At 62.4% G+C, this 68391-nt stretch overlaps 2 protein-coding genes across 2 annotated transcripts; one reads left to right on the top strand and one right to left on the bottom strand.

Annotated features, from left to right (window-relative positions):
- Positions 1-28240: 28240 nt before the first annotated feature.
- On the top strand, positions 28241-43466 carry FRMD1 (FERM domain containing 1). Its single transcript, XM_057739494.1, has 12 exons — positions 28241-28309; positions 32454-32544; positions 37200-37279; positions 37580-37656; positions 38579-38765; positions 38877-39053; positions 39309-39374; positions 39536-39604; positions 40134-40308; positions 40922-41305; positions 42614-42693; positions 43263-43466. Exons 1-12 carry the CDS (start codon positions 28241-28243, stop codon positions 43464-43466), a joined length of 1659 nt encoding a protein of 552 aa, XP_057595477.1.
- Positions 43467-44775: 1309 nt separating this feature from the next.
- LOC130855573 (collagen alpha-1(I) chain-like) lies at positions 44776-48712 on the bottom strand. Its single transcript, XM_057739362.1, has 5 exons — positions 48614-48712; positions 46664-46760; positions 46216-46285; positions 45997-46111; positions 44776-45726 (listed from the first exon to the last, which is right to left on the bottom strand). The coding sequence occupies exons 1-5, from the start codon at positions 48710-48712 to the stop codon at positions 44776-44778; spliced, it is 1332 nt and encodes a 443-aa protein (XP_057595345.1).
- Between the last annotated feature and the right edge of the window lie 19679 nt (positions 48713-68391).

The raw sequence follows: 68391 nt of genomic DNA on the forward strand, positions 1-68391 counted from the left end.
AGACTTGCAATTTATTGCCAAGTGGGAAAATAAGTTGTGTAACGCTGTGATCTGTTTTTGAAACAACGTCACACACGTCCGCGCGTACACCAGCAGGAAAGAGCTGGCAGGGTCTGTGTGACCTTAGTGGTGGGCATTGTGGGTGGTTATGAAGATGTTCTTTTCCTGTATTGTCTGCGGATGATTGTGTTAAAAATAATTTTTAAGGTCTGAGGATCTATTCAAAACATGGTGACTATAGTTGAAACCACACTATGTATCATTGAAAGCTGGTAAGAGAGCAGAACTTCATTGTTTCCACCAAAAGAAGAGAAATACAGGAATTCCCTGGTTGTCCAGTGGTTAGGCATCTGCGCGTCCACGGCAGGGGGCCTGGGTTTGATCCCTGGGCAGGGAACTGAGATCCCGCAAGCCGCGTGGCAGAGCCAGAAAAAGAGAGAGAGAGAGAGAGAGATGTGAGGGGACGCACGTGCCAGTTAACTAGATGGAGGGAAGCTCTCCACAGTGTTTACGTTTGTCGAATCACGTTGTACACTCTAACATCTGACAATTCTACTTGTCAATAACACCTTGAGAAAGCGAGGTATTTTACGTCCCTAGGACGTAAAAAATAATAATAATGATTTTCAAAGCTTTGAAGGGAAGTTCTACTAAGCTCTCTTGATTTTAGAGTTCTGTGTCTGTTTTGAGCAAGTTGGTCTGAACCTAAGAATTTGAAAAGAAAGACACTTCTGTGGAAATCCGTGCTGACAAACGCCGGATGGCAAGAGCTGAACTTTCACGAAGAACAAATTTCTAGTCTCTGATTACGTGCCAACCTCCGAGGCCCAGACCATCGAACACTGTTTTCTCCCCCCGCGTGAGGCCATGTCTGTGAGCTTTTCCTGGACCCGTGCCCGGGGTTAAGAGCATCAGACAACCTTCCAGGCAGGGCCCAGGGGCTCCCACATGGTCAGAGTCCGCATGAGCCTTGGGGAGACTTGGGCCGTCTGTCTGTCCGTCCATCCAGCCGGCCAGCGCCCCTGTCTCCTCACAGGCACCCGCAAGTCTCTTCCGGGGACGACAGCCTGACCGGCCCCCTCCTCCCCCCAGTTCCAGTGCATCCACCACCAGCCCCCGGGGGACAGGATCCAAGGTGGGGGCCTCGGGAGAAGACAGGTTTCAGAGCCTGGACTCCTGCTGAGCCTGTGAGGAGCCCCGCCCTCTCTCATTGCTCTGCAGACCTGAGGAATCGTCTGGAAAGACTGCTGACGGGGAAAGGCCAGGGCTTCAGTGTCCACGTGCCGGCCACCCACAGGGCGAGCCGGTTAAGGGCGTGGAAAAGGAACTCAAAGTGAAACCCAGGCAGCAGCGGCCGCCGCAGGCTGTCCCGCCAGAGCCCTGCCAGCAGCGCACGCTCTGTCCCTGGCCTCACCCTGCTCGGCCACCAAGCAGGCCCTGCATCTCCCCGTGAACCACCACTTGCACTGAAAAGAGGGCTGGGAACTCCGTGTCACTGCCGCGCAGCTGCCGGGCCCGCCTCACCTGCTCACTGGCTTCTGCAACTGGGAGCTGCCTCCGGGAGGGCAGGAGCGTGGCCGCGGGAGCCCACGTCCACCCCAGCGCCCAGCGCCCCCGTCGGCCGCCGTCTGCTCCAGCCCGCCTCGGCCCAACTCCAGCCGGTCTCTGGGGGTCACCGGGCAGCACTCAGGTCCAGGGAGGACACACGCCTAGAGGTGGGCGGGCTCGGACCTGTGCCTGCGGAGCTGGAGGTGGCCTTGACGTGCCCCCGGGCTCCAGCCCTGGCCGAGGCCCCGGGACGGCGCTCAGGGACCCCAGGACCCCAGGATCTGCGAGAGCGGCCTGCTGTCCCCAGCCTGTCCCCTGCTTCTCCTGTGCTGGCCACAGGTTCCAGGCAGTACTCTTGGCCTACGGGGGTGACATCTGTGCAAGGCCCGGGCACCTCTGGATGGGGAGGCCGTGTGCTCAGGGGACCCCTGGGGACCTTGTGTGTCCTGGATCCTCACCCCCTTCTGCTTTCCTTTCAGCAGGTCTCTGGAACTTCCTCCAGCTCTGCCAGCCCCTTAGGAACCACCCCCACCCCCACCCCCAGTCTGTCCGAGCATCTGGGAGAGCACCCCGTCTCCTTGGAGCTGGGAGCATCTCTGCTCCAGTTTTACCCTGTGGCTTCAAACCAGAGGCCCTCAGCTTCCCGCCACCCCAAACAGTTCACTTATTTTTCTAAAGCTCTTTTTTGCGATTCCTCTAAGCGGGCATTGATAGATTGCTATAATTGGCACTTCTCATTCTACCCTTGGTATCTCTTTACTTTTCTCGTGCAGCTTTTATTTGCTTTTTCTTTCCTGCAGACTCCTGAGCGCCGTCTCCATCTGGTCTCTACTTTGTTCATCCATCCTGTCTGTATCCTCCTGTGATATTGTGATTTATGATAAAATACATATATATATATATATATATATATATACACATACACACACTTGGTCTTCTGTTCCCAGGACAAGAGCTCCTAAAACTCTGGAGTTTCCTAAGTGACAGACTGTAAAGCTGTCTTTTGTTGTGCTAATGAGCGACTTTAGGAAAGCATCTCAGGATGTGGGCTGGTTGCCAGGAGACCAACCACGTGAGGAGAGGGTTGGCACTTTCAGTCCCACCCCGACCCCCAGGGAGGGAAGAGGGGCTGCAGGTGGAGTTCAGTTGGTCACCAATCGTCCTGTCTGTGGAACGAAGCCCCCACCAGCCCAGAAGGACGGGGTTTGAGGCGTCCGGGCAGGTGCCCACCTGGAGGCACGGCGAGGGGCTGCACCCGGGCAGCAGGGACGCCCGAGCCCCGAGCCCTGCCCTGTGGTCTCTTGGTCCGGCTGCTCCTGAGTTATACCCTTTCTTAATAAGCCCGCAATCTAGGGAGCTTCCTGAGTGAACTGGTCAAGCCCGTTTAGCTGGTCTCCAGAGACCTGTGCTCAACTCCAGCAGATTCACAGAAACCGAGACAGGGGTCCTCGCACCATCAGGTGTGTATCCCGTGGGTCAGGAGCACAGGGGACGACCTGGACTTGGACCTGGTGTCTGAAGCAGGTGGGGGGGTCCCGAGGGACTGAGCCCTTACCCTGTGGGGTCCGATGCCGTGTCCAGGTAGATGTCCCCCAGCTGCTGTTGGGGCATCGCTTGGTGGGGACCCCCCCCCCCAGGAACTGGGTGCAGCTCTTGCCACCATACAGCGATGCGATCTGCGTGTTCTCATTACAGAGACTGCATTTTTCATGCTGAGTGCTTCAACGTGGGCTTTTTCACGGGTCTCAGCTTTGCTGGGATGTCCTGGCCATATTTAAACCCTCGGCCGATCCACCGTCATACTTCTGATTCAGATCATAATCCTGTCCACTTCAGGGCCGTGACCAGCCCTCCCTTCTGTGTGAATTATAACAAGCAAAACCCTTTTTTACTAAACCGTGTCATATTAGCATATTCTTTATGTCTCAGCAACTGCTACAACCCATAAAGTCCGTCTGTATAACTTGTACACTTATTAAACATGAAATAATAAAAAAAATTAATTTTTAATCACAATAATTAGAAACGCTATGTCACTAGGATATCATATGTATAAAAATATGCCTTGCTTTTGGCTGAGAAAATTTTCAAAATGCATTTCATGACTTACTGGCTTCAATATTGCATTTTAAAACAGGTCCCTTGATTTGAAAGCTTTTTGTGACACTGGCTGACAAGCATTTTTTTTTTATAAATTATTTATTTATTTATTTATTTTATTTATTGGCTGTGCTGGGTCTTCATTGCTGCACACGGGCTTTCTCTCGTTGCTGAGAGCGGGGGCTACTCTTCACTGTGGTGCGCAGGTTCCTCATTGTAGTGGCTTCTCTTGTTGTGGAGCACGGGCCCTAGGTGCGTGGGCTTCAATAGTTGCGGCACATGGGCTCAGTCGTTGTGGCTCACGGGCTCTAGAGCACAGGCTCAATAGTTGTGGCGCACGGGCTTCGTTGCTCCGTGGCATGTGCAATTTCCCCAGGGCAAGGCTCGAACCCGTGTCCCCTGCACTGGCAGGCGGATTCTTTACCACTGTGCCACCCAGGAAGTCCTGACAAGCCGTTTTAAGTAAATTTTGAGAAGCTACACTTTGCACTAGCAAATGATAGCTATATACGTCCTAAGAGATTCAAAATCATTTAGGCATGTATCCAATAAATGACTGCTGCAAATATATCAGAGCACTTTAATGGCAGTCATCTAATTTTAGAAAATAACCTAGAAATCCAGAAATTTCTAGATGCTCTCACACTGGTACCCCTGTCCCCCCACCCACCTCCAGTCAACATCACCTTCTCACCATGTTCAGCAGTAGATTCAGTGTGGACACATTGTATGTGCTGGTAGAATGTCAATTCACCTAATTTTCAGATTTCATAAGGCATCTGGAAAATTGTACAGGCCATAAAATTATTTCAATATCTCAAAACGTTATTTCAAAATTACTATTGTCTCTAACACAGAAAAAAAAGATTTTTAAATTTTCTTATGTTTCAAAGATGGGCTGAACCTAGGTTGCACAGGTAGAATGCGTGTTCTTTTTTCTTTTCCTGTTATTTTCTTTGTTGGCAACCTTGGCATCAAATGTCAAGAGACCGTCATCTCTATTTTAACATTAATATGTCATTTTGTAAACATGACTGATTTCTTTTTATTGAAATAATTTCTAACCTTTCAGTAATTTTCAGGGCACTGTGTGCGTTAAAATTTGGTTCCTGCATAGTTTTGCTATAATGCTAATTTCATTTAAAATATTTTGCCAGATCAGTACAGAACAAATACAATTAAAAGTGAGCAAAAAGGTATAATTGTGATTTGTGCTGGGAAATGTCTATTTTCACTAATATCAATAATTTCCAAAGGAATGTTGAACCCTGCCTCCGATAGATTTCTTGGATATCTCACAAGTATCTCAAACACACACCCTGACAGTAACTCCCACTCAGCGCCGTCACCTGCCGGCCCTCCCACCTCGCGTGGCGGCCCACGTTCACGTGGTCCTGAGGCTGGGAAACAGCCTCCTCCGTTCCTCCTGTTTTCACTCTCTGAATCCTAGGTGGGTCTGCTGACTCTGGCCTTTCCTAGCTTGGCTTCCTGTCCACTGGAGGCTCTGAGGTTCTCTAACCCGAGAGCCCACCAGATCTGTGTGTTGATAAACTAAGGCAGTGAATTCACTTACAGACTGGGGTGGGGGGCGGGGAGTAGGGGGCGGAATTCCATTTTCTACAACACATGCGAGCAGGTTCCGCACTGACTTTCCATCACAGACTCTGCCGTTTGCCTCCTCGCTCTGTAAGGATGTGTAACACACGCAGCAGCAGGTTTCCTGCCGTCTCCCCATGGAAAGGCGAGCGCTCCAGCAGGTAGAGAGACACGCCAGGTGGTTTGCAAGGAGGTCCACCTGGGTGCCATTGTTAAATGGACAACGTTCCTGAAGTTCTGAATTGTAGCCACTAAGTATCTATATCTAGGCATTTGCTCCCTTTTGCAACCCCAGTTTCCCAGGGCTGCATTCTGCTGGATGGGAGGTTCGAGCTGGGTTCCATCTGATTTGCTGTCTGAGGTCAGTGAAACCCCGGACGCTGGTCCCAAGGTGATGCTAGGCTTTGTTCAATGAGGAGACAGTGAAACGGTCTCCATCTTTGGTCAGCCCCACACTGGGGACTCTGAGAGCTTGGCTTCATCTCCCGAATGCTGTACTTAAATTTCACTTTGAAGACTTTCCCCTTGAAGGCCGCACTCACTGGTGTCTGATGGCACTGATAAGGTTGCTATTTCTAAGCTGGATACTCACCCAGGCTCCCGGTTGGCGCCAAGGCACAGGGCAGCCACACCACAGATCCCTGAAGCACAGAGCAGCCAGCGAGACCTCTGGCCACAGGGCTTCGGATGCAGGAAACCTCCCGGCTCGACTCCCGGCTCAGGTGAGTGGAAAGCCACATCTGTTCCTAGAAAATATTGCCAACTTGGTCTAAGAGAAACCAGGGCGCCCAATGCCTGGTATTAGTGTTGCCACCTCCTACTTTAAGCCCAAATCTGGAGATGAAATCAAATCACCTGGGAAGCAGCTTTTACTTTGCGCCTGTCTTTTCTGCCCTGCCCCACCTTTGACCCTTGTCTTGGTGAGAACACCCACTGATCAAGAGAAACACAGAATTAAAGAAGGAGGGATGGGGGGTTGCTTTAGGTGTATGTTATAGATTGAATTGTGCCCCCCCAAGATACGTTGACAGCCTCACCCCTGGGACCTCGGAACGTGCCCTATTTGGAAACAGGGTGATTGCAGACGTCTTTGGTTAAGATGAGGTCAGACTGGAGGAGGGGGCCCTAATCCACGGGGACTGATGTCCCTGTAAGAAACGGAGGGGCAGACAGGGACAGACACACAGCCAGTCTCTGCCTCTGTCATCACATGACCTCTCCTCCCCGTCTGTCTGTCTCTGTGTCTCTCCTCTTCTCACAAGGATACTGGTCACGTGGGACCATGGCCCCTTCCCCAGCAAGACCCCATCATAACTGGATACACCTGCAAAGACGCCACTTCACATAAGGCCACCTTCCCTGGCACCGAAGCTTAGGACACCAACGTGTTTCTGAACACAATTCAACCCCTTCGAGATCCCCACGTGGGGCTCCAGGTGTCCCCCCAGGTGGGGGGACCATTGCAGCCCCATCCCCCCCGCCACCAGCAGGAATCCTGGCCGGGCTGCTGCCTCACCACCTCTTGCGGTTTTCAGAGCCAAGTCCTCTTGGAGCATCTGCACCCCAAGAAATGCTCCAGCACCTGCCCTGAAGTTCTTCTGAACCTCACACGACCTTCTGAAAGGTCACTGCTCTCAAAGACATGTCGAGGGCCCTCACCTTAGCAGAGAAAGGCCCAGACTCCGTGCGGAGCCAGCTGGAGAGGGCCCCACGGGGCCGAATCCTCGAGCAAAAGGAACACTCGGAGCTTGGGGACCTAGGTGCTCGGCCCAGAAAGGAGCTCAACAGAAACGCGTATGCTACTGTTTCAGTATGTAACCAGGATTTTAAAAACTAGTAAGATAGTTTGCATTTTTTTGGGGTTAAGCCTTCAAAATCTGATGTGTTTTATACTTACATCTCATTTTGGACCAGCCCCATTTCAGGCGGTCAACAGCCGCTTGTGGCTAGTAGCTGTCATGTTGTCCAAAGCCCCAGAGATGTTGGGATGTTGTAACATGTCCATGAAATCTCTGCTACTCCCGCCTTTCACTTGAGTGCGGGCGAGACTTCCTGACCTGCTTCCGGCAAGTAGAATAAAGGCGGACATGAAGGGTGTGCCTTCGGAGGCTGGGTCCTAAAAGGGACTGGGACACCGTCCTCATCGCTCTCGCTGGGGGAGGTCAGCTGTCCTGTTGGGAGGACACTGAAGCCCCCATGAAGAGGCCCCCGTGGGCCGCAGTGACCTTGGCTGTGAGCCAGGTGCATGCGCGTCCTTGAAGCACATCTCCTGCCCAAGCAGGCCTTCAGTGACCCTTCCCTGCGCGGCCCCCCTCACCTCCCCATCCCCCGCTTCCCAACCACCTTGTTCTTTACACTGTGCCTCTCTACCACCTGTGCAAACATCCTACAAATGAGAGAAGGGAAAGAATTTTGTCAAAGGGATGTGAGATGATGATTTTGACATTTTTTTAACTCAAGTCTTCAAAAATTCTTTTCTATATAACTCCCCCCCCCCCCCCCCCCCCCCCCGCTTCAGGACACATCCTCATCAACCCGAAGCACAACCACCTTTTCAAAAATCATTCTGAGCAATTTAGGTTTCCAGGAAAAGATCAAGCAGAAAGTACAGAGAATTTCCACATCCGGCTCACCCTTCCTCCCATCTCCCCTCTTGCTATGGTTTCCTCCTGATTCAGCACATTGGTTACAATGGATGAGCCAGTGTTGATACATTGTTACTAATGGAGTCCACGCATAGGCTACTTTGGTCACTCTTGGGTGGCACTTCCCATGGGTTTGGACAAACATATAATGACACCATTATGGTATCACACAGTAGTTTCACTGACCTAAAAATCCCCTGTGCACCATCTGTTCCTGCCTCCCCCACCTCATCCTGGCAACCCCTGATCTTTTTCCTGTCTCCATAGCTTTGCCTTTTCCAGATTGTCATATAGTTGAAATCACACAGTACACAGCCTTCTCAGATGGGCTTCTTTCACTTACTCATATACATTTAAGCTTCCTCCAGATCTTGTCATGGCTTGATAGCTCATTTCTCTCCATGGCTGAATAATGTTGCATTGTCTGGGTGGACATAAACAAAACCAAGGTTTATTCCAGTCACCTACTAAAGGACATTAAAGTTTTGGCGATTGTGATTAAAGCGCCTACACATATCCGTGTGCAGGTTTCCTGTGTAGACATAAGTTTTCAGTTCATCTGAATGAATACCAAGGAATGGATCATATGGTGAGAATATGTCCAGTTTTGTAATAAACCACCAGACTGTCTTCCAAACTGGCTGTACCATTTTGCATTTCCACCAGCAACGTGTGAGAGTTCTCGGCGCTCCTCTTTAAAAGCAAAAACAAATAAACAAAAAACATTTGGTTGACAACTGTTCTTTTTAAGAGGGAAAATCACTTGGCAAGGCAGTGCGGCCAACAAGGTCCAAAGGGAAAAGTCTATATCCAGAAGAAGATAATGTTCTTGAAACCACAAAATAAAACAACCCTGGTGCCAACCTTCTGGAAGAAGCCGACCCTGAAGCAGAACCAGCAGGTGGAGTGTGGACCAGCGATTCCAGGAACCTCCAGAAACCAGCTGATCCGCAGTGAGCCGGGCCCAGGAGCTCGGTGCCTGGACACAAGGACAGGTGTCCTCCTCACTCTCACCCTTAGGCAAGGCTGCAGGGAGAGAGCCTAAATTCTGCTCTATTTTTGCAGCTAAAAAACTGAGGATGGAGAAATCGACCAGCAATTTATCTTGTTTCCTGGAACTAAAAGCATTCCCTCTTCAACAGGTTATTGGGTTTTTTCTTTGTTAATTCTTATTAATTACTTATTACTAGCAATAACTATTCATTAACAAAAAACAAGCCAAAAAACCCTAAAATCTTACTACTTTTGATGTATTTTAATGTATTTCCATCCAGACATTTTTCTCTGTAAATATATAATTGTAAAACATGATTTTCCTGTCCTCCTCCTCTCCAGGCTTGGAAATTTGATGTCGTTTTCTAGGCAGAATCATTAAACACTCAACTAAAAAGGTTAAGTCATGTAATGTCGCATAAGAAACTGCCTCCTTCCAGGGAGCTGAAGCAAGTGCACTGAGGCAGCATCTTCTCGGGAAACGGAACAGTGCATCTTTTAACTTAGACTAAGTCAGTTCACTGTTGCCCAGTTACTGGGACACCGAAAAGGTCACAAATTAAATTTTAATTTCTTTCTTTAATTATTGTAAGATAATTGTCACCATGTGTAACAACTATTCATGTTAACATTGATATCTGGAATTATGTGATAACTTTCACAGTACAGCCTCAGATGTAGAATTGCATACAGGGCATCTTGCGACAATTTGGAGACTCTGAAGATGCAGAAGGAAGAGAAAAAACGTTGAGCTAATTCACTCGGAGAGGGGACCACAGCCAACCCCGCCACCTGATGGAGCACTGAAGGACGGATGCCCTCCAGCGCACCTCTGCTGACGACGGGACAACGGAAATAATCGAGGCCTCCTGCAGATCTGGACGGCTAGCTGAGGATTCCAGACAATGAGGCTGGGCAAATACGGGAGTCCTCAAGGCTCCTCTACAAGCTGATAAACCAACAGAGGCAAAACCAAAACGCATTGGGACTGCGCAACGCACACACGCAGGCCGCACGACGCCTGGGCTCCAAGCCTTTCTTGAGGTTCCTGGGGCCCGCTGGTCTGCGGTACCCTGTCCCCAGCACCAAGGCCTTCATGGTCCACGCTGTCCTTCCCGGCACAGTGGCGGGGCCGTCCTCATTGAGATGGTCTTTGCTCTGTCACTGCTGCAGCTAAAAAGGAAGTGCAAGGGGGGGTGGGGGGAGTAAGTGCTCCGCACATGGTTTACATTGTTGATCTGTTTTATTTGCGTATTGTTTTGTTGGGTAGAGAAAAGGAGAAAGGCTAACTCTTACTTAGCCCTTACATGCCAGGTACCTTCCGAATGTTTTACAAATATTAACTCAATTTGTCCTCAGGCCCTTCTGTAAGGAAATACTATTATTACCTCCATTTTAGGCAAAGAGGGATTAAGTAGCCTAAGATCACATAGCAAGAAAGTGACAAAACCAGGTTTCAGACCCCCGACGTCTGGCTCTAGAATCTACACACTGAGCCACTGCGTCCCTGCCAATTTTCACTTTGGGCTGATTGACGAGATAACGGATGGGACTGTTCTGAAGGGTATAAAAGTTACATGAATGTAAGGGCATCATTTATAAAGGTTCGCTAATACATTCATTTATGCAGCAAGTTTCTGTCCGCGGACTCCTGAGACTCTCTCACTGAATGCTGACCACGTAGCAAAGCGTGAATGCAGACCGCAGGACACGGTGGACATTCTCCAGGCTGTGGAACGCAGAGAAGCCTGGTGCCTTTCCTCGGGTTCTGGTCTGCTCCGGCCCTCATCGTCCTCCTCTGTAAAATGGGAAGATTGGTCCCTGCCTTGCAGAATTCAGCATACAATTGAATACCCAGCAGATGGTTGGCATTAGGAAAAACAGCTTGTACCTGACTACGAGGTTCTCACGGTTCAGTGGGGGAGACACCTAAAAATCACACCGCAAATGAGCCTGTGAAATAACTGAGGTTTGGACTGAGCAGTGGGAGAGTCCCAAGGAAGCCACGATAAATGCAGTTGGGAACAGCTGTAGCCCAGTTGTGGGTTTGAGTGTGGCCCTGAGGCATGAACTAATTCACTGAACAAATAACCTTGAGGTGGGAGCCACTCTTCCAGGTGTTTGGGTTTCAGCAGTAAACAAAACAAACAGAAATACCTGCGCGGTGGGGCTTGCACTCTACTTGAGGGACTTGATCAAAATGAAAGGGTGAATAGGTGATTTACGACAAGCTGACACGAGCTGCGAAGAAAAACAAAGCTGGGAATTGACGGAATTGGTGAGGTTAAGGGCTCGGGCTGCTCACTCGTAGCCCCTCCCAAGGCCCCGGACCTTACCTCTCTGTAGAGACTCCACATCCCAGCCCTTCCTCGGGACCCCGAGGCCGCATCAGCTTCCGGCCCGACGGCCCTGGAACCCGCGTGCATCCCTCCCCGCGCACGCCGGGCTCGCCCCACTCCCGCCGCGGGCGCGTCCCGCTGACGGGGTCTGGGTCCTCCCGCAGGGCACCGGGTCCCGGGCGCACCTCCCCTCGCCGGGCACCGCGCTCTGCGCTGCGCCTCCAGTGCCAGCGGGTGCGCGCGGGCTGGCGGAGGGCCGGCGGGACGTTTCCCCTGGACGCCACCGGTGCGCCCGGGCCCGTGCGACCCCCGGAGAGTGGGACCCGAGGACCCTGCGACCCCGTGATGCTGCACCGCGGGGAAGGTGCGGCTCGTTAGGCTCCAGCCCGGCCGCCGGGCCCTCGAGCTAAGCCAGGGGGGGTAGGGCGGGCCGCGGGGGGAGGGGGGGCGGGGCTGGAGGGGACGGGAGGGGACGGGGGGACGGGGGGGGGGGGACGGGGGTAGGGCGGGGGTAGGGCGGGAGAGAAGGGGCGGGGGCGGGAGGAAGCGGGGAGTGGCGGGGGCGCCGGCCAATCCCGAGCCCGGGCACCTCCCCTGGGGCTCACCCCCAACCGCCGCCCTCGCGGCTTCCACCCTGAGGGCAGCCGAGCAGAGGCCACGTTCGCGCCGCCTCCCCGGGAACCCGACCTGGAGCCTCGCCCCGACCCTCGCCCCGACCCGGAGCCGGACCCGGACCCCGACCCGGATCCGGACCCGGAGCCGGAGCCGGAGCCGGAGCCGGACCCAGACCCAGACCCCTACCCCGATCCGGACCCGGACCCGAACCCGAACCCGAACCCCGACCCCGACCCGGACCCCGACCCCCACCCGGACCCCGACCCGGACCCGGATCCGGACCCAGACCCCGACCCCGACCCGGACCCCGACCCCCACCCGGACCCGGACCCGGAACCGTGAGCCCTGCTGGACCCCGACTTCGGTCCCCGCAGGTGAGCGTGTCCGTCTCCCCGGCGGGGGGGCCCCCTTCCTGCGACCCTAGCCCGGCCGGGGGTCCCGGGGGTCCCGGGCACCGCGCCCGACGGCGGTCACCTCCCCGCCGTCGCCTTTCGTGGCTCGAGCCGCCAGGTCCCACCCGGCGCCGAAGGCTGGGGACCCTCCCCCGGGCCCGCCGGCGCCCCCAGGCCGGGGTCCGGGCTGCGCGCGGGGGGTGCGGCGCCCCCGCCGGCCCCTGTAGGAGCCCCCGGCCCCTGCGCGCCTGCCCCAAGCCCGCCCCGGGGGCTCCGGCTCGGTCCAGGCCGGGCGCGGCGACGCCCCGGCCGCGCGGCCTCCTTTACCCCCGCCCCGCGCCCCGGTGTGGCCTGAAGCCTGGGTTGTCCGAGCCGGCGGGGGGGGGGGGCTAGACTGGACCTGCAGGGGCCTGGCGGAGGGGCGTCCAGTTCCAGGAAGAGCTGCCCGCTGCAGCACCTGAGGCCGCAGTTGCCACCGAAGCGCTGAGGGGAAGCCCCCCGGGTGAGGGCAGCCTGCCTGCCTGCAGGGCGTGCCTTTCCCAGGTCGCAAGGTCAAGGTCAGGGTGTTGGGTGACCTGTGCCGCCTGTTGGGGGCGGCGTTGCCCCAAGGGGAGAGCAGGGCGTGAGCTGTGAGTCACCCAGCTGAGGACGCTCTTTGGTTCCCTCTTCTCTTCCTCCCCCAGAAGGAGGGCTGGAGCACAACCTTGGCGGTGGGCGGTGGAGGGTGGGGGGCTGCGGGGAGGGCAGGGTCCGCAGGGGGAGGGGCTGAGGCCAGCGCGGGCAGCAGGGGCGACTGGGGGTCAGCGGGTGAGGGGGTCTGCTTCCACCTTTCACATGTCCTCGAAAAGTGAGTGGGCTTTTCCAGGACACCTGTCGGCAGGTAGCCCGGCCTTTCCCGTGGGAAGGGAGCCGCTGGCCGCTTGGCCCCGGAACACCCTTGTCCCCCTTTTCTGCGGGAGCTCAGCCGCCTGTCTCCATTAAGTGTGGACAGAATACCTGGAGACAAGGTGTGTCCCACACCCACCCACCCAGTTCCAGCGGGAGAGGGGCAGGAGGGGGAAGGGCAGATCCAGCCTGTCCTCCCCGCACGGGTAGACAGACAGAAGGACAGAAGGGAGCCAGGAGGAAGGCCCAGCCCAGGCCCTGTGGTTGTTCTCACCTGGGGGGCAGGTGCGTGTGGGGCCAGCTGCTCTGTACGTCACCCCTACTGAACATACCGTGTCCCGTTCATTCCTCTCGCACTTTCAAGGATTTTCTGGTGATCCGGATCCTGGTGACGTGAGGGCACAGAGGCCCCAGCCACCTGCCGACCTGGGTTAGTTGATGAAAGGGGTGGCCTTGTTTGCCCGGGTGGGCATTTTGTGGTGCCCTCTTCCTGGCCTCCGGGCACGGGCTGCGTGGCCGGTGTGCGTGTTGAGGTGCACACCGTGGACGGGGGCTGTGGGCGGGAGGTGCTGTGTTGCATGTGTGGCGGGGCCTTGTGGGGCGCCCAAGTGAACAGTGGCTTTTCCAAGAGCCGCTGACGTCAGTGCTGATTCTCCTGGACTCTGGTCTGGCACCGACCAAATCCCTTCGGTGGACAAGAGATGTGAACTTGAACCTCAGGAAGTCCTGGGCCCCCCAAGGCCTGGAAGGCAGGCCCCCTAAAACCTCGGCGTGCTGAATTTTCAGCAGGATCTGACAGGGGCGGGTGCCTGCCGGCTACTCAGAGGGCAGGGCCTGGTCCCCTGTGACCTCAGCCTACTCTGTTTAGCCAGGACTGGGCTGCCCCACGTGGACCGTTTGGGGCACCCTGCCCTCCTCCTGACAGGGGCCTGTGGAGCGCCTGCGTGTCCCTTCTTCTGGAAGCAGGAACTTCCCAGGATCTATAACCAGTCAGCCTGGGCTGTGCCGTTTTGCTTTCAAGAAGGGCGGGCTGAAGTGCCCGTGGACGGGGTGCAGGCCTGCAGATTTCCTGTCTCGGCCGCCGCCTCCCACCAGGAGGGCCGCCTGTGGGTCTTCACAGGCGTGGCTGGGCCACACCCCGCAGAGGCGGCCGACCCTGCCCAGAGGCCCGTGCTCAGGGCCAGCAGACCTGCTTCTTCACTCCTGGCCCCTTTGTTTCCAGGCCTCAGTCTTCTTAGGAAGGTGGTTGGTTTGGAAAAGTACAAGAACTTGCGTACCCAGAATCGCTGGCTTCCTTAAAGTTTCAAGTGTCCTTGACACGCAGACCATGTACTTTGTACTTGACAGGAATTGTGCCTTGTTTTCAAAATGACTGGATTTTGAGCAGCTGGTCAGGTCTCTGCTCTCACAGGCAGGACCCCGGGCCTGCAATGTTCTCAGATGACCCCGGTTGTCCCAGGGCAGCTGTCACTCGGGAAAGCATCGTGGTCACCTGATCCCCCTCCTCCCACCTTCAGCACACACAGCGCAACGCAGGCACCGGGCAGGGCGGAGGGTTGGTGGCAGCAAGGCGGCAAGAGCTCTGACTCCGGGAGCCTCGCGTCTCCCCGCACCCCTGGGCCCAGCCCCCTCCCCGGTCCCGCACGCCTGGCCTGGGCACCCCCTCCCTATCCCCTGCCCTGCAGTCCACACCCACCTGCGCCCCTGCTGGGAAGCCCTGGGCGGGAGGCGGGTGTAGCTGCCAGGCTGAGCGGTGAGGACCAAGTGCGAGAGGTCCCGTGGCCATCATGACACAGATGTGTGGATGGCGGCGAGGAGAGCGGACCGTGCACCAGACACCGGTGTCAGTGCTCCAGGGACCTCAGCCCTTTGACCCCCACACGACCCCAGAAGCAGCCTGCATGACCCTGGCTCACTGTCCTGTCTGCAGAGCACGACAGGGCCCGGCTCCTGCGGCCCCCTCCTCTAGGAGCCCTTGGAGGGACCCCGGGGGATGACGGCCAGGAGGCCCTCTGGACCCGCATGGAAGGATGCTGGTTCCCGGGCACCACCTGCACGCATGGGCGTGACATTAAGCCTCTGTCGTCACTCTGATTACTTCACTCGATAACATAATGGAGGAGGAAGGAGAGAGGTTTACAGGGTGCCCGTGGCCCCAGGGCCACAGATCCTGCTGCAGGGACATGGAGAGCGTGATCCTGACCGCGGGGCACACGCAGGAGGGAGGCTGGGCGCCTGCAGGATGAGCCCTGAGGCCACGGCCCATCCCAGGGGCCCTGCCCTTGGCTATTTCCTCCTCGAACCCTGGGGCCACGGCCAAGACCCCCTGTCAGCACCTCCCTCACAGCCCCACCCGACAGGGAGAAGAGTCTGGGGCCAGGGACAAGGAGGGGAAGAGGCACCATGGACCTTGAAAGTCAGTCCTTTCTCAGGGGATCCTCATGGTGCGCGCTGTGCCACGGGGGCGTGGACACTGCCTCTGCCCTTGTGAAGGGGGGCGTGACATTTGCAGCTTGTTCTCCGCTCCCAAGAGAGGAAACCCCGGGGGTTTCATGCGTGTCCCTCCGGCAGCTGGGCCCCAGGACCGTGAACCAGCCGGATGCAGACCGGCCCCGGGAAGCGTGCGTGGGGCACGGCGCCCGGAGACTGGCCTGAGGACACGGGGGCACAGGGAGGGCGGCGCGGCTGCAGACCCAGGAGGAGCCGACGCTGCAGCTCGAGTCGGAGGCTGGACGAGAATGTCCTCCTCCTGCAGGGACCTCAGCCTTTCCCTTCAGGCCTCCGACTGCTTGGGTGCGGCCCACCCATGCCAGGGAGGGTCGTCTGCTTTACTTAATGTCAGCGGATTGAAACACAAACCTCATCTGAACACCCCCTCACAGCAGCACCCAACGCCGGGCGCGTGGCCAGCCAAGTGCACACACGAGGCCATGCATGGTCCTCCAGGCTGGCACAGCCCTGTGGACCCCTCTCGGGTGCTGGGCCCTGGGGGTCCCGGGGGCGGCCAGCTCACGTTTATGTCTGGGGCCCGATTAGTAAGGGTGTCCCCGCGCCCCAGCACACACTGTCCCCAAAGCGGGAGCGCGGTTGCCGGGAGCAGCGCCCACCATGACCGACCACGCTTCGCCCTCTTGGTTGTTCGCAGCCTCGGGCATCTCCCGGGTGACAGTTGAAACTGGCTCCGTACGCGGGGGGCACAGAGAGACCAGGAAGGAGGCAGACACGCCGGACCGGCAGGTGCAGGTTTCATACGCAGGGGACTCGGGTGCGACGCTCGCTCTAAGCAGGAAGGTGAGACCTGCGCCCGCCTGCCAGCGTCTCACGTTCACACAGAGGCCTTGACGCGTTCGGTCGCGTTCACTTCCAGATGTCCCAGCCGCACGGTGCTTCCTCAAGGCCACCTCCCTGACACGGCCCCTCGTGCAGAAATGGGGGGCCGGTCCTGCATTCCGAGGACCAGCGTGGACTGCCCGGGCCCAGCCGGTGGTCAGCCGGCAGGCACGTCCTCTCGATGGCCTCCCCGTGGGAGGTCTGCTGGAGGCCTCGCACGTCCTGCGGGCCCCCACGCGTGTGTGACCCAGGTCGCGGTATGAAATGTGTTCCTCCAAGGACCGTGATGGACAAGCCGGTGCAGCCCAGAGGCCAGCAGGGCCAGGCCGGGACGCGGGGTGGGGGCCCCGGGCTGCCTGCCGAAGCCCCGTCCCGGTCACCTTGCAGGTGCTCGTGGAAGATGCAGAATAAATGGTAATGGAGATCCTTTGCGGTCCCCCCAGCGTAGGAAGTGTCTGCTTCTGGGCAGGTGCCCCTGCTGTGGGCCTGAGGTCACTGCTCCATGAGGCTGGGCCCTGAACCCTCCCCTGCCTGGGGACCTCTGTGTCCTGGGCGGACCCTCGACGTCGCTTTTGAACGAGCAAGTCGGGACCAGGAGTCCTGGTGTCCACCCTCCAGGTGGAGGGCCCGGTGGGCAGTGCACACCGTCAGGCACGTCAGAGTCTCCCCCATTGCTTCCTGCCACCTGAGGGAGGTCTGGCAGGCGTTACCCAACAGAGTCTGGGAGCCTCAAAGGAACAGCCACTGCCCTCCCTTTCCTGGGGACCCTGTGCCCACCTGGGTCATGCCACCCCCCCACCTCGGGCTCCAGACAGTGTCAGGCCTGCCCCGTGCGGCCCGGGCACATCCTCGGGGCACACAAGGCCCCGTCAGAGGAGTGGACACCCACTCATCTCAGTGCTGGAATCCCCTCCCCCGCCACTCGAGTGTGTTTGTCTGTCTTCCTGGCCTCCAAGCCTTTACCAGAGGTCTTGCCAGGTGACTGGCTAGTTAACCTGGTAAACCGGTCCCTGGTAGAGGTGCTCCCCACCTCCCCCGGCTCTCACCTCCCGCCCTCGGGCCCCCCTCCCCTCCCCTCGGGGTGCCTCCTCCCAGAGCAAGCGCCCCCACCCAGATGCTCCTTGGTTCTGAGTCGCTCTCTCAGCTTTGAGGGAGTTTGCTGCCGGGATTCTTGCTTTGGGTTCTGGAGAGAGTGGACATTTATTGGTGTTGAACCCTGAGACCGGGCTCGGGGGGTGGGTGTCTGTGTCCCACCAGGACGTGGAGGGTCCTTGGAAAATATCCAGCGTTTGGAGGAGCCGTTCCCGCACCCTGGGAAACAGGACCCGGCTCTTGGCTTCGGGTGACTGGCCACCACACCTGTCCTTTCCCGTCCACCGCCGGCTTTGCCCTTAAACCAGCACGTCTCCTGAATGGTGTGTGTGTTTCACACGTAACCTGACAGTGCGGGCTTGCCATGTGTGTGTGTGTGTGGTGTGTGTGTGTGTGTGTTTGCACTTGGTCTCCGTGCTTGGCGTTAACAGCGACTTGGATCCGCAGTGCCACGGCTCTTCCCCGGTTTCCTGAAATCAGACACCATGTGCGGCTTCTCCACTGGGCCTGAGCTTCTGCGGGCGGGCGCTGGGTGTTCTGAGGGTCGGACGGCGTGTCAGGACCCGCACACCCTCAGCGGGGGGAGGATGAGCCCCACGGGCTGGGCGCCTCGTCTGTGGCCAGCCTGCCCGTGCCCGGTGTGCTGGCTCCCGGGGAAGGGGGCAGATGTCAGCCCGCACGTGTGCCAGCCTGGCCTGACGCTCGGCCGTCCCTCAGATCTGCTTTCCACGATGTGGGCTCCCAGCGTCCAGGGAGCCCAGCTCAGGTTTTCAGGTCTTCGTTCCACGGACCCAGCCATGGACAGATCTGCTCTGCAGGCCCAGCGCCCAGGGGAGCTGTCCCTCGGCTCTAAGCAGGGGCACGGCTGCCCCGCGGGAGGGTCCTCCTGGGCATCATGCGGCAGGGAGGGGCTGGCGTCCTGCGGGCGCGAGAGCTCGGTCTGCGTTTTTGTGGGTGCTTAGTAATCCGTCTGCAAGTTTCCACCGCTGGTCTGTAAATGCGTAACATTAAGTCAAGGAAAGCCAGACACTCTCCCCTTCCACTAGGCTTCTGTTCATTTTCTCTGGACTTGCAGGACACCTGCTTTCCTGCTGCAGGGGCTGCAGAGGCTCTGCCCCTTCGTGTGCCTCGGGGAGGCCCCCCCAGGATATCTCTGGTTCAGACTGAGCCAAGGCCCCTCAGAACGCACGGAGGACCTGCCCCGGGCGTCTGGGCTGGGAGGCCCCGGCCTTGCAGGCGCTGTGGGGGCGGGCGGAGGCAGCACTGGACAGCTGTCTTGGCTCTGGTCTCCGTGACTTGTTCTCTTCCTGCGCACTTCTCTTGTTCCTTTTGGACCTCAGTAAAATGGAAGTATGATGAGCCTTTTTGTTTTATGGGATTGTGTATAGAAAAACATTTGGAAAAGTTTAAAGTGTAAGTGTAAGATACAGAAATCGAATGTAAAATGCATTATGTTTAAATAACATATGAAAGTGCAAATGTAAGGTCTCAGCCAGGCTCCCTGGAGGCGGAGCCTTGCTGAGAAGGGGCAGGAGGAAGTGACAGGGGAAGGGCAGGCTTTGCTGAGCAGGGAAGGGATTCAGGGACTCCCGGCTGGGAGGCGTTAGCTCGCTCGCCGAGGTCGCCTGCTGGCACGTGGCTGGGGGGCACACGGGTCTGTAGAGCACAGGCACCGCTTCCGAGTGTCCCGCACAGAAGGGGGCTGAGGTCACAGCACACGACACAGGAGACAGCAGCCTCGTTTCGCTCCCCCCACCAGCGGAAGGAGCTTGCCTGTTGGACCCGCCAGCCCCAGAACTCAGCTTCCTCAGCGAAGCAGGACGTTCTGTAAGAGCAGCATCCCATCATGAGGGGGGGTCCAGATGACGTGAGTTCCACTCCCAGCGCATGCAGTTCACAGCATCTCCGAAGACCTTTCGGCCTCTAGGTGCCCTGGTGCGCTTGCTCCAGACCCGAGAACCCACTGGCGGTTCTGGGGAGAGGCCCTGAGGCCATCTTGGTTTGCATTTCTGGGCACTGCTGCGGCCTTGGGCAGGTGGAGACCTTGGGGTTGGTCCAGGAGATCTGAGCCGTCTTGCTAAAGGGAAGCGAACCCGTAGCCTCAGAAGGATCCTCGTCAGGGTCTGCAGTGACATTTCCACGTGCGGTGGGTCGTGGCCAAATGTGACACCAAGTGCCTTGGTCCACCGCCACTGACAGGGCATCTCTCCAGACCAGAAGGGGGACACCTGGGATGCCCGGATGGCCATGGCCTTGAGTTCTGAGGGGGCACGAGCAAAAGTCCAAGGGCAGGAAGGCCGGGAGACCAGAGAGCCAACAGGGCTGGCCCTCGGAGGGGCTCAAAGGCCAAGGTAACCTCCAGGACTCCAGCCTCTCCTCGGTGGGAGGTGCAAGGCATTCTTGGACTTGGAGCCTGTGTGCGTGACCTGCCCCGTGTTTTAGCGGGAATTTGGGGTCAAGAAGTTGAGAGCCCGGGGTGGGGGTGGGGGTGCTGAGAGAGGAGACCTTGGGAACCAGGCTGGAGATGAGAGGGGTGTGGACGCGGGGGGGTGGGGGGGAGGGGGAGGGGTGTGGCCGGAAGGTGCTGGGGGTGGTTTGAAGGTAAAACTGAGGGTGTGCTCCCCTCTGGGCTTGCGGTGGGAGGAGAAACCAGGCCACTCCCGAGCCTGCCGCCCAGGACAGAGGGCGGGAGGGATGGTGCGTGTCCCAGTGACGCGCGGCACCTGGCGGCGGGTCCGTGGGCTCAGCAGAGGAGTCCCGCGTAAGTGCGGGGAAGGGTCCCGCCGAGCGTGGGGTGACGCGCCCCCGCTGCCCGGCCGGCACGGCGTGTCCCGCGACCTGGCGTCTTGGCCGAGGTCCAGGGCAGAGCCCTGCTTTCAGGTGAGCAGGGCCGCGGTGGCCGGGCCCGCGTGCGGGTCTCCGCAGAGGCCGCGGGGGGCCCGCGAGCAGGGCCGGGTCTGCCAGGCGCAGGCGAGGGGCGCGCCGCCCGGTGGGCGGAGGATTCAAAAGCCACAGTAAAAGGCGCTGCACAGGTCTGCTTTCCGGTCACCGTGCATGGTGGGGGGTGTAAACCGCGCCCCCCGCCCCCGTGGGCGGGCCACCCCATGCGGCTCCCTGCCCCACACCCGCCAGCTCACGCAGCACAGGGCGTGCGGAGGCTCGGCGCCCTGGGGCCCATCCCCAGTCACCCGGCGCCGGTGGTCGGTCCGGGTCTGACCCCGCAGCCCAGCCCCGGCACCAGCCCCTTCCCTTCCCTGCCGCCTGCAGCCTCCCAGAGCAGGCACGTCCCCACCTGGCGTCTGGCGCCCGGACAGCCTTTCGCCGACACCCATCGTACTCTCCACGGAGTGTCTTTCTGCTGAGCTGTAGCCCCCGTGTCCCTGCGTCACAGCAGGGGGACAGCGTGGGCTCCCAGCGAAGGCAGGTGCTTACCCGGAGAGCTGGCAGGAGGCCCCGAGGGGCGGAAACGAGCAACCCGGCAGACAGACAGGCGGATGCCGGCACCTTTGTTGCGTCCCTCACGTGCCCAGACGTATTAAGCTTTGCTAGACGGGGCGGAAGGCCGGAGCTCCTGCAGCAGAGCCAGGTGCAGGGCGGCTCACTGGCCGGGGCTGCGGGCCTGCGGGCCTGCGTGCCGCGCTGTGCCCCGGAGCCCCTGTCCTCCGCGCCACACAGTCGGGCAGCTGCCGCCGGCGCACAGCTAACGTCTTTCTTCTGGGAGGCTTGGGGACGGGGCGGGGGGGGCCCTAAATCCTGAGTTCACCGTCGGGCCAGTTCAGCACAGAGAGGAGGCTGCCAGGGAGGGGCTCTCAGAATCTGCCCTCTGGGCTGGAGGGGGCGTGGGAGCTGCCTGCCCGGCCCCTGCCCGGCTGTGATGACTGGCTGAGTCCCGTGCTGTCCTGCAGTCCCTCCCGTCCTGCGTCGTCCCGGAGCAAGACGGAGGGTCCCCTGCCGTCCTTGTGGCGCTGGGGACGCTGACGGGGGGGTGGCACTGGAGAGGCCCTGCCCTGCGTCCCCAGCTGGAGCCGGTCGCAGGCCTGAGCAAAGCCCAGGTTGCCCCGCTGAGCAACAGCTGCAGCCTTTGGACGAGCCTCCGGCCCTTCCAGCATCCGTGCGCTTATCCCTGCAGTGGGGACGAGGATGTCCTTGTCCCCAGGGCCCCCCCCCAGCCCTGCCGTCCTGCAGGGGCAGTCTCTGCAAATGCCAAACCCTGTCCACCGCTGACGCCCTCCGTCTGTGCGGTGACCCACGCTCCCTGCCCCGTTCCCGGTTTCCAAGTCCATGCTCCGGGTGCACGGTTTAAAGCCCAGTGCGGGAGGGTGGAGGCCCCCGACGGGGATGGGCCACCGTCCACAGGGGAGGCCCTAACAAAGTGGGGGGGTGAGGACAGTGTCTTGCTTCACGCCTTTAAGTGACGTGCCCCGAGGAGAACTGGCATCGGGGGGACTCACCGAGGGCCTCCGGGCCCCCCCAGCGGCCCCCAGCCCTCCCGTTCTCTGCCTCAGTCGGGTGGGGTCAGGGTCGCCCGGCTTGTTTCCTGGCGGGAGCCCGGCTGGGGTGCGTGTCCAGCGTTCTGGAAACAGCGCGCACAAATCAGTGGTGGGAGAGCAGGGGTGACATGGAACATGGGGGCGGGGGGGCGGGGGGGTGATGTGGACCAGAGACGCTGGGGCAGGCACTCCCCTCCCCCCAGCACCCGCCCCCCTGAAACAACACAGTCGCAGCTTGGGGGGCAGGGAGGGTCCCCAGGACGCTGCAGGAAGACGTCGGGGCCGCGGGCCGGGGCCCGAGCGAGGAGGCGGGTGGGGTCGGGGATGACAGGAGGGGCAGGGAACGTGCAGAGGGGCTCCCGCCGGGACTCGGGCCCCGGCTGCAGGTCGAGGTCCACCCCAGCGGCAGGGAGCCCGCTTCCCAACTGGTGCGACCTTTACCTTCTACCTGATGTTCAGAGTGACCCCCCGTTTGCCCCGCCAGGGTATTCTGAGGCGTTCGCTGCTCTGGGGGAGGCGGTGTGGAGGGGGAGGGGCGCTGGGCAGCTGGGAGCCACGGAAGCTCACGTGACGGAGCAGCTGCCGCCCCCCTGCGTCTCCCACACCCCGTGGTCGCGGTCCTCAGGGCCGGGGCCACCGTCCCTTGTTCTCTACAGAAGACTCGAAACGTTCGCTGGAGTCACTGCCAATGACAGGCGTGCTTCGGGGCAGGCTTTCCCCTCGGCCTCACGTCACCTCCTCAGCGCCTGCCCTGCCCCGGTGCCCATGGCCCCCGCGCCCCACAGGCTTCCCCCGACACCCAGGTGTGGCGCAGCCCGGGGCTCTGTCCCCATGTTTGTTCACAGGCGCCGGTCCCGGGAGGACGGCCGCGTCCCCAGCCCCGTGCCCAACGGGACCTTAGCTGTGGGCGAGGTCAGAGGCGGCTCCGCAGCCCCGTCCCCGCGGGATCCCCGCGTGGCCGTGGGCTCCACTGGAGGGGGACCGTCCCCCAGGTCAGCCCTGTGATGGGAACCGTGGTGGCGTCCTCTCGCGGGGGCTGCTCACACCTGTGTCCGTCCCTGGACACCAGCCCTCGGCAGGAGCTCGCTCGCCTCGACCTGCACAGGGGCCCTGCTCCCCTGCAGACAGGGAGGCCCGGGGGCTGCCTCTCAGGCTGGGGACCCCGTGGCCCTCTGCCTTGCAGAGCTGGGTGCCGGGAGACCGTTTGGTTTCTGCAGAGCTGTGCGCCGTCGTGACCTGGAGGGTGCGGCCCCTGCGATCCTCCGCGGGATGTGGACGTGCGTTTTCTGGAGCTGGGGGCCGGGGCCGGGCTCTCGGGCCGGGACAAGCGCAGTCTGTTTCCAGGGGGCCCTGCTGGTGTGGAGCGCCCCACACGCCTGCACCCACGCTCCCCTTCCTGTGGGCTCGTGTTCCTGCAGCCGACGGGGCGGGGCCGTGTTCTGGCGTTTGTGATCGTGCGGCAGAGGTTGCGAGGTTTTGCGCAAACACCGTGTGCATCCCAGCCCCGGGTGCAGAGTTAAGGAATCGCTCCTACACACTCGGCGCTGACATTTCCTCCTCAGGTCCGTTCCGGGCACAGCGATGGTGACAGCTGCGGCGTGATGGGCTTGTTTTAATCTGACGACTGTAGGGCCGTTTCCTGGGGTGGAGAAGCAGAGGCCCAAGATAGACGGTTCCTTCAAATCTTGCCAAGGCAAATTTAACATGTGAGCAAGCTGACCTCACCAGCCACCTCTAGTCCCTCCTGGGGCTGCCAGCCGGGCCCCGTCCTCACCTGCTGCTTTGGGGGAGGTCCCCAGGCACCCCTGCCCTCCTGTCCCCCGCGAGGCTTCAGGCCAGGTGTGGGAGGCCCTGGCTTAGGGAGTCTTGAAAATAAAGCATCATGTGTAACCAGTGAGTTGATTTATGTTAAAGGCTGGAAAGGGCTAGGGTTTCGCGGGAAAGAGGTGCTTCCCTCTCCTGCCCCCAAGTCTGGGGCCCGAGCGCCGGTGGACTTCCGACTGCCAGCGCCTGTCCTAGGATGGCTGTCCACACCTGCTGACCCTGGGCCCCAGACTCCACGCCACGTGCACGCCCCACACGGTTGGCCCTCATGTGTTCCCGTGTCTCAGCAAATTCCTCCAGACCCGCCCGTGTGCCCGGGGACGCGGGGGCAGGGCAGCCCCCGCACAGTCTTACACGTTCCCTCCAGCCCTGCTTCTCAGATGCCTTTCCTGTTCGGGTTAATTTATTTAATTTCCTCTTCAGCAGGATTGGCTCATTTTCTAACGTCATAGCATCTTGTTCACTATGACTGATTTCTCTGAAATGGAAACCATTCTGTTGGAACACACACAAAAGGCACATGTCCTCGAGATACACGTCTCTGCCCCAAGTTCTGGTTTTTGTGCCTGCTCTTCCGAGAGTTGCGTGGACACTCAAAAGGCAAGTGTCCCACGCATGGGTCGTTGACTCTGGGCCTTGGTCTCACTGGCATCTGGGCCCGGGGAGCGAGCCCAGGCCCAGGTGCCCTCGCTCACAGCTGGAGCTGTGGGTTGGGCAGGAGACGCGGGGCCCGGGCACGTACTGGGGCGGCTTGGTTTTAGGGAAGTCGGAGCACGGCCTGGGGGCAGTGGTCTCCGGCGTGTCCTGGGAGGTCCCTCCGCGGGGCCTGGGCGCCTGGTGCTCTGTAGCCACGGTGGGCCGGGCCCTCGGCCCCCTGTGTCTGCTCACACAACGCCTCTCGCTCCCGCCGGTCCCGGGCCCCCTTCCTTTCCTTGCCTGTCACCATCGTGTCCCTGGATCTCATCCTGACAGCTGCGCCCGGAGGTGCCCTGTGACATGCCGTGCCAGGGCGTGGGTGGTGGGGAGCCCAGGAGCCCCGCTTCCACTGGCAGGGGTGGGGGCGGGAGAGCACTTGCTGATGGGAAACGGGGAGTTTGTGGGCAGCTCCTCCCCGCAGGGCGTCACTTTGGAACCTCGGCCAAAGGTCCGTTGGAGGAAAAGCGGCTTGTGCGCCAAGAGGGTGGATGACGGGCCTGCGTGCTGCCCCCGCGCCCGGCTCTGGGGCCCTGGCTTTTAATTGAGGTCAAGAGGTGGCGCGGGCGGCAGACACAGCACGGCGCCCGCGTGGGCAGCGGGGAGCGCACCAGCTGCCTTTGCCTGTCCTCTGGGCCGGCTCTCCTCGGTGCCAGACGCAGACAGGCTCTGGACCCCCGCAGGGGACCCCTCCCGCGTGCGTCCACAGGCTGGGGCTTCGCGGGGTCCTCAGCTCCCGCCGCCCAACGGAGGCACGTCGGGGACCCCCCACGCCCCACACCCGCCCGGTCTCCTGGCAGCAGTCAGACCCCTGCGCTCCCCTAAAGGCTGACGTCTGTCCTTCCCGAGGAGGGAGTCACCCTGGGCGGGCCCTTGAGCATGACCGCTTGTCACGCGGCTCGAGGGGGCTCCCAGGTTTGGTCCCGGAGGCGCTGCAGCCCGGGGCCCGCACAGCCCTGTCTGCTCGGGGCCTCACGCCCCCGCGGGTGCAGTGAGCAGCATGTGTCGCACCCGGCAGCTGCCCCTGCAGGAAAAGTGAGAAGAAAAGAAGCCCTTTACGAAGCGCTGTGAGGACGGCCCCGGGCGGCTGGGCTGGGCTCTTCACTGGACACGGGTGGGTGGCACGGGTGACGCGCCAGAGGGAGCGGGGAGCGCGCACGTGGTGGGGGGCGGGCAGGCGGGCCCCCTCCCGGCCGCTAACGGGGCAGCTCGACCTCCGAACTCGGGTTCCCTGACCCTAACCTGTGACCATCAGAACCGGCTCCGTAGAGGGCAGGCGAGGCACGTGGGGAGGGTCCACACGCGGTGCTGACCGCACAGGAGCGCCTGTCGTCAGAGCACACGCACGCACACGCGGTGCACACGCGATGCACACGCAGGCACGTGCTTGCACACCTGCTGGAAGGGGCATTTCCGGCAGGTGGTCGCGTTGCTTTCTGTGCCGTTTCTTGGATGACTTTTTGTGGTTTTCTACCATCTTATAATGTGTATTTGAATAGCCTTATTGAGGCGTGATCACATACTGTAAAATACACTCGCTTTAAGGGAACAGCTGAGTGCGTTTCGATAAACTTACGACCGTGCAGCCCCCACCGTCTGACGTGGCGTGTCCCCACGCCGTGTGCAGGCAGCTCCGGCCCAGGCCGCACCACCTGCTTTCTGTGTCTGTGGGCATCGCCTCTTGTGGACATTTCATGGAATCACGTAAAAAGAGTTCTTTGGGCTGGAATGATTTTTTGACGTGTGTCCACGTACCAGGACCTTGCCCCTTTTTATGGCTGAATGTTTTCCTGCCTCGTTTTGTGAAACCTGTACTTTATGGGCTTATGCTTCAGAAGCTTTGTTTCTAGAACATTCTTGGCAGGTCCATCTCGTGACAGAAGGCAAAGACCACGATCCAGAAGAAAGGCGGGTGGACAGAGACGGGATCTCTGGGCAGCGGCCGTCAGGAGGGTCCGAGGGCAGGGCAGCCGCCCCTCCCCCCCGCCCAGAGCCACAGGCTCAGCGGGTGGCCGCCTCCCACCTGAGCAGCCACCCAGGTCCGAAGGCACGTGTGCTCCAAGTGCTCTGTCTCACTCCCACCTTCCTGGGAAGCCGGAGGCTGGGGGTCCCTGGCTGGTGGGAGGGGCCCCGGGGCCCGGGGTGCGGACCCCCGCAGGCCCTCCAGGGGGTGCGCCCACCGCCCTGGTACCATCTGCGATGCCAGGGGCAGGGTGTATCCACAAGAAGCAGCCGTTCTTGTCCTTTTTCGTTGCTGGAGGTGTTTGGAGCTCCTTTGCGAACTGCCGCCTACGACACGGCCAGCACCACGCAGGCAAGTGGGGGCACACCACCCCCCGGGCAGAGGAGCACGTCCGTCTCGGCTGCGATCAGTGGGGGGCGGACATCCGTCCTGGGGAGACGCCCCACTTCTGCGTCCCTCCGTCCAGCACCTCGGGGTTCCTCTGTGTGTGCGTGTGTGTGCACGCCCGTGTGCCTGCCTCCACGCGTCGTGCAGCTGCCCGGCTCCCTCACGTCCTCTCCGTGTGCTTGGACACGTGTGGAGAGGGGCAGTTCCCCTCCTCACAGCAGGAGCGCCAGGGACCGTCCGTCCGTGGCTCACAGGCCGTCTCGGCCGGTGAATCGAGCTGCCGGGGCGCACGTGCAGGACATCGTGGGATCCGGCATCTGTTTCCTGGCTCTTTGACCATTAAAAATCGTCAAGCTGCTGGTTAAAATGACACACACATCTTGAAAGAGAGTAGTGTTGCGTCCACCCTGGAGAGAGAAAGGGCGGCAGCCTCTTCAGGTCCACGTGTGCCCCAGGCATCCGGGCGGAGGCGGGGATCGCGGGCAGGCAGAGCCGGGGAGAGGTTTCCTTCTCCCAGCCCGCGTTCCCCACCTTCCACCCCTGTAGGGACCGCGGGAACCCAGCTCCCTAGGGCCTGCCCAGCTGCCCCTCGAGGAGCCTCCTGTGTTTGTCATGGAGTCCCTCTCAGAGGGGGCATCTGGGACCCTGCCAGGCTCGCCCAGTGAGAGACACGGGGCTGCTGCCTGGCCCACGGGAGCAGAGGCTGCGTTCCGTGGCCTACGGGGCCCCGCCCGCTAACACCGCTCACTCCAGGGTCTGCGTTCACGAGGTCAGCCGTTCACCCGCTCAGGGCCCAGCAGGAGGCGGTGGCCTCAGCCCGAAGGGGGTCCGAGTGGGCCTTCCGGGAACCCTTGTTTGGGGACCAGGGTCTGCCACGCTGTCTGCTACCCCTGGATTCCTCTGCAGACGTGAGCGGGAGGGGTGCTGGGGCGCCCCTCCAGGATCGTGCACGGCGGCCCTGGCGCTGGGGTCCGTGTCCCGGGCCTCGGGCGGCCCCGCTCGCGGGCCCTGAGGGGGAGGAGAGGGCAGCGGGAGCAGGGCAGCGGGAGCAGGGCAGCGCCAGCCCGGGTTGTTTGTTTGCATTCCGGGCAGCGCGCACGCCGGCTACTTGTGACCCCAGACCTTGTCCCGCCGCCGCCACTAGGGTCTTCCCCGCCGCACTCAGCCGGCGCCCGTGCCCGGGGAGCCCGCAGCCGGGTGAGTCTGGGGGTGCCGCGTGGCGACACGTGGCCCTGTCCCTCTGGCGGCACGCAGGCGGTCAGCCCCTCCAGCCGCGCCCCGACCCGTTCTCTCCCGCAGGAGAGGAGGGATGGCTCCTGGTCCTGAGACCCCGCGTGCGGCCAGCGAGATGACCTCAGAGCACAGGGATGTCCTGGTGCTTCTGCCCACGCGGGAGCGGCTGCGGCTGGTCGTGGGGGTGAGCGTGGAGGACGGCGGGTGGGGGACGGCGGGGGGCAGCGGGGGTGGGCAGGAGGACGGCGGGGCCGTGGGGGTAGGGGTGACTGTGGGCACCACGTGGGGCCAGTGTGCTGGCGGCTCTGCCCTCTGGGACAGCACCGTTCAAGGCACACCACCACCGGCCGCCCAAGGTTAGAGAAACGGGCTCTGGCTCTGGCCGCCTTCACACAGCGTGTGTCCCCCTCACACTGCAGCCCGGGCCACACACAGCCCGGGGTCTGCAGTGTCCAGTGTCCTGGGGCCAAGGGTCGTCCGTTCCCCCGGGCAGCGCCCAGTGTCCGGCGCCTGCGTGGGCTGATTTTGTTCCGAGGGGCCCGTCCCTTCTGGAGCCTCTTGCCGTGGCCTGGTGGGGGTGGATCGGAGGTAGAGCTCGAATAAACACTCACGGGAGTGAGGGAACCAGATTCAGACCCGGGAGATGGGAGTCCGGCCGCCCCCCGGCTTGTCTGCAGGTGGCTGTGAAGTCCTGCCTGGAGGGACAAGACCACAGCTCTGCTCCCCCGCGAAGGTGGCGCCCGGCTTCCCTGGGAGGGGCAGCCGCCGCGAGCTGGGCCGGGGACAGTGGGGCAGGCGCTCCCTCGACAGCGTCCGCGAGGGGCCCCGTCGGGCCTCTCCCTGACGGTCCCGTGACTCAGGTTGTGCTTTCGGGAGAGATGGGAATTGTCACTCAGGCACCGTGGAGTCACTCCGCACACACAGGGCGACACCCGGGCACACGTACAGGACAGAAGGTCTCCTCAGGCGGCGTGCGGCTCCCGCCAACGCCCCCCGGACAGCCCAGCGGTCAGAAGTCAGAGCCGTTGGCGACGACGCCTCATCGCAGGGGTGACGGAGCGCGACTCTGAGTGACACGTGCTCTGTGAGGCCCTGGGGACACAGCAGGCTGTCGCCGCCTTCCCCAGGCCCCGGCCGCCCCCGGGGCAGCGGTTCCCACGCAGGCGTCCCCAGCCCGCCCGGCAGCCGGCACCGGGTGCCCCGCGGACGCCCCGCCCCGCCCGTCCCTGCTGGTGAAGGAGCGCCCAGGATGAGAGAGCGCTGGGGCGCCGGCCCCGCGGAGGCCCGCCGCGTACGGGGCCTCCCCGGGGGCAGGTGCTTGGTGAGCCGCTCTCTACGGCAGCCGTTGGGTGTTGGGGTGGGCGGGGCCCCGCCCGTGGGGACACAGCGGACAGGCTGGTGGCGGGCCCCCTGCTGGGCCCCCCCGGCCCCCCCGGGCCCCCCCCGAGGCCGGCCTCCTGCGCCCCAGCTCTGGCCCTTGGGACGCGGGGGCGCCTAGTGGGTCCGTGAAAAGCCAGGTCGCTTCCAGCCGGGGTTTTGTTGTTGAGGGGGCGGCGGTCTTGCCACCTCACGCCAGTTGCTCGAGAGGAGGTGAGGTCGACGGCCCTCCCGTGCGCGGTGGTCTCTGTGCTCGGTTCCGGGCAGTCTGCGCTGAGGCCCGGGCCTGCAGGCGCTCCGGCCCGTCCTCCGCACCACCGCGGCCCAGGGCCGCCCCCTCCGCACTCACTGATGCCCCCGTGTGTCGGGCTCTGCCGCCTCTCTTAACCCTCTCCACGCGCAGACGGGGGCCCCTGCCTGTGGGTCGGGTTTCACAGATGGGGAGACTGAGGCTCGGGGCTGGTGAGCCCTCAGTGCTGAGCTGGGGCTGCAGCCCAGGCTCCCCGGTTCCGGGGCCCGTCTGCGCTCTCGTTGCAGGGGCAGCTCCCTGCCCGCCGGGGAGCAGAGCCGGGGGGGGGGGCGGGGGGCGGGGAGGGCGCTCCGAGCCCCAGGCTCCGCGTCGTGGGGTCCGGGGGGGGGGGGCTCAGCCCGCCCACTTGGCCCCTGAAGGGCGCGTGCCTGATGGAGGCTGCTGACTGTGAGAGTAAGTGCCTGCGTCTGCATCTCCCTCCTGGGAACGCGGGGGATGAGGGGACGGAGAAGGCAGGAAGCCGACGTCCACCTGGGAGCGTCTGTCTCACGCGTTCAGCTGTCACGGACGCTCGGGCTGTCTCGGGCCCAGTCAGGGGAAGATGGCATCTCTCTGTGTTTCCTTTCTGCTCTCACCTCGTCTGCCTGTCTTAGTTGAGTTTGGAGTCACAGGAAAGCTCCTAGGACGTTGTCTGGCCCCCAGGGGAGTGTCCTCATCAAAGGATAACTGCGGTTTATGAAAACACAGCACTTCGAGTGGGGGGGTCTGGGAACCTACTGGACTGGTACCCACCCGCCGGACTGGTTTGGCCGCCTTTGGGGTGGGAAGGAAGGGAGCCTCTGGTCCCCGTCCTGGGAATGCCACCTCTGCTCAGGGACACACCTCTGTACCGGTGTCAGTGCCCCGGCCTCAGTGTCTCCGTCCAGCGACGAGATGCTGGGGCTGATCGGTGGGTTTCTGGGGGTTCACTGGGTCCTTGGAGGTTCTTCTGGCCGGGGGGAGGGGAGGTGCTGGGGTCGGCCCCACCCTGTGTGAGCCTGGATCCTCGGAGAAACGCACGGGAAGGTTTTCCTGAAGGACGGCACGGCTGGCGCGAAGCTGAGCCCTCGGGGCGGAGGCACAGATCTCGGTCTCGGCCGTGACGGGCCACAGAGCCCCCCAGCGCCTGCAGCCTCACCCGCCTGGCCTGCAGCTTGGCGGTGGCGGGCCCAGCTTACTTCTGGGATGCACATCGGGCCAGCGGCGAGGGAGGACCCCGTATTTACCTGTACGGCGTGCGTCCTCACACCCGGCGTTAGGAAGTGATGGGCCGAGAGGCCCTGACGGTGAATGCGCGTCACCGTCATCGCAGGCTGCGGGGTCGTCCTTCGCCAAGTCCGGTGGACGTTGACAAGGCCGGCCTCCCAGGAACTGACCCCTAAGAAGGGGGACGCCTCGGGTGACCGCAGACGGTGTAGGTGCCCTAATGACAAACCTTCCTGAAGTCACAGAGGCCCGCACATCCCCAGGAACCCGCGTCCTCAGACAACGCGGAGCCTGGGTGTGGCGCTCCAGCTGCTCCGCTGCAGCGGTAAATGCGTCTCCGCTCAGGGACCCCGAGCCTCCACCCGCCAGCCTCACGCACGGGGACACGGCGCCACGCGGGCACGTGGGTCTGTCGCGATCCACCACCAGCCCGGGCGGCGCGGAGGGCAGAGGAGAGCCCCAGCAGGGAGGTGTGTCGGCTGCGGGACGCTGACCGCGTGCGCCCCGCACGTCAGCGGCGGGAAGGTCGCGGGTGGGGCCTTCCTTGAGTCCTGATGCAAATCAACAAAGCCTGAGAACGCTGACTCTTGTGAGACAGCTGGAAACTTGAACTTACGGGATGCTTTTTTTTCTTGGCTGTACAGGGTCTTAGTGGAGGCACACGGGGTCTTTACTTGCGGCATGCAGACTCTTAGTTGCGGCACGTGGGATCTGGTTCCCTGACCAGGGAATCCAACCTGGGCCCGCTGCATTGGGAGCAGGGAGTCTGAGCCACTGGACCGCCAGGGACGTCCCTGGGATGTTTGATATAAAGAAGTGACTAAGTTTATAGGTGTAATGAGGGTTCTGGATAATGGAAAACAGGTGGCCGGGACCCCACGGGCACTGACTCGTGCAGGCATGGAGACACACCAGGGACTGGGGCTGCGTGGGCGCTGGGAGGGCAGGACGGGGATGGGGCTGCAGGCTCAGCCTGGGCCTGAAGCTGGGCAGGAGGTGCTTGTGGGGCAGGAAGGCTGCCGTGGTGGCACTGGGGCTCTGGGGACACAGGCCTGCTCTGCACCGCACGCCCTCTCAGGGCTGCCCGGACCCTGGCCCCGCGTGCCGGAGTTGCCTGGCGATGTTGGCTTAGGGCGGGGAGAAAGCCCAGTGGGATTCCCAGGGGCACGGAGCCTCCCACACCCCGTCCTCGGACGCCCCTGGTGCACAGGCCGGGGCCGGAGGAAGCAGGCTCCTGTCCTGGGTCTGGCGCACACACACCCCCGCCCTCTCACACCCTGTCCTCTCACGGGGGGGACATGTAGTCGTCAGCCTGGGGAGTCACCAGGCACCCTGGGCACTGACTCTGCTGGGGGGGCAGCCCACCAGCCCCGGCTCGGAGGGCCCCCTCCTCTGGACTCCCTCTTCCTCCAGGGACAGCCCCGCTCAGTCTGAGTGCCTCCCGCCTCTCCCGCAGGTGCAGGCCACTGGGCACGCGCTCTTCCAGCAGGTGTGCGACCTGACCGGCCTCAGAGAAGCCCACGTCTTTGGCCTCAGCGTGGTCAGAAGTAAGCAAGCGTCCCCGGCGACCTGGGGCCCTGGCCCCTTTCCCGGGCGGGACAGGGGTGCTTGGGGCTGAGTCTGAAGGAGGCCCCAGGCCATCTGATCGGTTCCTTCCCACTCGTTGGGGCACACGTGCATACACACACACTCACACGTGCACATGTTTACATGCTCACACACACACATGCATCGTCAAGTATTCACATGCCCACCACACACACACACACACACACACTCAGGCCCAGTCTCCCGTATTTGCACACTCACACATGCACACACGTGCACACTCACACTCGTGCACACTGGTGCACACATGCACACACGTGCACACACGTGCACACACGTGCACGTGCCCCTCCTCTGGGAGAGGGGCGAGCAGGCTGGGAGCTTTCCCCCTGGAAGCCCGGGGCCCGCTGGTCTGCAGGGCCCGGCTCAGGGCCATGGGTCAGACAGACAGAGCGTCTGTGGGGCCTCGGGGTGAGGAGTGGCGCTGCTGGCAGACGAGGGGGGCAGCCACATTGTCCCCCCAACCCTGGCTCCCTCCAGGCCCCCGGGCTCAGTGGACGTGCACCAGGCAGGTTGGGGAGCCCCACCCTCTGCCTGGATGCCCGGCCTGTGCCCCCCGCGCTGGCGTCCAGGTCGGGGCAGAGTGGGGCAGGGAGACGCCACGGGGACACGGGCCCCGAGCACCCGGCCCCTCCCTCGGCCGTCTGTGCAGCTCGTCCTGCAGATCTGTAAGCACTTCTCCACGGAGAACATCCCGCAGGGGCCCCTGCGTGACGACCCGGCCACAGAGGAGGTTCTGTGCTCAGGCCGCCTGCCCCCTCCGGGCCCCAAGCACAGAGATGCAGGCGGGCATCACTGGTGCGTCTCCCGTGTTCGCCAGGCTCTCCGTGGAGCCCGTAATGTCATCTCAGGGAGGCCGAGCCCCGGGGGGACTTCCGGTGGCCAAGGGCCTAGGGGTGTGGGGGTGCGGGGAGTGGACCGAGCAGGAGGAGCAGAAGGAAGAGGTGGAGGGCCGGTCAAGGTCCCGATGGGAGCTCCTGCCTTTAGACTCGGCCACGTGCCCCCGGTGTGGATTTGGGGTGTCCTGTGTGGGACCCTAAGCTGGCCCGGGGAGGCAGTAGAGCTCGGGACAACCCTCTTTTCTCCTGCTCGTCAGGAAATAGCTCCCCAGCTCCGGGCCTCAGACAGAAGTGGGGGACCTGAGTAAGACGGCTGCGGGCAGGCGGGCACAGCCCAGCGTGGGGTTCATACCCTAGGGCGGCAGATTTGGGCTTTGCTGTTAAATTTTAGTATTAGTGGACGTTTCCCAGTCTGCAGGGAAAGCTAAGTTAGGGTGGCTTTGCCCCAGTTTACGTTTTTGCCCATCTCAGCCGTCTTGGTTAACTGCCGTCCTGGCCATGGGACGCTGCTGCCCCGTGTCTGGTCCGAGCGTTTCTAGGAAGCTTGATTTGTTTGGGGGAGGAGGGGTTGGCAGTGCGCGGGTGCCTCATCTTGTCCTAGACGTTTCCTGCTCCACGGAGCTGAATCCCCATCCTTACAGACAGGGTCCTGGTGGGCCCTGGTGGAGGCTGGGAGGGGCCGGGGGAGGTGACGGGACCCGCTCTCTTCACGACGGTCTCATCACGCAGGACAGAGAGGGGATGCACCCCCGCGCCGACGTCGCGCGGGAACTCCTTCAGACCTGGAGCCCCGGGGGGGGCGGGGGCAGGCTCGGGGGGCGGGGCGGGGCCGGGGCCGGGGGCGCCCTCCTTCTCCTGAGCTTTGTCACCTGGGAGCCTGGGTCCCTGCAGCATCGGAGGGGGCTTAGCCAAGGGCACGTGCCGCCCCGGGCCTCTCCAGTCCAGGACTTTCGTCCTCCCGCCACCACCCGAGCCTCCGCGCCCCGCTGGGGTCTGGGTGCGGGACGTGCTGGTGGGCTCAGGCTCGGTGGCCGGGCGCGTTGGGGGCTGCGGACGCAGGGCTGAGGATGGACCTGAAACCCGGCCGCCAGCAGTAAAATAACAGACAGCCGGCGGGCGGGGTGGCCGGCGGGCCCCCGGAGCAAGGAGGCCTCAGGGGAGGAAGCAGGGGCACCAGGGGGCTTCGCGGGCCCACCTCCGCCCCCCGCTGCCCAGGGCGAAGGGACGGGCAGCGGGGCCCCCCGCCCGGTAGCCCTGCAGCATCGAGGAGAAAGGCAACGCTCCTGCTACTGAAAAGCTATTTGGGAATTTCCAGACAGGTGTAAAAGTAGAGAAGACGGCTTCAGCAGTTGCCGGCCTTTTGCTGAACCTGCTCTGTGGAACCCTGACTGTGCTGGTTATTTACAGTAAATCCCAGTCTTTGTGATATTTCATCCCTGAATGCTCTCCACGTGTCTCTTGAAAAAGAATATTTTCTTACATAGCCACAATGCCATTTGTACACCTACCCAAATTAACAATTTTTGAACATTATTTAATATCGCTTGATATTCAGATTCCCCAGTCATTTCAAAAATGTCTTTTTACAGCTTTTTTTAAGAACAAAATAATGTCCCCAATAATGTCCCCACGCTGTTTTTGCGCTTCGCTCCTAAGTGCCCTGTGATGGGGTGCCCCCTCGGTGCAGCCCGGGCCGCCCCGACGGACACCTCAGACCCGGCGGCGGAGGCCACGGGAGCCCGTTTCCTCAGTCTGGAGGCCGGAGGGCTGAGGTCCCGGGGTCAGTGGGCTGTCCCCCGGGGCCTCTCTCCTGGGCGCGTGCCGGCCGTCGTCTCCCTGTGGCCTCCCGTGGCCGTCCCTCCGTGTGTGTCTGTGTCTGGGCTCCTCCTCTCACGTGGACGCCAGTCCTGCGGGCTCAGAACCCACCCTAAAGGCCTCATAGTAACTTGATCATGTCTCTGAAGCCCCATCTCCAAAGACAGCCACGTCGTGGCGAGGTCCCGGGGGGTCCCACGCAGCCCCTGACACCCCTCCCCTTTCTCACCGATTGTCGAGGCCAGTGCGTCCGCTGTCCCGCCGGCAGCCCCACGCGCCAGGGTCCCGTGTCCTCCCGGCGTCCCTCAGCTTGGCCCTCACCCCCTACTTCCCTGCCCTGGACGTTGGCGGCACAGCCCCGTCGCGCCGGCGCAGCCTCCTGGGTGGGACGGTGTCACACACGTCACACGTACTGCAGGGCGGGCGCCGGGCACGTCCGTCGCCGGACGCCACCCCCGGGCCGCCCTTGGGCGGTGTGAGATTGGCCCAGGGGTTCAGGTGGGCAGGGCTGGAAGCTCAGGTCCAGCAGGTGGGCTGCCGCTGGGGGGCGGGGGCGACTTTGAGAACCAACACTCAATCTGTGTCCAGTGCCTTTGTGCTCTAGGTGAGTGAGGCTGTCGGGACTTCTCTTCTAGAGCTTGAACTTAAGCTGGAGGCGGTTTGTTTCTTTCTCTTTGTTGTGATGTGGGGGTGGGGGGGTTGGAAGGAGCAGGAGGGTGACGGAGTTAATCATAGGCAGAAAGGGCCCTCGCAGCCCCTTGGGCGGTGGGCTTGGCTTCTCACTCCTGTCCGCGCACACCAGCTCCCGAGACAAAGCCCGCTCCTTCAACAGCACTGCCAGGGTCAGGCGGCGTGTGACGGCCAAGCCCGTGGGCTCTGACCTCCCTGGGGGAGCCTCCCGGCCACAGAGGCTGGTCTCGATGGAGGAGAAACAGAGTTTGCTTAGAGCAGAGGTGGGCAGAGTTCCTGCGCAGGGCCAGGAAGTGAGCGTCACTGGCTTTGCAGCGTGAAAGCGGCTGTAGAAGTCACATAGACAGAGGAGCCCGGCTGTGCTGTCCTGGGCCTGGGGCCCTCCTTTGCCGACCCCGGGCCTCAAGGGTCCTTGGCCTGGGTGTGGGGTGGGGGTTACCTGGGACCTGCCAAGACTTTATTAGCTGTGTGACCGGCATGTGTCCTTGCCTGTAACGTGAGCACAGGTCATAGTGCCGGAGTGCTGGAGATGCAGAGACGGGCTCGGGTCCCAAGCCCAGAGCCCAAGGCCAGGCTGCTGGGCGGCGTGGCGGGCCCCGTGCCTGGTCCCCCGGCCTGGCCAGGACTAGCAGGATGCCAGCCCTGCTCTGTCTATACCCGAGAACACTGCCTCGCAGCGCCGGCAGGTGGCAGGCTGTCCTGCTGTCGTCAGTGAGGGGCCGGCGGGTGGTGCCATCGAGGCCCGGAGAGTCACCGGGTCCGGAGCTGAGCCCGAAGTATCAGGAGGGAGGCCGGAGGCTCTTCTCTAGAATAATCTCATTTTTTTTCCAGCTTATAAGAGAAACACTTGGTCGTAATAATCCAAAAACACAGGCCTAGAATTTAGAAAGAAGGGTCTTCCTGGCCCCTCTCTGCATGGCCACGTTCACCTGGGTGGGGAATCTGTCCCAGGTTCACAGGCCTGTGCAGTTTTGAAGGACTTGGTCCGCAGCCTGGGGAGGGACCGCTGGGGGGGGCAGGGTGGAGACCCTTCCCAAAGGTTGCGCGCCCAGCGAGTAGCAGCTCCAGTGCTGTCTCAGTGTCAGTGTCGAAGTTTCAGCATCTAATGATACCACCCTCTGGAAGAGCACCCGGTAAAGCCTGGACGTCAGGGGACACGCTCCCGCGGGCCGCCACCGAGGAGGCCCCACGCGTGACGGGTGGCGCAGCAGGCCTGCCCGCGCTCTGCACCGGCCCTGCTCTCTTTGCAGACAATGAGTACGTCTTCATGGACTTGGAGCAGAAGCTCAGTACATACTTCTCGAAGGACTGGAAGAGAGAAACGCAGAGGGTAAGTTAAACGGCCGGGCGGGAGGGCAGGGCGGAGGGGCCCGGGTGGCCCCCGCCGCCCCGGGTCCTGGAGCCGAGCCTGCCGGTGCCGGGAAGCCGGTGGGTGGGCGCAGGTGAGCGCCCTGGAGCGTTCTGGACACGCGCTCGGCTTTTCCTTTTAACAAAGTGACGTAAGAGCACGCGCTGCCCCGCGGTACAGACCGAGCTCTGGCCTCGGGCCGGGGCTGCGGGGACGGAGGTGCCGGCGGGTCCTCCCCTCCCCGAGGCCTCGGCACAGCCTCTCTCCACGCGTCCACCGCAGGGAGGCGGCAGGCCGGGCGCCCCCTTCGTGGCCTTCCTCGGGGTGCAGTACTACGTGGAAGACGGAAGGCTCCTCAGGTGATTGTTGGCCGGTCCTCAAGCGCGTTCCCGGGAGGGTGGCGTCTGGCAGGACGCCGTCCGGCTGTTGCTTGGGTCGGGGCGCGGTGGAGACACAGCCATTCTCTTTACTTAAACGCCCTGTGAAGACTGGGCTGGAAACGAGAGTGTTTCAAACACAGGTGTTTTATTCCCTAAGGCGGGCTTCTCGCAGGCATGTGTCGGGAGGGTCTGAGGGGTCCCGGGTAAGTGGGGGCACAGCTCCTGGTGCCCCGCCCGGGCGGGGGGGGCAGGGACCCAGGCTGGCACACCTGGTGGGCCTCTTTCTGAGTCCCTGGGGCTGCTTTCCCGAGAGAACCCCCCGTGCAGGATAACGTAGGCCCGGGGACGACCGGGGACGGGCTACCCCAGGCCAGGGATGGGTGGGCGGGGCCTGGGTCCCAGGACCCCCCCGGGAAGGTGCAGGGGGTCCAGGGCTCCCACAAGCCTCCCTACGCAGAGAGGTGGGGAGGGGCGGGGTGTGGTGGTGGGAAGCTTCTGGAAAAGTCTCGGAGGAGAGAGCAGGCAGGTTGGGGGAAGGGAGGGTGGCCGCCCTGCCCTATGGGGCCAGTCGCCTGCGGTGATGTTAGAAGATCTGAACTTGCTCCCCTGGGGGCCCTGCTCCCCTGTGTGTTGGGAAACGAGCACAAGAAAGAGACCCGTCTCTCGGGCATGAGCGGCTATAAAGCACGTCCGTGGTGTCCAGGTCCCAGGAGCCCTGCCCGGGGTCCGGCTCACCCAGCTTCTCCGCAGCACGTCCACCTGTGCCTCCCCCGCTACAGGGCCCCGAGGGTCCTGGGGTCCTGGGGCGAGGAGACGGAGCCTGGCGGGCTGGGCCTGGGGGGCGGGAGGCTGCGGGATGCGGGGGGACGGCCCACCTGAGCCCCACCCCGCCTCCTGCCAGGGACAGGACGGCCAGGCACCTGTACTACTGCCACCTGAAGGAACGGGTGCTGCGGTCCCAGTGCGCCCACCGGGAGGAGGCCTACTTCCTGCTGGCCGCCTACGGGCTGCAGGCCGACCTGGGCAACCACCGAGAGCCGGCGCACACGGGGCGCTACTTCGAGCCGCAGGCCTACTTCCCGCAGTGGGTGAGGCCCCTCTCTCCATCCCAGTGCCCCCCGGGGTGGGGGGAGCCCACAGGCGGGAGAGGGAGGGGAGGGGGAGCAGGCTGGACGGACGGCCCGCGGCCCCCTCCTCAGATCGTCACCGGGAGGGGCAGCGCCTACATCCTCAGGCACGCGCCCGCCCTGCACCGCGAGCAGCGCGGCTTGAGCCCCAAGGAGGCCGCGCTGTGCTTCATCCGGGAGGCCTGCCGGCTGGAGGACGTGCCCGTCCACTTCTTCAGGCTGTACAAGGTCCAGCCGCGGGGACCTCCGGTTGGGGAGGGTGGTTCAGGCCCGGGACACGCCTCCCCGAGGGTGGCTGGGGCCCCAACCCAGGGCCGGAGGAACAGAGTCCCCACAGCTGCCCTAGGACCAGGACCCCCACGCAGCATCAGAGGGGAAATGGAAGGAGGCCCGGGGACCCCAGCGCAGCCCTCAGGCACCCCTGATCCATGAGCGAGGGTCTGTGAGGAGGCCCACGACCCCAGGCCCGGGCTCTAGACCTCGCCCACGTCTGTGTCCTCCTAGGATAAGACGGAGCGCCGACCCACCATGGTCCTGGGACTGACCCTCGGGGGCGTGCAGGTCTACCAGGTGACGGGCCGGGGCGCTCCTCCCTCTCCTCCTCCTCCCCATCCCCCCTCCTCCTCCCTCGTACGGCCCCCTCTTGTCCCTTCTCCCCCCCCCACAGGGGCTGGCCTTGCCGCCCCGCTCTGGCTGACCCCTTGGACAGTGCCGGCCCTGCTGTCTTGCAGGAGGTGAACCACAGTCCGCAGCTGCTCTACGACTTCCCCTGGCCCCACGTGGGGAAGCTGGTCTTCCTGGTGCGTGTCTGACGGGTTGAGGTTGGGGGAGGGGGTCTCAGCCCCCAGGAGCCCAGGGGAGCCTGGCAGACACTTGTCCTTCGGGACGCTGACCGGGCACGTCGTCGCCCACGAGGTGCAGGCACAGCCTGGGGCCTGCGTCTGGCGGTGTCTGGGGGTGGAGCCGCCTCCCCCTTGGACGTGCCCTCCTGCCAGGCTGGGTGTCCTGGTTCCTGTCACCAGGAGAACTTCTGGCTCCTGGGGGGGGTGACAGTAAAGGGGCGTGAGGAGGAGGCCACAGAAACGCTGCGTCCAGACACCCCAGGTGGGGCCTGGCACCGGGCGGGGGCAGGGATGGTGGGCCCGTGGGGCCTGGCCTCCCCCAGCCCAGCACAGAGGGCACCAGGTCACAGCTGCCCTGAGGGACCCCGCCCCCTCCCCAGGTGAACTCCGATGGCGGGACAGAACGGGGGGGCCCCCAGCAGAGGGCCTGGCCCATGCTGTGGTCTGGCTCTGTCGTTAAATCGCATCGCGTCTCTTCTCTGCTCAGGGGAAGAAGTTCGAGCTCTGGCCAGACGGGCTGCCCGCGGCCCGGAAGCTGGTGTACCGCACGGGCTGCCCCTGGCGCTCCCGCCACCTGCTGCGCCTGCTCAGCAGCACCCACCAGCTGCACCTGCGCCTGCAGCCCGCGCTGCGCCGCCTGCGGCAGCGGGAGGAGGCCGAAGGTGGCTGCCGTCCCGTCCGCGCCCCGCCTGTGGTCCCACGGTGTCTGCGCCCCCTGCCCCACCCGCTCCGCCCGCGGGCTGGGCCGGACACGCTGGCCTGGCAGCCCGGGTCCCACCCCGTTCTCCCACCGAGGGGCCGCAAGGGGGCGACGGCCCCGCTCCTCCAGCTCCCCCGGAACCTGACTCTAGAGATGGGTTCTGGGGGAGAATTCCCCAGGTGGAGGCCCGGGGGGAGGCAACACGAGGGCTCAGGAACCCCCGGGCGGGTCCTGGAGCCCTGGCCGTGCACGCGTGCGTGTGGGAGCGTGGCGTGCCTGTGTGCACGCGTGTGCGCGCGTGGGGGCTGCGCGGGTGTCCCTCGCGTTGAGACGTGGCCGCCCTGGGGCAGTGAGTACGAGGGCGTGCGCCGGGAGTCTGCCGGCTGCCGGTGAGCGTCCACCGGGGGCCTGGGCGGCGGCGGGGCGCGCGGGGCCCTGCGCTCTGGGCGGCATCTCCCCCCGCCGCGCTGCGTCTCCCGGGCGGTGGCGGCGGCGCGGGGCCTGGCCTGGGGCCGGACCCCGGGGCCTCTGCCGGCTGCTGTCCTTAGCGCTGGCTGCCCTGCCTCCCCCCACAGAGAAGAAGTGCTACCGGGAGTCCTGCGTCCGTGATGGGCTGGACCTGGACCTGGACCCGGACCTGGATCCGGACCCGGCTGGCAGGGTGTCCCCCGGCTCCCCCAGCGGCGGGGACAGTGGGGACAGAGACCAGCGCCCCCCGCGCCGCGTCTCGCTTCTCTCGGCCGGCAGCCACCGCAGCTCCCGCTCTTCGGGCATCGAGGCCGACCCCTGGCTGGTGGGGCCGGCGGAGCCAGGGGAGATGTCGGTGGACGAGCCCATCGGGGCCGAGGCTCTCCACGGGGAGGACCCACCCTGTGGCTCCGGCACCAGCCGGAGCCGCCGTGGCACCGTTGGTGGCGGCAGAGGTGGCCCTGAGGACAATACCCGGGACCAGGGGGATGGTGAGTGTGCTGCTTGGCTACACCCTGGCTGGGTCATCGCTGTGGGTGCCAGGAGAGGCCCGGGCCTCACGACTCTGATTCTGAGGGACCTTGTCACACAGGGGCCCTCCACCACGGGGCCTGGGGGCAGAGAAGGGAGGACAGGGCCCTCCCTGCAAGACCCGGTGAGTGGTGGTCCTTCCGTCCCCCTGCAGCTGGCCGCTCATAGGGAGCCTGGCCTGGCCGTGGTCCCTCATGTAAGATCCCACCATCACGGTGTTCAGCCAGGTTTCTGTCCCGCTGCCTGCAGGGTCGGCAGAAGTCACGTGACAGGAGGCTGCCAATCACAGCCGGCCACTTATGAGAGTCCTGGGCCGGAGAGCCCCCCGGCTTTGCGTGAGCTCCTTGTCCTCAGGGATGCTTCCGCCGTAGGTCTGGGAGTGGGGGCCCTGGAGGGGTTCCTCGTCAGCCCAGGGAGGTCGCACGGGCTCTACTGTTCCCTGAGCACCGGCAGCACCTTTCAGAGTGGACGCCAGGGGTAATCGTGGGGACCAGCCTCAGGGCCCGGCCACCCAGGTCCACCTAGAGTCACCCAAGCTTATGCAGGGCCACCCAGGGCCACCAGCATCACCCAAGGCCACCCAGAGTCATTCAGGGTCACCTAGGGTCACTCAACATCATTCAGGATCACCCAGTACTACCCAGGGTCCCCTCGAGTCACCCAAGATCACCTAGGGCCAACCAGGGTCATTTAGGGACCTGCTGTGTCCACCTGTACATTCTGAGCGTCTGGTCCACTCGTAAAGGACGGATTGGCCTCCATCTCTGAGGTTTTGTCCGAGTGTGGAGTCTGCAGTCCAGCATGAGCAATAGTAACAGTAAGGTGTTTGCCCAGTAAGTGCCCGTTTTGGTCAGACATCAGAGCGTCTGGACGGTCAAAGCAGCCTGGTGCGGAAGGACAGGGCAGTGTGAGCGGGTGGGCGGGGAGGAGGTGGGGTCCTATGGGACCCTACGGAGAGAAGTTGGGGACAGGTGGGGACCACCTGGGGGGAGGAGCCCGGGTCGCCCACAGAAACCATCCTTCCCTAAAGGGGCTCCGACGCCTCCCGTGGAGAACACACGTGATCGTGTCCGGGGCCCCAGATGACCTGCAGGCAGAAGGCCAAGGTCACAGCCACCTCTCTGCGACCCCGAGGCCTGAGAGGAGGGGATGCGGGAACCAAGAGGCGCCCAGTCTCACCTCGGAGTCTGGGTCCCTGGGGTGGGCTGCCCTCTGCCGGGAGCAGACAGGTGTCCCAGGCCCCGCTCACAGCCCCGCCCTCCTCGCAGCCGCTCCCCAGCAGCCTGTGGCCGTGGTGCGCGTCACACTGGTCAGCATGAAGGGCCTGAGCGCTGCGGCCCTGCACCAGGTAGGTCCCGGCGCAGGCCAGGCAGCCCCAGGCCCGGCTCCGCCCCCTGCTCTCCGTTGCACCCCGTCAGCTCAGGGGCCCTAGGGTCCGAGGCTCCCCGGGGAGACTGGTCAGGCAGTGGGGGGCCGGTGAGGCTTTGGGGGACAAGGTAGGTCGAGGGCTGGGTCTCCTCGGCCTCCGAGGCTGAGAGCTCGGCCTGCGGTGTGGGGGTCGTCCTGGCGGCTGCTCCACCCACCCCCTTCCCCCAGGAGTGTGCGGCTTTGGGGGGCTGCTGCCCGGCCCCCAGGAGCGGGAGGAGGAGCCAAGCCAGTGGCCCTGGGGGGCGCGGCAGAGGCAGGGGGGCTGCAGGTTCGGGCCTTGCTCAGGGCTGACCTGGGGGAGTCTCGGTGGGCGGGTGGTGCCCCTGGAAAAGCAGTGACTTTTAGGGTGCGATTCGACTCAAGAGGAAGTGGGCGCGCGCAGGGGCGGCGGCGGGAGGTTGGAGTTCCGCGGAGGTGGGGGCGGGGAGGGGAAGAGACTGGAGAGGAGGGGAGGGCGGCCGCACGACGCCTCGTGGTCTCTCCCTGCAGACCCCGGAGGCCCAGGCGGCAGCCGGCCCCGCGGCCTCGCACCGCCGCAGCCTGGACGACGTGCGCCCCGCGCCCGCCCCGCGCCCCGCGCCCCGCAGCTGCCCCCCGGGCCGCGCGCCGCACCCCCGGCCGAGGAGGTCCATGAACAGCCTCTGCCTGGACCTGCTCGGCGAGGACCAGCTCCCGGAGGAGTTTGTGGTGTAGGTGCCCCGGGGCGCCGCTTCACCCCCGCAGGGCTCTGTCCACACCGCATGCTCCGCGCACTTGGGACTCTGCCCCTGCAGCGCCGCCCCGTCCACGCGGGGCGCCGTCCACGCGGCTCGGCTCCGTACATCTAACCATCCGCGCCTCGCCGCCCTCGCTTCTCTGCGCCCTGAGGCTCCCACCTCCCACCACAGGGTTGGACTGAGGCCCCTGGCACCGCCCCCTTTACCTGGCGGCTTCGCACCTTCACCCGTCAGGTGTGCAGGTGTGGCTTAGGTCCCACTTGCCCTGCTGTGCGGCCTGAGGCCGGTCTGAGCTTCTTCACCCGCGTCTCCAGGAGGCAGAAGCGGAGGTCGGGGGTCCGGTGTCTTAGCTCAGGGGTCTCCAACCCCCAGGCCGCGGCCTGTTGGGAAGCGGGCCGCACAGCAGAGGTGAGCAGCGGGCCAGCCAGCGAGGCTTCATCGGCCGCCCGCCATCGCCCGCATCACTAGCGTTACCGCCTGACCCCTCCCCTCCGCCTCCACTGTCTTCCGCGGAAACCGGCCCCTGGTGCCCAAAAGGTTGGGGACCGCTGTCTTAGCTGCTCACGGACACTGGAGAGACCCCCGGGGTTCCCCCTGCACCGGCTCCCTGATGGGTGGTGAGACCAAGAAGAGGAAGCTTCCCCGGAGTCCCTGAGCTCACGGTCGCCGTCGCTGTCACTGCACTGCACTGGCCACAGGTTCCCCAGGCCACCCTCTCCGCGGCTCCCGCTCCTCAGTCCTGGGTCCACTGGACAGAGGCCCCTCTGTGCGGCGCGGCCCAGCTGCGTCACCCCAGACCCCCAGCAGCTCCCGCCCTGTCCGCCGTGCGTACCCGGAAGGCGTAGGCCTGGAAGTGCACAGCCACGTGGACGCTGGTCCCCTGGTGCTGGGGAGCCTGGCGTCAGGGGGGGGGGGGGGGGGCGGCAGGCTAAGGAGGAAGCCGGGACCTCCTGTGACCACGCGGGCGGGGTGTTGCCTGCGTCTCCTCCTTTCCCATCCCCGGTCAGGCTCAGCAGGCCTCCCTGCCCCACCTCCTGCCCCAGTGTCCGTCCAGCCCGGAGGGCGTCGGGGCACCAGCGAGCTGTGGCCTCTCGTCAGCACGGGTCCCCCCCACCCCGGCCGCGCGCTGCCACCGCCCCCTCCTCAGGTCAGAAGCCTGGATGGGAGGCGCGGGCGGCGACGGGGCCAGACCGCCGACCCCGCGCCTCTGGGGCAGGAGACCCTTCCGAGCTTCACCGCCCCTCCGGCAGGCAGCTCACAGGCAGCTCCGTGGCGGAGGGGGGGTGTCACCGCGATTCCTGGGAGAGCGTGCTGAGGGGCTGTGACCGTGGCTGGAGGCCGCGCTGCCCGGTGGTGAAGCGGCTGGGGAGCTGGCCGAGCGTCCTGCCTGCGCTCGGACCCGCCGGGGTCAGGGGCACCGGGCCGGGGGGGCTGCAGCTCAGGATGCGCGTCCCCCGCGGGAGGCAGGGCGGCGGCCGGGCCCCGGAGGGCGGGGGGACGCGAGCCCGCGGCTGCCCGGGTCTGCGGTCCCGAGGATCCTGCTTCCCTGGAGGGCACCCTGGGCAGCGCGAAGCTGAGCGGCCGCGGGACGCGGGCCCCCGCCCCGCCCGAGAGTGCGCGCGCGCGCGCGCGCCCGTGGGCAGGGGAGCGGAGGGACGCGGAGCCCGTGTGCGCGCCTGCGCGCCTCGCGTCCCGTCCCGCGGCGGCCACGAGAGGGCGCCGGCGGCGCGCGGCGGCTCCCGGGCGGAGGGGGCCCCGCCTGCGGGCGGGCTCCCCGGGTTGGAGGGCCGGGGGCGGGGCCCCGGGGTCTGGCCCGCGCGGGGCGGCCGGCTGCGCTGGGCTGGCGCGTGGCCTCTGAGCCCAGCGCCGCGCTGCCCCTGCTGCTGTCCCCCTCCCGATCCCAGCCCCCGACTTGCGGGGGGCGGCGCAGGGGGCGGCGGGGGCTCTGCTCCTGCTCCTGCGTCCCCCTGGGCCTTGTGGGGACGCCCCAAGCCGTGGGGTGTGTGGGGCCGGGCGGGTGCGGGACTGTGCGTGGTCCCCAGCGCCTCCCCCGGCGGGCTGTCCTGGTCCCGCGCACCCCGGGCCGGGGAGGGGGCCCCCAGCAGAGGAGGGGCTTCTCGGGAAAGGCAGAGAAAGCGGCTCTTCCCCGCGCACAGGGCAGCTCCAAAGGCCTTCTCGGCCAAGCAGGTTCTGGGAGGCGCCCCGGAAAAGAGGTGTCGGCCGGCGGCGCGGGTGGCCTGTGAGGCGGGCAGTCAGGGCTGCGCGTGGACGGGCCTGCCCCCGCCCCGGGTCCTGTGCGCCCAGGGCTCCCCGCACACGGGCCGGGGCTGAGAGGCAAGCCCCCGGGGTCCCCCTGGGCCGTGAGCAGTGGGCACGTGGCTCAGGAAGGCACCGGCGGGACGTGACCCCCGGCTCCCGCAGCCAGGCCGGCCCGGCTTTGATGGAGGCCAGAGGCCCCGCTAGCGGGGCCGGTTCACGAGAACCGCGAGGGCTTGTGCAGGGCCCACTGCCGCGCCGCCGGCCCCTGCTGGGCCCCGGGAACCTGCATTTTGACGATTCTGGCCCATCTGCCCCGGGGACTCTGGAGCCGGAGGAGCACCCTTGCTGTCCGAGGCTGCCGCCCTGCGGGCACGCGGCACAGAACAGCCGAACCTGGGGGCGGTTTGGGGGGCCCTCGCCCTCTCGGTCACGGGCCGGGCGTCCAGGGTGCGTGTTCAGCCAGGCACCTCCGCTCTGACCCAGGCTCCCGCTGGGGAGACAGAATCCAGGCCCAGGGCGTCCTTTCTCCAGAAAAGCCTGGCGGCACAAGAAGGGTTGCATGGGGTTTGAGACTCAGAGGAGAGGAGCAGGGCGTGTCTGAGGACCCGGAGTGGGTCTCTCCACTGTGTCTGGAGACCCTGGGGGCAGGCCCCGCCCAGGGCTCCTGCGGCGGGACTCTGCCGAGCCGGGCAGCCCAGGCGCCAGGCAGGGCAAGCTGGCCGCCAGGCCACGAAAGTCAGGCTTTGGGCCCCATCGGCGTGTTCACATGGTGACACTGTTTGGAAAAATGTGCAGAACTAGGACTTTTTACCCGTAAGTGGTTAAGCTGGCTGCCCCTCCACCCACCGTGCACCCCGTCACCCTCCCCGCGGGCGTGGGTGGAGCCGGCCGGCACTCAGGACCCGGCCACGGTACCCTCAGGGTTCACAGTCACCGCCAGCTGGACGGGGACAGCAGTGGCCTCCAGGAGGACCTCTGCGGTCAGAGGCACATCTCGTGGGGACCTTGACCCCTAGTGCCAGAAGCACGTGGCGACAAAGCTGGCACCGCGGGGGCTGGCGTGGCAGGAAGGCCCGCGGCTTACAGCCCTCCCGTGGCTCAAACCCCGGCATAGGGAGAAACCGGGAGAAAGCAGAGTGTCTTCCTCAGTCAAGGACGCAGCCAGAAAAGGCAGGAAGTGCTGTTGGATGAAGTGATGGAAGTGCCTCGCAGAATTCTGTGCTTCTTTGTGCTGTTTGCCTGCTTTTTAAACGTTTTGAAGTTGTGAGTTGATAGTTTTTAAGCTTTTCTCTAAGTACTTGTCTGTTATCTACCTTGGAACGCATAACCTCATTTCTTCCCCTGCAGGAGGGTCCCCGTCACCGTCTATTTATATGAGACTCAGGCCGCAGGCCCAGCCCACCCAGGCCAGCCAGGGTTAGGGTTAGAGCCCTGCCCGAGGACCTCTGGTCACAGATGGGAATGTGTCCCAGCGCCCCCTCTGCTCTGTGCTTCCTCCCATGGGGCGTGGGCTTCCGTGAGCGCAAACCCAGCTTTTCTCCTGTTGCCAACAAAAATAGAAGTGCGGTTTTTCCTCTCCTGACAACAGGAAAAATAAGGAAACAATGAGCAGGCTGGGGAAACAGCATAAACAAGCCTAAAAGAGTTAAATAATCTTGATTGTTCTTTAGCTGCTACTGCAGACAGACACCTGTAGCTGGACTTGTCCTGCACGAAGCTGATCACTGACTCCGTACGAATTACACTTCGCACCTGGCGTTTCTTGCCCCCCTACACTCCCCTGTAGCACCCTCACTTACGAAAGAAGGTCACGGGCCAATAACTTCAGGGACACCAAACCCAGCTGCTGAGCCGGCTGAAGCCAGCTTTGGCCATGAATTTGCAGAAGAAAAGAAATGCAAGACCTTTACTACTTTGATTCTTATCATATACCCCAGACTGCAACCCATGTATAAAATCTTCCCTGACTCCCAAGGAGGCAGGAACAGTTCTTGAGGCGCTCGCCTGTGTCTTCCCTTCTGTCTGGAGGAAAAATAAAGCCATCTCTGTCTTCCTCTAAAATCTGTCTCTGTATTTATTTCTATTCAGCCTTGGTGCACAGAGTAGCCCTTATTGTGGCCACACTCTGAGAGCAAAGGTAGGAACACATTAATCAATTTTTAAATTTATTGATTTATTTATTTTCGGCTGTGTTGGGTCTTTATTGCTGCACACAGGCTTCCTCTAGTTGGGGAGACTGGGGGCTACTCTTCATTGCGGTGGCTTCTCTTGTTGTGGCTCTCGGGTTCTGGAGCACAGGCTTCAGTAGTTGTGGCACACGGGCTTCGTTGCTCCGTGGCATGTGGGATCTTCCCGGACCAGGGCTCGAACCCACGTCCCCTGCACTGGTGGGCGATTCTTAACCCCTGCGCCACCAGTGAAGCCCAGGAACACAGTCATCATTAATAGACCTTGGCCACCTGAAAAGGCCACGGCCCCCGAGGAATCTTGTGGGCGTGGCGGGAGGTGTGGGGAGGAGATGGGACACCCAGCAGAGGGAGGTGGGGGTGTAGCGCAGGACTCGGGCCATGGGGGGGGGGGCAGCTCGGCCAGGCGAGGGGGGAGCACGTCCAGGAGGCAAGTTCCTCAACGTGGCAGCAAGTCCCTGAGGGAGTTATTTGCCAAAACTTGAGGACGGCCAGCCCCTCCCTCAGCAGTCCTTGCAGCAGACCCGCCCGGTGACAGCAGGGCAGGGCACCTAGGTCTGCCTGAGAGGTTCCGGTCCACACACCGGCCCTGTGTGTCCGCTGTGCTCGGTCCCTGCTGTCCCTGTGATGGTGGCGGAGTAGGTGTGGGGGTGGACCTGGGGGGGCCGCCTCTGGGTACCTCTAACCCCCCGCTGGCTTTGGAGTCTGCAAGGGCGGGGCTTTTGCCGCACGTGTGGGAACAGCCCCGGGGCCCCACGGGGTGCGGCGAGGTGCGCATGGGCTTCTCGCGGTGGGGGCGGGCCCAGTGGCTGAGGGAGTGGAGGGCCACGGGTGCCCGGGGCGGGGGTCCAGGGTGCCCAGTGGGCAGGGCCGGCTCCCTCTGGGCCCTGAGCGCGCTTCCTCCAGCCCAGGCCTCCCGGCCGGGGGCTGTGCACAGACGCAAGTGTGCCTGGACCGCGGGGGCCCCTGGAGCCCTGGACGGCGCACTGGTGCCCCCACAGGGACAGCCACGGTGAGCCTGAGGCCCACGTCTGCCTCCTCCACAAACGGACTGTCTTCTGTGTCTGCCAACCACATGGAGTCAGAGGTCACAGGACAGCGGTCCTGAGGCCCACCTGGGGCCACTCTGAGACCGGGCGTCCACCCGCCAGGACGACGTGCTGACACAGCCCCAGCCAACCCCCCGGGACCCGCTGCCCCAGCGCCCAGGGCCCCCGGCTGTCCCCCAGGACCCCTGCGCCGGCCCTCAGGACCACCAGCCGGGTCTCAGGTCCCCTGCCCCGGCCCCCAGTTCCCCTGTCCTGGGCGCCAGGACCCCTGCCCTGCCTGGTGGCAGCTCTCCGCCCTCCTCCGAATGCTCCTGTCACTGTGTGTCAGGGTGCGGCCCGCTGCTCCAGCCGTGAGGCATGTGGTGACCCAGGGCTGCGAGCCCAGTGACCCTCCCGAGGGACAGGCCTCAGAGGGCGTCCAGCACGGCAGGCAGTGTCTCCCGGGGGCTGTTCTCACCACAGGAGGACACGGGGCTGTGGGGGGGGCCGGGGAGGTGGAGCAGGGCGGCCACAGCCGATGCTGCCCGCTGCTGCCTAGAGAAGCAGCCCTGGGCCCAGCGGGGGCAGGGGGCCCGGGGCTCGGGGGTCGAACAGGCCCGGGCTCGAACAGAGACACGGTCAGACGATGACGCAGAGCCTGGCCCAGGGCCCAGCGCCAGAGCAGCAGGCACCGCCCCCCTCGCGCAGCCCTCAGGGCTCTGACCCGTCTTCTCTCCGGGCGCCCGTGCCCCCCCGCGCCCTCTTCTACCGAAACAGACGCAGGACCCGACATCGGTCACACCCAGGCGCTGCGGTCAGCGCACAACCTGCGGACAAACTGGGGTACGCTCTCCTGCTGCGCTAAGGCTTCGAGTGCCGCGAGCAGAATTGCGATCCCCGGCGAGCAGGTGAGGACCGGTCGGAGGAGGCAGCTCCCTGGAGTTCAGCCATCTGCGCCAGGGCCGACCCCCCAGCCCTCGGGGCGGCTCGGAGCCCGTGGCTCTCAGGTCGTCACTGTGATGGAGCTGGGGGCCCTGGGACTCTGCAGCGCACGGACGGCCCTGCTCCACAGACACGGCCCTCACGTCACAGGACTTGCTGACGCCCCAGCCGCCCCTCCCAGGCAAGGACCAAATGGGCGCTGAGCCCGGAGCCCCCTGCGCCCCACCAAGTCACGCGGGGTCGCCCCTGCTGTTGTAACGCCCGTCTCTGCAGGAATGTGAAAGTCCTGTGAATCAAGGGACGCGGACATAGATGTTTATCACGTTACTGAGTTTTCACCGTTGTAGAAAATTCTGTCTCCCTGGGCTGCGCTGTGCGTGCTATCTGAGTCGTGAACAGGAAACACTTCTGTATTCTTCTGCCCTCGTAGCTCCACATCCGCGGAGGTGTCACACGCAGACGTGTCCCCTCAGCCCTTCTGTTTAAAGTGTCTGTCCTCTCTCCACGGGTGCGTCTGCTGGAGGAGTCGGCAGTGGCAGACAGGACACCGAGGCTCGTAATGCAGGAAGCAGTGTTTAGGTACCGGTACAGGCCCAGGGGATTCTCATCTAAAGACGGAGCCCCGAACATGGGGAAGCTTCTCCTCTCATAGAGCGGTTCCTGCGCTTCTGGGGAGCCTGTAACTATGTTATCTACGCAGAAGCGACTGCAGAAGCCAGCGTGCAGACGTTACTTTCTCCTTATCTCGCTGACTCGGACATTTGAGCTGCCTATGGCAGGATATTGTGAAAGAGGCCGTACGTTAGTTATCCCCTGGGGCTTGCATTCCCCTGTGTTTGCCTTGTCTTTTCCTGTTTTTGTGACTGACCTGCCTCAATCTAATTGTCTATATTAGACTAGGCGTGCAAACCAGTCCCTGCGGTTCCAGCCCAACCCGCCAAACCGCTGGGGAGCCCCTTCTCCCGCCGGGAGAGCCCAGCCCCCACTGTCTCAGCGCATCTGTTGTTCCCTGGCTGCCCTCCTGGCCTCTCCGGCCACCCGCTGGGCAGAGAGCGCAGCCTGGAGCCGAAGCAGGAGGGGCGGGAGGCCAGTGAGTAACCACGGCCCTGCACGCAGCCCCTCCCCGCTCCCACCCCCTTCCAGACGTCCTCCCCCCACGCCCCCCCCCCCCCCCCCCGGGCAGGCTGGAGACAGGAGGCGCTGGAGCCCATTGTGCCACCAAGGCCGTCGGCCAGACCGCGCTGAGCCGGCTGCAGAACCAGGGCCGCTGAGGGTGTGTGATGCCTCCCGACAGCCCCTCCCGCCCCCAGCGCGGGCCCCTCACGTCCCCGGGCCCCTGGGTCCCCGCGGCTGGGGCCTGGGGAGCAGCCCAGGGCCCCCCGCGTCGAGCAGCCGCCACCCCTGTAGGTGCGGGCGCCCGGGAGGCAGGCGAGGGCGGTGGGCGCCCCGGTGAGGGGCAGCGCGCCCAGCCCCAGGCACTGGCGGCCACCAGGGATCAGAGCCCCTCCTGGGGGCTGGGACCAGCGCGTCCCCTCCTTCCTGGAGGTGCTGGCTGCGCCTGGGCGCTGAGCCGGGCCAGCTGTGGGCCCACGCCCTGCGCCGTGCACCAAGTCTCGGCCGGCGTCCTGGGCTCTCCATGTCACCTTGGACAGTATCGCGTTCCTTTTCCCGTGTTGAAAAGAGTCCATTCGGAGCTAAACCAGAATGGGACTCTTCCGGGCAGCTCCGAGACTCCTCTCACCCCGCGCGTGGCAGCCCTTTGCTGGGTGGGGGGTGGGGTTCTTCCCCCCTGCGCGCCCCCCACCCCCGCTCGTCCTCCTCCCTCCCCCGCAGGGCAAGGCCAGGGCCAGGCCACACGGACCAGGTTCCTGGAGGCTGGGGTCACGCCCTCTGGGAGCAGACCCTGGTCCTCTCTCGCGGGGCCTCCGCATTGGTGGGTCTCCCAGGGACGCCTGTGTGTCCCCTGCCGTGGACAGAAGTGGCCCCGCTGGCCCTGGGACGCACCAAGCAGCCGACGCCTGCACACCCGCCCGCCCACCAGGCTCCGCCCCGGGCAGCTGTCCTCCCTGGCTGGGCCGCTCCGTCCCTCGGAGCATCGGCGTGACGTGGGGAGAGCCGCGTGGCCGGTCCCCCTGTGGAGGCCCCTCTGCAGCCTGCGGGCCTGTGGCACTCCTCAGATGCTCGGAGCAGCAGAGGAAACCCCATTACTGCGCTGACACCCCCTGAGCAGCAGCGGGCGGCGGGGACCAGGGCTGTCCCAGGAGGGACGTGGGGCCGGCGCCCCGGCTCGCCCCAGGCTCACCGCCAGGAGCCACTGCGGGGTGTGCTTCCCACGTTCGCAGCTGCCGGGCTCCAGGGGAGGCGAAGCTGCCCCGCCCTCCTCTCCAAGTCCGCAGGGCCCCCCAGTTCTGTCCGCAGACCCCGGGGCTGAGGGCCGGGGTCCCCCGTGTGTACGTGTTGTGCCCAGCTCTCGGACGTGGGCTCGAATGGGTCCTCGGGAGCGGGGAGAAAGGACACAGCGTCCCCTGCTCTTTGTGGGCAGCCTGCACCCAGCACCCCACTGCGCCCCGTCTGTGCCAAATGAGGGGCAGGCAAAGCCAGCTCCGCGCTGGCCTGTCCTTCCCGCCCGCAGACACCCAGCCCCTAGGGAGCCCCCCAGGTCCTCCCGCCCCGAAGGCGGCTCCTCGGGTGGGCCTGCTCCCCTCTCCCTGCTGCCTCGAAGATCCGTCCAGACTTGCGCTCAGCTTTCCAAGCTCCAAGTTCGATGTGTTTATTTCCACAGCACATACACTATAAGGCAATGCCAGGAAGCACATCTGAAGGGAGAAGCGCCCGTTACCGTGTCCACCTCTCCTTCACCTGAGTTTTCTGGGGGCCGGATGGCCTCGCTCCACTTGCCGTGCTCGGGCCCCAAACCCCAGGCTCTGCAGCGTCTCAGCCACGTGCCTCTGGCTGGGGGACACGCACACGATGACCTGTAACTTTGCGTCACCTCCTTGGAAAAAGAAGTGATGACACGCCGTTGGAAAGAATTCCAATGCAAAAACGGCATCTCTAAAGGCCTGCAGAGCCCAAGGCTGCACCCGCCACCTCCACTAGGCACCAGCTCAGGGGGGGTCAGCCCGGCCTCTCCAGCAGCGCCCGGCCCAGGCGCCCCGCAGCCTCCACGGGGAGCACCACTCTCAGCTTAGGAGCCAGAGGCCCTCCGGTTACGCCTGGTGAGGCCGGGGTCCCGCTTTTTGCTTTGCGGTGCCCTCGACCTCCTCCAGGCCCATGGGAGGCAGCACCTGGGCTTCTCCCGGCCGTGGAATCCAACTCTTGCTTTGCCCGAAGGGCCAACAGCAGGATAAGCAGTTTGGAAGGAAGACCAAAGACAGGGGACGAGCGGGCGCAGAGAGGAAGGCGAGAACAGCTCAGCGTGGAGGCGAGCGTGGGGGATGTGGAGCCCGGCCCCTCCACCCCGCCAGCCACGGGAGTCCTGGGCTGAGCGCCAGCTCTGGGGCAGCATCGCTCTGGGGCAGCATCTCTCAGAGGCAGAAGCCAGAGCAGGTGACCCTGGGAGCAGCCCCTCTCTCATCCTGTGGACAGAGTGAGAGGAAGGCCCCGAGACGGGAGACAGGACGAGCCCTGGAGCACCACCTCAGTCATCGCAGCGCGGGCTGCAGCTCCGGACAGAGCCATCTGTCCCCCTCCCCTGCGTTTCCATCCCCCTCCCCCGCGTTTCCATCCCCTCCCCCGTGCTCTCCCCCCCGGAAGGAGCTCCATTAGCCTCCTGTGACCAGTGTCTCCCAAGGAAAGAAAAGCCACTTAACTGTGGTCAAATGTGTCAGGAGACCCTGGGGGTGCCCACCCTGCCCCTCTCCTGCCCTCCCCTCCTAAGATCCCTGTTCTGTGGGTTCCAGGACCCCCCACCCTCCCTGCTGGCTGGGCCACCTAAGCGGGGCCGGGGCTGCCTGGGGGAAAGTCTGACGGGAAAGCTCAGCTCAGGAACCCGCCTGCCAGGAGGGACACCCGGGTGCAGGCAGAGCCCCCATCCACTGCCCCCCCGCCAGCGTGGCGCTCGAGCGGGCGAAGGCCGGCATCGTCAGGTCCTCTGGTCAACGCCCAGACCCACAGCCGGATGCTTCAGCACCTCCGCGGGGCGCCCGCACTTTCTCTAACTCAGCTGGGCCTTTGGTACCTGCAGCCAAGAGTCCCAACCTCCCAGTGGCCCGGCCAGGGCACAGCCCAGAGCGGGGGTGTCCACGCGGGCGCAATGCAGTCCCATGGCTCAGAGACCCCTGTGTGCGCCCCACGCCTAGGGGCCTGGAACCCAGCCGGAGGGGCTGGTGGCACCAGACAGCGCCCGAGAACGGTGACCGTGCCAACAAGAGCGATGCAGACCCCGGGGAAGGGCCGGCAGGGACCCCGCGAGCCCGGAAGACCCGCGGGAGGTGCGGCTGGGAGGAGCGGGCCTGGGGGGCACCAGGGAGGACAGCAGTACCGAGCACATCCTGGAGCAGGTGGGTGAGCCGGCTGTTCCGGTAGGGGATGTGGCCCCTGCCCGCCGACAGCGCCCCGAGGACGTCGGCGAGGGCCGCCAGGCTCCGGTTGATGCACGACGTCTCCCTCAGGGCTGACCCTGTCACTCCAGACACACCTGGGAGGCGCAGAGACCCCGCCACACACGGTTAGGATTTGCACCAGTTCTTGGCGACATCAAGAAGAAACAGAAAAGCAAAACAGAGGTTTCTCGGGAAGAGCGCGCTCTGAAGGGCTCACGGAGGAGACCCCGTATCCCTGGACGGCCTGCGGACAGCTCGCGGCCCCAGCAGGGGACGCTCTCAGGGGACCCGGGCTCCTCTCCCCGCGGGGCACCATCGGGAACAGCGTGTGGACTGCACACAGGGCCACGGTGCTGAGACTGCAGTCCAGGAGGATGGCACAGGGACTGAGAGGTCATCTGCGAGGGGACACTGGGCCTGGGACCCCCGTCGGCTCACGGTCAGGACCCCTGGTCCCCGGGCCACCCAGGGGAAGGCTTTCCGCTCTCACCCGCGCACTCGCTGCCCGCCAGGTCCACAAGCTGCAGCTTGGCGCACCCCTGCTCCGAGGGGCCGGCGGGGCCCGGGGGCCCACGTCCTCGGGTCCGCGGGGACACAGGAGAGGCTCCGCGGGAGGCGTGGGTGGCCGAGGAGGCCGGCGACTGGGTCCTGGGGCAGCAGAGCTCTGTGGACAGTGACTCGTGTTGGTGGGTCCGCGGCAGGGGAGTGACAAGTGACAAGAGACTGTCCCCAAGCTCCCCTTGGCTGAAGCCCCTCCAGCTCCACCAAAGGCCCCCGCTGCCCACCGAGCGAGACCCTGGTGGCTTCCTGCCCAGGACGTCGACAGGAAGGGGCCCAGTGACCCTGTGGGGCCTCTGTGTGTAAAACAGGAAAGGACAGACAGGAGAGAGCACCTTCCACTGCTGAAGCTGAACTAATGCTTAATTAGTCCCGAGAAAACGAAATAAGGCTTCTTAGAAAGATTTGGTAGGGACATTAATTAAAATCCCAGCCTGAAAAACCCCTTAGCCCTTATAGAAATCAATCTACAATTTCTGTTTGATAACCTTCCACAAAATCCTGACAAAGTCTTCACGTTGTGTACATATCAGTTTCATCCTGTGCTACTCCCAAACAGACGTTTAAAAAAGATATTTTAAAAAACCTAAATAGTGTGTCCCCACTGTAGAAAGCAAACAAACAAAAATAGGCATAAGTAAAGTTTAAAAAGAACACGTAAACGACTCTGGGCCCCACCGCCCGGGAGTGTCCAGCCTTTTCGTGCGTGGACCTGACTTGCAGGTGCGAAGGGCCGGGGCTCCCCGGGGGCAACGCCGGAGCCCGGACGGTGAGAGCGCGGCAGCCGGTGAGCGATCAGCAATCCAGGCGTCGCCTCCCACCTCTGCCCCTCTCCTGGGCCACGAGTTCCCAGCCGCCTCGAGACAAGAAGGGCTGGCAACGTTTCCCCCACGCTGGCCTGCGACTGGAGCGAGGACGCCCTTTCTAGGGTTAACCCCCTGGGCCCGGGCTTCCTTGTGATCTTTGTTGCCGCGTGTAGGCCCTAGGCCGGTGCTTCTCCAGGGCGGCTCTGGGCCCCCGAGCTTGCGGAAATGCGCATCCCCGGGCCCCAGCCCAGCCCTGGGATTCCCGTGCTGGCGGGTGGCGTCCGTGTTTCCACAAGCCCCACAGGGATCCTACGTGGGCTGCCCTAGGCTTTCTGACCGACAAAGACCTACCGCTGGCAACACGTGCACTATTTTCTTACACAGCTGGAATCATTTTATGCACTGGCGTGTGACTTCTAAGCCCAAATCACAATCCGAGTCATTCGTAACGAATGCATCACATTCCAAGGTAAAAACATGCTGTGCTGCATCCTTCAACAAAGCGCCCGCCCCACTCCCCTTTCTACTCCGCCTGGGGTCCCTGGGCTCTTGGGCTCGGGTTCCTCCCCGGGGGCTCTGCGTGAGGCCTGGGAGCTGCAGGTGCGTGGATTCTATCCTTCCCACAGAAAAGGTCTACCGCGGGCAACGGACCCGGCGCAGACGCTCGCTGACCGGCGTGGTGGGGGGAGGCGGCCGAGCGCAGAGCCGCCGTTATCACCAGGTGAGATCGGGAGGAGTGGGCGTGCACTGCGGTGGCCTGCTGCGCCCGGAGCTGCAGACCCCCGGCGACCAGCCTCAGGAACTCCACAGCGCTGCGGACAGACCTGGGGGCGGGGCGCAGAGCTCAGGACCAGCCCCCAGGACTGGGGTGGGGGGGGGAGGGGGAGGAGGAGGGAGAGGATGGGGGGAGGGGAGGGGAGGGGGAGGAGGGGGGAGAGGATGGGGGGAGGGAGGATGGGGAGGGGAGGCGGGAGGGGAGGGGAGGGGGAGGATGGGGGAGGGGAGGGGGAGGATGGGGGAGGGGAGGGGGAGGGGAGGGGGAGGATGGGGGAGGGGAGGGGCGGGGGAGGGGGAGGGGAGGGGCGGGGCCCCGCCAGGGCGGAACCCCGCCCCTCCGGCCAACTCTCCTCCCAGAGACCTCTACACAACCTAAGCATGTCCAGCTCGAGAAAGCAGTCCATCAGACAAAATTAAACACAAGTCAGACTTTTTGCTTTTCCGAGGCCTACTTGACGCACTATGTCCCTAACTGCTCTGCCCTGAAATGAGCAGCTGTTTTGGAACCACAGGCAGGTTCCCAGTCTCTGCAGCACGAAGCAGTCTTCTGTTTGAGGGGCCCTCAGGAACCTCAAGATTTTAAAATATTTTGTCTATCAAATCAAATTTCATCAAATTTATGAAATAAAAATTGAATTTACTCTCCTATCTTAATTAAGGAGCTATGACAGCTAAGCAGAACTTCTGCTCTGCAGGAGATAATATTTTGATCCTGTTGTCTCGTCGTCAAACGCTGGCAGTTCTGGTTAATTCGTGTGAACTCACCGTGGTTAAACGTGTGATTTCCTTTAGGCTCTTTTGGAAGTTAGAGATACCTCGCAGACCCTTCCCTCGCTCACTTCGAGACCCAGGACGAGCAGCACGACCCTGACCCGTTTTCCCTTCTCCTCCCCGTGGGTCAGTCAGGGGACCCGCCGCTTGGAGCACACCCCACTCCTGAACGTGGATTACAGCACACAGGGCTCTGAGGAGAAGATCCAGCTAAGAAGAGGAGCTGTGCTTTTTCGCAAGCTGATTCCCTCGTGCATTCAGTAAAACACTGATATGACGGGTGGAACCCAAGGATGCGGGTGCTCCACTGAGGGTCCCCGGCCACGTCCTGTGACCTCCCCAAGCCTGTTCCCTCAGCTGAGGCACGGCGATAACACCCGTCCCATCAACTCTTGAAGACATTTCAAAGGATCAGTTTCTTTGTTTTCACTGTGATTTTCAAAAATCAATTCTAAAGCAAACTGGAAATCGTGACCCTCACGCTAGGCAGTGAAGCACCGTGAGCCGCCTCCCACGATGCGGCGGCCGGGTCTCTGCGGGCCCCTCGCAGGCGCGGCTGCTCCCAGAGCTGCCCTGCGCTTACTCACTCGCAGGTCCGCCTGGAGACCTCCTCCTTCCGCTCCCGGGCTGTCAGCACCTGCCGCCTCTCCCCAGACGCCATGCGACAGCTGTCGTTGGCCAGAAGGTCAAAAATGTCATTGTTATAAACTTCCACCACGGAAACGTCCACCTCCGGGCTCCTTGACGGATCTTCTGCAAGAAGCCTGGGGGAGGGGCGGGGGGGGGACAGAGGAGAGAGAGGAAGCCATCAGAGGAAAGGAGATGACCCCGCGGAGAAAGCCGTTAGAGGATGACGCTCCGCGTGAGAGGATCAGGGTCCTAGAAGACGGGGAGCATCTCACTGATCGAGACCACGCAGGGAGAAGGGAATGTGCTCTTTAAACGGCATGGAAAACAACTGCCTGGGGAACACAGTTGTTTTATCTGAGTTGCATCTAAATCAACGGTTTCGGTCCTCGGATTCTAGTCACCCTCGGTAAAGACGCTTGAAGAGCCCACAGCCTTGATGCAGAAGTCACGGCGCCCGGGTGTGACCCCACCCAGGAGCCCGAAGCCGGCTGCAGAGGCTTTGAGCGCTGGTCCAGCAGCCGGGCTTGTTTATTTTCAAATCTGTTCTGTTTCAGGGAAGATGGAGTCAGTCCCACTGCTATAACCCTTCCAACGAAGCCCTGACCGTGACCTCTAAAACCCACCCAGGCTCTTAAGAAAACAACCACACATCTTACTTACTCGTTTACTTGTTCAAGTGGTAAATACTCCACGCAGACTGCAGCTCAGTTTAAAAATAAAGACCCTAGGCACGTAGAGCTAAACCCCACAGTCCCACCCAGGGGAGAAGGGGCCGCTGACCCCAGGTCCCCTGCCCCACCCCCACGTCCATGCTTCGTCCCTTTCGCACCGCCCACACAAGCCAGTCACCAAGGACGAACAGGGGGACGGAGTGGGGGTGGGGAGGAGGAAACCCAGGGTCAGCGGTCCCTTGCCCAGGAAAGCCAGTCTGCTTTTGACTGTTGTGCTTTTCTCTTGTGCATAAAGACATCCCGAGCCCTGGCCTGGGCGCGTCCTACTCAAGCGTCGCTGGGCTGGGTTTTCCCTCGGCATCCGCACGACAGCTACAGATAAAATGAGCCATTAACGCCTTCTAACAGCCAACAGTGAAGAAATTCAAAAAGACTACAGTGAAAGAGACATGAGCTAGATTCTCTGATGAAAGTGATTGCTGGCAAAGAGTTCAGATTTGGGTTATTCTCGGCACTGGGGTTTGCTGAGAACACTCCAAGAAGAGTGACGGCCTGAAAAGTGAGAAACCTAGGCGAGCCACGCTGGAGAGCACGCGTCCCCTTCCCCACACTTTAGGACAAATGCACACAGACCCCCTCTGGGCACAGGGCTCCATCCCTCCGAGGGGCCCCTAAGCCTGAAGCAGATTCCTTATCTGTAGGACACCAGGGAGCTAACTGGAAAGGTTCTCTTCCTGCCATTAAGTACTTGATTTGTTTAACGCATTGATTCATCTGTCACCCAAGTACTACGCAGGTGCTGGCTAGATTCTGGGAACACTGTCAAAAACTAGTCTTCATTCCTGGCTTTGAAGAAACAACGTGTTTTGCAGGCAAAAGATTCCAATATAATGTGATACGTTTTACACAAAATACGCAGGGGCTCCCATGCCACACAGGACAGGCGCTGAGCGCAGAGGCAGGGCGGGGGACGTGGAGGGCCAGTCCCCTCCCACGAGTGCCCCCGGGTGTCCTCAGCCACTTCCCTCCTGTTCGCCTTCTCCTGCCCGGGCCTCCCGTCCGCTTCCCTTCTGGACACTCCGAGGGCCGCATATCATCACGCGTACCTCGGGCACCGAGGGGCAGGTAGAAGCGCCTTGTAAACGCCGCTGGCAAGAGTGACAGCTGAGACGGCTGAGAGGACGCAGGGCAGCCGCCGGGCCCCAAGGAGGCAGGAGAGCGTGCGGGCCAGAAAGACCCCGACGGCAATTCTGCTTTATTGACAATGGCGGGGGAATGCCTTCCTCTGGTCCCCTCAGCAACCTGAGGGCACCCTCCTGAGGGTAAGAGTTCCCTATAAACACCGCGTGGCACCGATGCCCGAGGTCAGGACGGTCTGTGCTGCGCTTTGAGTTGGGCACAGACTCCCCTGCGCATACAGCCGCACGTGGTCCTTTCCGGATCGCGTCCACGCGTGATTACGAAACAAAGACGTGGACAATTGCCCGTGCTGGGACCATTATTCTCATTTTTGCACACAATGACAGGGAGGCCTGGGGTGGGAAGCCTCGCCGGTGGCCACCCAGGAGGGACACAGTCACAATCTCGCCCGAAGGCTCCGGAGGCGCTGAGGCACCGGCTCCGCGGGAGCCCCTCTCACATTGTAGGTTCTCATCTCACAGCCAGGACTCAACACGTGAAAAACCCACCCCCGGAACGAGGTGATTTACTAAGGTGACAGTGTGATGTCCCTCCTCGGCAAAGCTGTGTGTCCCGTCTCTAGAAAGGCCGGCCGGCCCAGTGTCCTGAGGGGTCTCCTGCCGGCACTTCAGCAGCCACTGTCCTGCCCCGAGCCCCGGGCCTCTGTCCGCTGCCCTCCTGGACGCGCTCTAGCACCAGACACGGGACCGATCACGTGCCTCGCGCCTGCGCTCACTGACTGTACATCCCTCGTCTGCACATCCAGCTTCGGCCGGGGCAGACCTGAAAGCAGGCGCGCAGCGCGCACCGCGGATTCCGTGGAGCGAGACTCTGACAAGCGCCGTCCGGCCACCTCGCCGTGGGCCCGTCTGCCCCTCGGGCCACCTCCCCGGCGGGCGAGGCCCTGCCTGCGCCCTGGGGCCGCGGCATGGGACACGAAGACGGCGGTCCGCGAGGCCCAGGGGGACTCTCTCCCACTCCCCGCTCCTCCGGGCCGCTGCCGACCTGAGCGCCTCACTCCATCGCCTCACCTCTGCTTCTGGGCCTTGAAGGCGCGCCCAGCAGGGAGGGCACTGCGGGTGGGCGACGTGACACCGGGCGCCAGCCACGCTGCCGCCACTGGCCCGGACGGCTGTGCGTGTCAGCAGCGCGGGTGCGGCTCGGAGCAGCCGCTTTAAACGTGGGTGAGAGAGCGAGGCTGGGGAGGCCGGGGAGCTTCTCCCCAGGACCCCGCTCTGCAGCACCACTGTCTCGCCCACTCCCGCCCTCTCCCGGGTCCCTCTCCCGGGACACCCAGGAAGGCCACGTGCTGCCGCCCTGCCACGTTATCACGCGGTGCCACCCAGCTTCCGGCTAGAGTGCCTGCGGCCCGCGGAGGGGGCCCTGGGAAGGGACCAGGGGACACCCCTGGCAACGCCACTGGCTCTGCAGTGAGGTCCGGACTTGCACCAAAGCCTCCGTCCCTTGAAACTTCACGTGGTGCAGTGTCCCCAGAAGGAGGCCTTCGTCCCTAAACGGTGAGCCCCATGTCTGGGGGGCTGCTCTGCGGTTCCCAAACGTCCTGCCCGTGGAACTCAGGCGTGGCCCTGTGCCTTCTCACGCCAATGACACAGGGCAGGGTCCCCAGGGCCGGCCTCAGTCCCCAGGCCTCCACAGGCTCGGGGGCCGCCCTGAGCACAGCCCGTGAGGGCCTTGGGGCCGCGGGGACTCCCAGCATCCCGGTCACTGCAGCACCAGCTCAGCGATGCTGACGGGTTTATCCCCTAGGAAATGGTCTGATTCCGAAAATCACAAGAGAGAACTGGAGAACAGGAACTGTCGGAAATTGGGAAGTATTTCACCAAGGTTTTTTCTAGAAGGAGTTAGGAGAAGTAAGTTAACAAATACATCTTTTATGTGCACCAATAATTAAAGAATACTGGCTTGAAGAGGTACCACAATATCAGGCTTTTGCGGGATTTCTTCTGTTTTGGCCCATTTTAAGACACAAAATGGTGATACCAGGCAACGCGGAGACAAGAGCTGGATTCCAGGGGTCAGGGCACAGGGGCCACCTGCTGCCAGCACCTCCCCTCCAGGGGCTGACACGACGCACACGCAGGCCGCGCTATGGATGGCTCTTACGCAACGGTGCATGGAAGGGAAGGTGAGCAGCTCACACCGCGGTCCCCAAGCACAGGAGGTCAGGGACCAGTGGGAGGAGATGTTGGGACCGCAGCCTCGTCCCAGGACCCCTGCCACTTGGGCCACTCAGGGCAACTGTTACTGTTTTTTTTCTAGGAGTAACTATTGGCAACGTCGTGACAACGGCAGGACACGTGCCCCTGTGACTCCTGGGGCTGCGTCAGTGGGACCGGAGACTCTTCAATGTGCCAATTCACTGTCACCCCACGAGGAGGACCAGGTGTGTCTGCTCTTCCCAGGCAGGAGGCAAGGGAGAGACCACAGGGTTTTCACTCTGTCCTCTCTGGCTGCAGAGTGGAAACCACATTCTCCACCCTCCACTGACCGGGGAAGCTGTCTAACTAGAGATCTCCTTGAGAAGTGTTGTCTTATGGTAGAATTTCAACAGAGATGTGCCGTATTTGCAGCATCTGTGGTCACAACGCCCAGGGGTGAACCCTCGGAAGTCCTGAACGTGTCCTGATGGGGAGGACGGGGCGTGGCCTGCACATGGTCACTCTCACCGCCTGTGTCTACTGGATCTCTGCTTATCCTCACTGCCCGCCCACCCGGTACCTGAAGAGCTCTCCAGCGGCTCTGGGGATGATGCCCTGGGACTCCGACGGCGGGGCCGGCTCCTCCTTGGAATGTGGGCCCAGCATGGTGAAGCTCTTCCCGCTTCCTGTCTGTCCGTAAGCCATGATGCAAACATTGTACCTAAAACGCAAGCCAGACTTCAGGACACAAAGATGCACCATGGGCCTGGTGCCACGACTGCTCTCTGACAAGAGTGTCCAGGTGTGTGAAACACCTGAGCGCACCTCCCTTCGAATCCTCAGTTCCTGAGAAACCAGCCATCATTCAACTATAACTGCCTTTTGCATCCTCCACCCCTGTGGCTATCTGGTTACACGCTGGATTAAATCACGTTCACATTTACATACACACGTGCATCTCAGTGACATCTGTCTCTGGAAGGTGTCTCCACGGTTCCTCATGGGAGACCACGCCGGTCCCTGTGCCCTCAGGGCCTGCCCGAGGCTTCGTTCCATCCTGAGCACTTGGACTTTTGGAATTGCCTGCAGTAAGCTCAACTGCAGAAAATCAGGCGGACTAAAGTGCACACCAAACGATATGAAAGTCCGCATGTTTTCTTTTGAGGGCCTAAAAATATTTCCCCTGTTACATTTAGGATGGCCAGCAGTGCCAGCTATAGTTAAACTTCAGGCTGTGACGCATTCTTCTGCTCTGTCTCTCCCAGGGCCTAGGGGTTCTCCCCTCAGCCTGACTGCCGACACCTCTCGGTGCCCGGCCGGCCTGCTCTCCACAGTCCTCCAGTTTGGGGTTATTTTCGTGCGGCTTACTCCACCGAAGACAAGGACCAGTGAAGGATCCCTAAGTCTTCTTCCATTTGGGCTATTAGCCCAAAACGTCCATGAGAAGATGGGACACGTCTGAAAGAGCATTTGAAGTAAGTGTACGATACACATTTACCTGCTTGGCCGTGAAGGCGCGGTGCGCCTGGCCCACAAGTGGCTGCAGCTGAGCCCCGGTCCCCTCTCGTGTCTCCCCAAGCACAGCCCCCCTCCTTGGGGATTCTGATCCAGTTGATCAGCCTTTAATCAGAGCCCTCCCCTCCTCCAGTCACACAAAGGCTGTGGCTCTGATAGAATGACCTGAAGCGTGTTCTGATGGGTTCTGACCTTGGACAGCCATACAAAAGCCCTGGGGATCTCGGAGGCCTCCCCGTCCAAGGTTAACTGTCCCCTGAAAAGATGACGGAAACGTACGTGAGGGTAAAAACCCGTCAAGGTCCCCTCTGCTATCATCCTGCATTTTTTCCTTCCAGAATTGAATAGCCTCCAGGTATTCGTAAGATAACCTCACAGCCTTCCACATCTCTTACACCTTCCCTGGGAGATGCATGCGTGTTTGGGGTGGGTGGAGGGAGGGATGTCTTTGACTGCAGCGGACAAATGAGCTCTTAAAGGGATCTTTCAAACCACTGAGGGATGTAGAGAAGAAAGAGTCGGCCCAGGACTGAAGATATGCCATCTGTTTCATATTTACAATGGAAAAGGCAGCTCAGGCAAAGGGGATTTTAACCACGATGCCATTTTTTATTTCTGGAATCTGCTTACTTAAAAGATGCCTACTTAGGGAAAAAAGAGAGACTCTCCTATCGTTTTCAGCGGAAGCACTTTTGTCGGATGGACATAAAAATCCCAACATTCCGGAGGAAAGGCCGGGTAGGTGTGCATCGTTGGCAACACGCGGTTTCCGTGCAGACCCGACCGCTGGGGTCGCGAGCCCTCCCTGCACCCGTGGTGTCGGACGCCACAGCGCTGTGGTCGGCTCCGGCCCTGTCATTACAGCTCCCGTCCTGCTGGCGTTGGCAGTGCTGGGCTGACACGAATGCGTCTTCTTCAGGGCGCTGGCTGTGGCCTCTCTGCCAAACCGAGGCTCTTCACAACCCCCCCGACGTGGAAAGCCTCGGCCGCGCACGTGTCGGCCAAGTCGACAGAACTGTGCACTTTGTGGCTGAAAAGTGACCTTTGTTCCCAGGGCCTGGCCACTGCCCTGGAAACCAGCAGTAGTTTCCACGGGGCGAGGCTCCTTCCCACAAGGACCAGCCCCTCGATCTACTGTGAGCGTTCTTAACAGACCTGAGAAAAGCCTGAAATGTACCAAGAATCCCAGAGAGGAGGAGGCAGCTGCCGTCTTGGTCCCCGTGCGATGTCACTGAACGGTCACCTGGACCCAAGCCACATGCGCTCCCGTAACACTTATTCCTCAAACCACGTGCCCGCCTCCTCCTAGGAGGAGGGCTGTGGACGCCGTGCCACGGGTCTGCTCCACACGCACACAAAACGCTCAGACACTCATGTTTGACTCTCGCCTGTAGCATGAATGAAATCTACTTACATGTACATGTAACTGTGACAATCGACCTCAAAAATATTTTAACTCACCCATCTAAGAAGGACGTGAGAAGGGGGCGCACGTCTTCAAACACCGCGCTCTGAGGCTCTGCCGGACCGTAAACTCTGAGAGGTGACGTGAAGGTGATGCATGGTTAGAAGAAAAAGAGATTTACTTCACTATCCAAACACAGAAACCTGAGAAAAATAACATCCTGACGTACTTCTCATGTGAACCCAACACAGTCAAGATTCATACTTTTTAACAATAAAAGATTAATCTTTATTACTTTTCAAGCTAACAGAGGTTATGGGAGAACGAAAATGGTCTCCTCTGCTATGCATAGCATAAGCAAAGCTATAAATGCTTGCAAAGCAGAAAGAAAAAAAGAAAGGATACCACATAATTATCCCGTAACTAAACTAGCTCCACTTAAGTGGGTCTAACAACAAGGATGTAAGAATCATACTCCGGCAATGTTCGATATGGAATGCTCCGTTTTCATGTTCAAGCTCCTAAAAATACTGTTCTCCTAGGCCCCAGGTTCATTCAGCCCAACATGAATACACAAAATGGGACAGGAGTGCCAGCTGTGACGGGGCAATCTGGCACGGTGGTGTGTTTATAAAAACATGTACGAATAAACCCAAGTAGGACGTGGCTTCCAGACCCCACGGTCCACTGCACAGCGTGAAACCCGTGGGAAGAACGCCCTGCGGGGCAGAGGCAGTGCCCGCGCCCAGTGCGGACAAGGCCCCGGTGAGTCCTGTGTGAATCCAACGTGCTTGGATTCTAAGCTTAGTTTACGGAATACAGGTTTCTATTTGGCTGGAACAAAATGTTTCTCTTCTTTCATTTTCAAAATGTGTCCTAACGCCCAGCTGAGCTGGATCATGTCTAGAAGCAGGACTGATTTTAAACTTCAGGGACCTTCCTTATAAAACCCTGCTTATCATGCATGATGAGGACGGCTTTCCCCACCCCCCCCCCACCCGAGCCACACAGCACGCAAGATCTCAATTCCCCGACCAGGAGTCGAAGCCATGCCTCTGCAGTGGGAGCATGGAGCCTTAACCACTGGACTGCCAGGGACGTCATTGAGGACGGCATTTAGAGCAGTGGGACAGGGCTGAGCTCTTATAAATCTTTTTAACTTTTCACCAAAAAAGTCCCACTAAAATACAAAAGCAGGAACAACAGCAACTGAGTCCGGTCTGTGCACCACCAGCTCCTACCATCACTCACCGTTTCCTACAATCGCCCAGCAGCTCCCACAGTCACCCACCAGCTCCTACCATCACCTACCACCTCCTGACCTCCCGTAACCCCTGCCCTCCGCCCCAAGCCCTCTGAAGCTGACCTCGGGGCCAGCTGTTTCTGTAAATGTTTGGTACGTATCTGTGAGGGATGATGACTCTTTTAAAAATCATCACAATGGTACCATCGTCACACTTATACAAATTAACAGTAATTCCTTCATATCATCCAAGTAGAGGGGAGTGTATACATTTCTCTAGTTCTCTAATAAGTTTATTTTTCCCATCAGTTTTTAAGAACCATTGTGGCTGGTTGAATGGCTCATAGACATTCAGGGGTAGCAAACTTTTTCTGAGTAGTAAATATTTTAGGCTTCGTGAATCCTTACTCAAGGAGACACTGGAGCCTTCCTCACCAACAGGAGGAAAGATCACAGGCCTGCAGCTGCACCGCTGCTCAGCACGGTACCAAGTCCTCGTCAGCTGACACGGGGCCGGGAGCATCGCAGAGCAGGAGGGACCACTGGCTCTGCTTAGAGGCAGCGCGGCTGGACGTCCGCCGGGCAGTCCAAAGTCAAACAAGGAAGAAAATTACCAAACCAACAAGGGAAGTTAGGAAAGTAGCAGGTTGTACAATTCATGTACAGAAACCAATAGCAGTCACATATACAAACCAAGTGAGCGCCCTGATGTAATGGGAGAAAGATCATATATACATGATAGGAAAAGAGAAAATTAAAAACTGGGCAAAAATTTAATAAGAAATGTCTAAATCCTTGATGACGAAAACCATAAACCACTCCTGAAAGACACATAACTCAGCTCGAATGAATAAGATACGCAGCGCCGTGTCCGTGGACGTGAAGTCTCAACGTGAAGATGGTAGTTTTTTGAAAGTGAGCTTATAAACTGAGCTGAATCCCCCCCAAATACCGCATATATTATCAGTTTTTTTCTGAAGCTAGACATTTGATTATACAATGTACTTAGCAAAGTGAAAGAGCAGAACAGAGAGGAACGCCGCGGGGAAGGAGCAGAGGGGCCCTGGAGCCGGAGGGGCAGCCCTCACGGGGGGCCGCGCGCTCAGGGCCCGTGGGCGGACAGACAGACCCTGGGGCCGGGGAGAAGATCCAGGAACGGTCCAGCTGCCCGGAGCAGCGTGCTCTCTGAGCCCGGGGCTTCCCAGGCGCGTGGGGAAGACGAGTTTCCACAGGTGGTGTCGAGGTAACTGGATAAACGTATGGAAACAATAACCCTGGGTGCCCTCTCTCCCCACATGGCTCACGGGGTCTCATTCCAAACAGGTCATGAGATTTGATTAAAGTCGGAAATCAGACCGTTTCAAGAACCAGAGCACACGGGTATATTTGTCTGTTATCTGGTAGCCTTCGTAAGTATGATTTTTTTAAAAGGGGAAAAAAAGACTTGTGTGTGGCTGCAAGACACCAGAAGCAAAGAAAAAAATACAAATGACAAACTAGGAAAAAAGAGCTGCACCTTCCATCACTGACAGAAGGTTGATTTCCCTAACACATCAAGCGCCCCTAAAAATAGAGAAGAAAAAGTGTGAGTGTAAGAGAAAGAGTATTCCTTGTGTTTCCTTAAACTTCTCATATATTCCTTATATTAGAAATCCTTCCTATGTTTTTACTGGAAAACAGCGAGAGACATGAAGCATTCACAGAAAACAAGAAACACCCCCAGCTCAACCACGTGAAGGACGTGGGGCCGGACCCAGAAGGGAAGCCACCGAGAGAGGCCGTCCCTCCGCTTGGCTGGCAGCCCCCCCGAGGCCGGCAACGGGCCCCCCGGGGGGACAGGGGGCAGCGCCACCGGGCAGGCGAGCTACGCAGGTGGAGGAGAGGCAGCCCCGGTGGCCGGGGGAGGCCGGCCTGCGCTCTGCTCCTCTCCCTGGCTGACGGCCTGCTGACGGCGGAGGCCCCGGCCCCAGCGCCCCGGCCCCGCCGCGCTCAGCCCCACGCGCGGCTCTGACCGCGGGGACTGTCTCAGCCTTGCCCGCGCGTGGTCCCTAGTAGGGTGTCCTGCCCGTAACAGGGGCTCAGCAAACGCTCGAACGTGAGCGGCTGCACAGAGAAGTCACTACAGATATGCTGGCAGGCACGTCACGCAGAGACACGCAGTAGAGGGCACAGCCAAGAGGTCTGCAGCGGCCTGATGCACGCGTTACCCTCAAGACAGCGAGCGCGACT

The sequence above is a fragment of the Hippopotamus amphibius genome, chromosome 6, assembly GCF_030028045.1.
Source record: "Hippopotamus amphibius kiboko isolate mHipAmp2 chromosome 6, mHipAmp2.hap2, whole genome shotgun sequence".
In the NCBI taxonomy this organism is placed as follows: domain Eukaryota; kingdom Metazoa; phylum Chordata; class Mammalia; order Artiodactyla; family Hippopotamidae; genus Hippopotamus; species Hippopotamus amphibius.

Bases quoted from the DNA above. Each gene is read 5' to 3' on its own strand.
- LOC130855573 (XM_057739362.1), bottom strand. From the start codon at position 48,712: ATGCGCACCTCGCCGCACCCCGTGGGGCCCCGGGGCTGTTCCCACACG. The intron at 46,761-48,613 runs GTACCCAGAGGC...TTCTGGCACTAG, and splicing joins AAGCCAGCGGGGGGTTAGAG to GGGTCAAGGTCCCCACGAGA. The intron at 46,286-46,663 runs GTACCGTGGCCG...TTGTGCCGCCAG, and splicing joins GGTGACTGTGAACCCTGAGG to GCTTTTCTGGAGAAAGGACG.
- FRMD1 (XM_057739494.1), top strand. From the start codon at position 28,241: ATGACCTCAGAGCACAGGGATGTCCTGGTGCTTCTGCCCACGCGGGAG. The intron at 39,375-39,535 runs GTGACGGGCCGG...GCTGTCTTGCAG, and splicing joins GGGGCGTGCAGGTCTACCAG to GAGGTGAACCACAGTCCGCA. The intron at 39,605-40,133 runs GTGCGTGTCTGA...TTCTCTGCTCAG, and splicing joins TGGGGAAGCTGGTCTTCCTG to GGGAAGAAGTTCGAGCTCTG.